Raw genomic sequence first — 72,089 nt, 5'->3', positions numbered from 1 at the left:
AGGAAGACATTTCTCAATAATATTTTAGTTTTATTTATTTATTTTTTATACGAAGAACAGTTTTCGAATAAACTTTTTACATAAACGTACAATAAATAATTGATTTGAAATTGAAAAATATTCTTACAAATCTGAAAAAAAGCGTAGGTTATTATTTATATTTAAAGCATTAATTTTGTGGTCGAACATTCTACTAAATGTGATTAAATATTTGTAAATAACCACTGACCGACTTTTCTTTGTCTACCGATTTCAAGACGTACCCATTATGCCAATATAGCCCATTATACGATGTTCCATTGTAATGGTCACCCGATACCTATTAAACTCACGCCCTTCCCTTCACCCCCTCCCTCTTTTTTCTACTATTTCTCCCACAACGTAAAATATGATCACAACATAATTAGTGCATGTAAGGGTTGCTTATTAAAATGCATTTCGTTTTGGTTTTATATGTTTGTGCAACAACTATGGTGAAGGTGTATAGTGGGTTTTGCATGTTGGTATAATTGGTGTCCTGACAAAGAAACGGGTACGTCTTGAAAACGGTAGACATAGAAAAGTCAGTAAGTGATTATATACAAATATTCAATAACATTTAGTTAGTGTAGTTGAGTTGTGGGCATAGTTCGTACAAACTGCTGGCACATGAAATAGAGAGCTCGACGTGTGAAGGGCCATTTAATGATAACTCCGACATAAGAGCCGGGCTATCAAGGCGTCCACTGAGTATGTCATGAAGGGTCCCCATGTCTAATAGTAGAAGGCGATCTTCTTAACTAAGTAAGTGGTGCTTTTTGCAGGAAGACATATAATTTAGATCGGTATATCTGCATCTCCAGTTAAAATGTCGAATAAATGTCCAGTGAATTTTCTCGAAACTTTCTTTATGTGTGACATATTGTAGAGACCAAACAGAAGAGGCATACTCGAGCAAACTGCGAACATATGCGAAGTAGACAATTTTTTTTAAATACCTGATATGTACGAAGAACAAAACCAAGATTACCATCTAAACGGGTCACTGTGTCATCGAAGTGATTCTCAAATGTAAGTCTTTTTTCTAAAATAACACCCAGATCACGTACGGTATCAACTCTCTGAACAGGTTGGTTTTCTAATATATATTGATATGAGATGGGGTGTCGCCCGCCCGAAAAAGAAACAAGCAAACACTTTGATACATTAACATTAATAAGATTTTTCAAATAGTATTCCGTCAAGCGGTTAAGATCATCTTGAAGTTTATGACAGCCAAGGGGATTCTTAACTTAGAGTCATATTTTTTATCATCTGCGTACATTAAAAACTTTGAGTTCCTAAATACAACATAAATATCATAGAGATACGCGTTGGCCTGTGATATTAGAAGTACGAGATTTAAGGCAAACTATCAAAATCAATATGTCTGGTGAACATACAATCGGTAGTCGTATTGTCCAGTGGTGTATTTCTGTGGGTACGTAGTTGAAGTTCATTAAAATTCATTTCATAGCATTGTATTGTATAATTTACGTTGTCTAGCAAACAAAAGGGGTTCAAACTTTCAATAGGATCACAGTGAGTCACATCTTGCTGGAGAATGTGATTCTATAAAATGCTGCAAACGCCCAGTTGCATTCCACCGACAACACTACAGACTAGTCCTACTCGTTAGCGTCCACGCCGCGAACCCCGGGCAACGGGGTCATAGAGAGGGTGAATGGCGAGTTTCTGGCGCCTCCAAACCAGAACCAACCAGCTAAGGGAAGGTAACCCTGACAGAAAAATCCACCAGAGAAGGTAACGGGAAACCACTCAGGTCATCTTTTCCCTAGAATTACTATGGCGAATACATCCAATAAGCAGTTGTTCTGGCTGCAGAGTAGCGCAGGACTGAGATGCTTTCGCTGCAGTGATCGCCAACGTCAGGGGGACCTGACAAGGCACTTCGAGAAAAAGATGAAGAAGAAGAAGAAGAAACAAGCAGAATCTCTGATTCGGGGGCTGATTTTGTCATCCTCGTTTTTGTTGAACGGACTCCAGTCAATCTCCATGTTGAAGTGCTTGTACAGCGGCTAGTTTACCAAGTAGCGTAATCAAACCTTGGTCACCAGATAATTATTGGATTTGCGGAAGAGGTTTTTTTTTATATCAGTGTTGAAGGCAAAGTTGTCGTCTATCTGCCTCGGTAGTTGTTGCACCCTGTTGTTGACTTCGACGCGACGGGTACGTTAGGAGAAAATCTGTCTGACTTTTCTTCATACAAACGTTTTGTCGTATTTTCTCCCTAGATTATGGCACTAGAGCAGTATTTTTTTTACTCACTTTAGATATTTACCACTGACATGTCTCTATGATTTTGCTATTTTAATAAATTGTTTCTTATGGAGATAGAACCATCTAATAACTCGAGAAAATAGTTTTATCTGCCGTCTTCGGAAGTACGGTATAGAAATATGATAAATAATTTTGCAATGCAGAAAAAATACCAACACAGAATTGTTGTTTTGATACTCTTTACTAAAAAAAATAAACAAATCCGTTCAGTTTTAGGCTGCGGAAAACTGGACAGCGTAACGTCAATTTTTTCGATTTTAGGAACGCAAAATCAGTCCTACGCGACGTGCAGTTGCGTTTTTCGTGCAGTATCGGGGAGTACATACTGTTATTTGTACATTGACGGGCTTATTGCCAAATGGCAATTTCTTCCAACCAACCTAAAAGTTTTATTTTTATAAATAAAAAAATAAAATAAAAGTTTTATTTTTATAATTCAAGTTACAGAACATATTCAATAGAAAAAAAAAGAATTAAAAGCTAAAGATATATAAAAATAGAAATAAACGTATGTGTTTATAAATTACCTTAAATCAAAACTAAAACTATTACTATTTAGGAAAAAGGTAAAAAGAAGAAAAAGGAAAGGAGGAGAGATTAAGGAAGATTACGGGACTTTTTCCCATTGAGTAATAGTTTTTATTTAAGGTAATTTATAAACAAATCTGTTTAATTCTATTTTTATATACCTTTAGCTTTTTAATATTTTTTTCTATTGAATATGTTCTGTAACTTGAATTATAAAAATTTAACTTTTATTTTATTGGTTGTTTGGAAGAAATTTCCATTTGACAATAAGCCCGCCAATGTACAAATAACAGTATGTACAAAAAGTTAAATAAATAAAAAAAATTAACACAAACATGTATTTTCAGTTTTATAAAATAAATATAGACGAATTATAGAAAAATAGATAGGAATAACCATGCAATGATAAATACACAGGTATATATTTAAAATTTATTACAATGCAAATTAATATCCATTTGGCAATTCTCGTACGTACGACCTGAGTACGGCCCATTGTTTTGCTGCGAACTGTTGCCAACTTAATACCCAATAATCATAAAATGGTTTTCCTACGTTTGGGCTCCTCTCTAGGTTACGCATTATTACTCTGAGGTTCAAATACATATTCGTAAAATTCCCAGATACCGCCAATCTTCTTGATCACCTGGCCGATTGAACCATAATTATTATCTTTGTAGCATGGACGATGAATTTGCATAAAGAGTAAGCGCGGTAAAATCAACCGAACACTGATCGGGTGACGCCGTGACGCCTTGACGCGACGACAGGCCGCGGCCGCAGCCGTTCCGTTCGAGTGCGAGAGCGTAGCGTCGGAAATTTATGGCATCTACCGATTCGCTTCAGGTACAGTGGTCGCCAAAAAATAATGCCTAAGCTCACATAGTGACCGCAGTGTAAAAGCTGTGTACGCATTCTTATCTGGCGACGACTCTGCATGAACAGAATCCCGCTACATTTTTGCGTGGGAATTAAGCATTTTTTTATTAGGAGTCAGTGCTATACAGGGTGTTCTTAAAACTCTGTCACATCCGAAACTACGATGGTCAGTATGAGCAAGAAGACGTATTGGCACATTAAAAAAAATTTAAAACGAATAAAATTAAAACAAATAAAATATTAAAAAAACAAATGGTTGCGGGCTACTGAGTGGAGGGTGAGAGTTCTTATTTTTTGTTTTTAAAAATTCTTCTGTCTAAAAAACTTTTCGATTTGTTTACAATCAACAAAATTTTTGAGTAATGGATCCCAAATCAATAAAAAATTTTGTATTTTCTTTACTAAAATCAACGGACGGAAGAGTTAACAAAACACAGATGTACAAATATAGGTAGGATGGTGAATGTTACACATTGTGTAAAACGATAACTTCAATTAGTCAATGTCGGGGTAAATACCTAGCCTTTTGTATTACCTTTTCTAAAATTCTATATCTTCATTGTGATATTGTTAGGCGGGTTGTAAACCCCATGGCTGAGTCGGGATCAGGAGGTCCGAGGTTCGAACCCCGCTCTACCATAATTTGCTTCTCATTTTCTAGCGCGGTTTTTTACCACTAAACAAAAATCGTCCAAAAGTTGAAATACAGGGTGGGGCTGAGCCTCCTCAATAGTTTTGAAGGGTTTATGATGAGGCTTGAGAGGTAGGCAAATATAAGTAATTTCATTGTATTTCGACAATCAAGCCTTTTTTCATAACTATGATTTGGATTGGAATGTATTGAGGTTTCGTCGTGCGTGCGTTTGAGGAAAATAACTGTTCGGTGATCGCCAAGCTGAGGGCTTTTTTTGACACCTTTGAATCTCGTGCGCCATTTCCGCCCCTTCCGCTATCACGATAAAACTTTGGATTCGACAATTGGAAAAAAAATGTATTACACTAAGAGACAGTGAACATTAAGCACCCAGAACAATTAAAACGCCAAACTAATGACTGATTACTAGGTTGCACAATAATGCTTGTTCAAGAGTTGAGTGTTGTTGACTAGTCAAACCGCTAAAATTGAATCAGGAAATTCTTCAGCAAATCCCTCCCAGAGCCACATTTTTCAGTAGCGACTATGCCCATTTTCATAACTCTGAAGCTGTTAATAAGTGTCAGTAATTAACAAAATTTTGGATATTCTGCTGAAAATAACCCACGGCATATTCACAAAAGACCACTTCATTGTAATCGCGATCATACCTCTAAAAATGTGCCGAAAATCATGCGAAAGTTTCAAAAATCGCCTTCATCAATATATTGCTGTTGATGACTTTTTGATATTTTTTTCAAACCACGATGTAAAAAAAATACGTAAGTATTGTATACAATGTAAAAAAATAAGTTATCTACAAATTTAACTAAAATAAACCGCTTGTCTTTCAATAACGAAGTTCTGTGGTTTTTTAAAGAAAATATTTTATTCAAAAGACTATTTTTTTTTGTTTTTATGTATCATTTATCATCGTCAAGATTTTCAAAGTTCTGTATTTTTTTTAAATTACTTCGCATTTGACGTAATTAGTTCTCTTCGGTGAGGTGTTCTGATTGGTGGGTTGGCTTTCCGCAAACCGGAAATCTATCACAAGGCTATAAAAAAAATGTTGGCAAAACATTTCAGAAAAAAAAAATTGCTTATATGTCACAAGGCTTTATATTCATTATTATTTTATGTTAACTGTCAACTATTTAATTAAAAAAATACGTATTGTGTGAAAAATACGTATGCTTATCTTTTAGATATTAAAAATGTTTACATTACTTTTTTAATTTATTTAACTTTTTTATTTATAAAAAAAAAATAAGAAACCCACTGACATGCCGATTTCGTGGTTTAGTGGGTTTCATTATTTTTCCTTTCATATTTTCTGTTCATGTTTACCTTCTCAAATAAAAATAAAAAACGCTCTATCTTTCGTTGATTTAGAAAAACTTATGACGTCATTTAAAGTAGTCCATTTTTATTAAAATAACTTTATTAATTTTTTCATGCATTTGAGAGAATCTTTGCCGTACAATTAAATGCTCTTATTTTTACCGTGCGAAAGAAATATTTTTTTATATCCAATATCCCGGCGCCAAATTAACACTGAACTTCCTCATTGAACTGTTTTTTTTTATATCTTCTTAAATCTATTCAGATAGCTCCACACTACCTTGTATTTGAATAAATCAGAAGGAAGTAAATCTTTTTTATGAATGTACAAGTGTATATATAGATAGAGAGCTAAAAGTGGATTTTCTTGGATTTTAATTTTCTATGATAACTTCTAAGATCCGAAAAGGTTTCGTAGCCATTTTAAATGGGATCTGAATTCGGACTTAAAGTTAATATATAATTCTATGGGCTGTATTTGCGAATTAAAAAAAATTATCCGATGCAAATATTTAGTAGCCTTTTTAAATTACCAAAATGTCGCTAACAAAAGCTATCAGTTTGTGTACCAGTTGAAATTGTACGAGGGAGGTTTAGAGTTGATAGAGGTAAAATCTCACTTCCGTAGGGAATAAATTGTTGATTGAGGTAGTGTCAAGGTGTTACTGCAACCTCAAAACAAGTATTGCATAATATAATGTATAATGTTCATCAGAGTTTGTAATTACCTGGTTGGGCAGACGCATTTGATCCCAGATGCAATTACAGATTTGGTAATGGGAAATATATACGTGTTTCTGGGTCATACCGCGAAACAGAAGAACATTCCCCATGGCAAACTTTTAAAAAATCCTAAAAAAAAACCTTTTTATTTTTATATATTTTTTTTTTCAATCTGAAAATGGAGTAAATCCTAAATTTTTCGTATAAGCATCCTTCCGCAATCCTTTTCCGACTCCATCTTGGTTGAGGCAAGTGCTGTTAGATATTTAGCATATGCAATAACTATATATTTTTTTAATAGGTCAAATTAATGATAACTTTATCAATATATTTTTAAGGAAATTTGTAACATCTGTGAAGGTAATTTATTTAAATGTAAGATATTATAATGATGAGGTTGTAGGTGACAATTTTTAAATGAATTCTTCTTTTTTGCAATCGGAAGATAACAAAAAAGTATGCCCACTACTACAAGGCAGTCCATCACTTTAAATTTAGGTCTGCATAAATTGGGGTCTCATCAGACAGACGCCGTGGAGCAGTTGCTTAGACGGCTAACTGTGAAACTGGCGTCGCGGGTTCGATTCCCGCCAGTTGCAAGAAAAAAATTCAAGAAATATTTTTTTCTCAATTTTTCTGGGTGTTGTGGTGCATTTTTCATAGCCTCCTTCTGTATCCTCTCTTTCCTACCTGCTGACAAGCCTCTTAGCGGGTTAGTCCTTTAAAAAAAAACTCTTGACTGGCGACGCTGGTGAATGCGTTAATTAAATTCAGCCATTTAATACTGGATTTACTTATTTATCATTTACAAACGAGGTCTTTATTTTTTTTATCTATCGATCTCAATAATGTCTCCTTTTCTCTGGCATTTATTGAATGGAAACCTAAGGGTATAATCCGCTTGAGGCCGATTTGTACGTTGACCAGGATTACATTTTTTTTCTTTTTTTTTTCTTTTTGATTCGACAACCCTTATATTGTCTGGCGTGAGTTCGTATTTTATCTTGACCTGTTTGGAAGTGAGCGAACTTTAAATGGTTGATTTTTTTTCAGTGGCCATCCGACGATGTTATTTATTAATTCATTATTTTAAAGACATTACAAAAAACACTGTTACTCTTGAAAGCTACCGAATTTATTTAAACTAAGTATTACGTCAGAGCGACGTAGTAACCACGAGATATTACATTTCTAATTCCTCCTCAAAAGACTGGGTAAGGATATAAACAATGCAACTTTTGGTCCTATGGAGGGGTAGGTTTGATTACAAAAATAGGTACATTTATTCTTTCCACGCGACATCCTGAGATTCAAGAAAACAAAATATATTTCTCACGCACTGAAGCATATGGTTTTCAGGTGCATACTATAAACACTGGTAGAACAACAATGTTAATATATTTGTGTACATTGTCCAGTAATTATGGAAACATTGATGGAACAACAATGTTAAAAGATTTGTGTACATTGTTCAGTAATTATGGAAATATTGATGGAACCACAATGTTAATAGATTTGTGTACATTGTCCAGTAGTTATAGAAAAATTGATAGAACAACAATGTTCATAGATTTGTGAACATTGTCCAGTAATAATGGAAACATTAATGGAACAACAATGTCAATAGATTTGTGTACATTGTCCAGTAATTATGGAAACATTGATGGAACAGCAATGTTAATAGATTTGTGTACATTGTCCAGTAATTATAGAAATATTGATGGAACAACAATGTTAATAGATTTGTGTACATTGTCCAGTAATTATGGAAACATTGATAGAACAACAATGTTAATAGATTTGTGTACATTGTCCAGTAATGATAGAAACATTAATGGAACAACAATGTCAATAGATTTGTGTACATTGCAAAGTAATTATGGAAACATTGATGGAACAACAATGTTAAAAGATTTGTGTACATTGTCCAGTAATTATGGAAACATTGATGGAACAGCAATGTTAAAAAACATGTTTATATTGTCCAGTGATTACGGAAACATAGCTTAGGTACGATTACAAACGCCATCTTCATCGGTACATACCGAGACGGCATAAAGTAAAATAGATATTTATGTACGAAAATGTATACGTTTGTACAAAAATTCAAAGTACCTTCATTGATAACGTGTAATTTGACACGTTTAGATAAAAAATATTGTAAACATTTTCTACTTTTCTATTTTGAGTTTTTCCTAATTTTTGTAGACAAGAACTGGATTCAACCCCCTTGGGAGTTATTCATTTTAATGTATTACAACTGAGATGAAGAACATATTATAGCAGGGAATATATAATAATTAGGTCAGAATGTAACCCGCATCAACAAAGGTTTCAACTCTTCAACTTCACAAAGCTCCTCCAGCGTTCTCTATAATTGTTGTGATATGTTAAACTTAAAAATTAAGGGGTTTAGTTTTGAACAAACTTAAAATATTGTTGATCAAACCAACTATTCAATATGTTCAAAAATTTATTATTATTTCCAGGCGTTGCCTAGAATGTACATGAACTTACGTAATATAACTCAGTTGCACGAATCTCACCCGCATAATTAAAGATTACAGATCTTTAAACTAATAAAAATCAGTTGGAAGAATCGAAGAAATATAGATGTTCAAACATGGCCAGAATGGTGAATATTACACAATGCGAAAATTGGCCATTTAAACTAGCAAATGACAGGCCGTGTAAACGCCTAGGCTTCTTCACTTCTATATTCCTCTCTAAAAAAATCTTATTCATCTCTGTTGTAATATTTTAATTTAAAGACTTTTTTGACTAAGTTTGGCTATATTTATTCGTTTTATAAAATTATTTTTTAGTTGGTGTTAAGTAAAGTGTATGAAAGTAATAAAAAAAAAAAAGGAAATATAAACATGTGTAAATAAATATGCTTAAAAATACAAGTCTATGAAACGCGTAAATTGCCAGTGACGACATACAGACTAAAAACAGATCGTGCAGCAAACTTAAAATGGCAGTGGGCAGGTTATTTAGCGAAGCAAAATAATGGCAGGTGGACACCCAGAATGATAAAGTGGAGACCATGGGCAAACAAAAGAAGTGTTATAGGGCCCACAGATGACATTGCCTTGATTGCCGGTAAAACATGGATGATGAAAGCGGGCGATAGGAAGGAATGGAGACGTTTGGAAGAGGTTTTTATCCAGCAGTGAAGAGAACAAGGCTGAAGAAGAAGCAGAAGAAGAAATTAATATTGATTTATCTTAAAAATAAATAGGTTTAACAATGTTATATAACACAATTATTCAATAGTTGGCAAGAGTTTAGTTACATTTCACTGTTTGGTTTTTTTAAAACTGTTTTTTTGTTAGTATTAAGTAAAATAGGTAAAATTAGTAAAATACATATTTTTTTTAAATCATCGAAAATAAATATGAAGCACAATATTATATCCGATTTCTTGGAAGGTCTATATGGAATATTGATTAAAAAGGTGGTTCTACACTGCAGTATTTCACGTTTCTGGACTGGCGCCTGAGGCGTAAGGTTGATTACCTTACCTTCATGTAACAGATTATAGATATACGCTGCAACAAATAAACTGACGCAGTATTTTTTTCACCGTCGGGTGCAGACAGGGGGGGGTATGATTATAATATAAATAAAATAACGTGTTGCAAGAAAAATGTGTGCCCTCAAATGTGTCTTTTTTCAATGTTATTTTCTCTACAAATCATCCTTAGATAATTTGATTCCGTTTAAGCAGTAGGAACATATGAGTTGAATGTATGTACAGATGAATATTGAACTGCGCATGCCTGAGTTCCCTAAGGATCCCCTACTTACAAACATCCCCACAGAAAGCTTATTCACGTTTGACAGCTACGCCAGCCAACACTGGGTGAATTTCAGTGCTTAAATGTCACAAATTCTCTTGTTTACGCTATACTATCAAATCATTCTTCTCTATTATTGAATCTAATTAATCTCACAAGCCTTACGTTTCAGTTAATCTGTGGGTTAAAATAGTAAGTGTTCATATTTACGGCAAAAAGTAGAGGTTTATTTTAATAGTAATCTTCTTCCAAACCATGACATTAGTCAAATGGAAAATCATTTTTTCTGTTTTCTTCTTCCTTTTATGGGTAAGTTATTTTTTTGAATAATTAATTATTTAAAAAAAGTATTTTTAAACACTTCGCGGGGCATTCTGCTTTGTTTATTTAAATGTAAATAAGGGCACAAAAAACTAAACTTGGTCACATGACATTTCGTCGGCCTAACTTATAAAATTCGTAAACTCAAGAATTGATTTTTTCAGCGGAGAGTTAAAACTGTTTTTTTTTCTAGAGTAGCAAATTAACAAATTTAAAAAAAATTAAAAGAAATCATAATAAAGCCTCAATTCATGGATTTGTTAATTTTTTATTTTTGTTAATGAATTTAGGAAGTAAAAAAGTGCACAAGTTATATTTTTAAGTAAGCATAATTTATTATTTTTAATATAATTTTTCTATGTAATAAGCAATACTATGTTTTACAATTATTGTGGTAAATTATCGTAATAATGATGTTAATCCTTCGACAAAACTGAATTTTACTTTTGCAAGTCTTGGTGCTTCCTAATATTGGTTGGTTAAATTCACATCATACTTTTTAAATGTCAACATCAAAATTTCTTTATTCGCGCCTAGTGGTGCATAAGACACCGTATTGGTACTTCAATCGCAGCGTATCAGCTATTTTTATAATATGTACGATTATGTTGAGGTGAAATCTTTTGAAATATTTGTGGTACAGCTTTTTTTACTATTGTCTGGGGCAATAAAGTCCATTCATCTGAATATCGTACATTATAGTTACTTCAATGTTCCAGTTGGTTCGTAAAGTAGCGGGCAAATATTACTTTAAAGCGGGTCGCCAGCTTTCTTACCAGGTTAAATAATCGATAAAAATAGGATACATTCGAATTTCTTGGATGGTTAAGGATTTTTTCGTGCAAAACGATATACGTAAATATGTCCTGCTGGAACGTTTATGTCCTTGCTTATCATGACACTTTCGATTGTTGAATACACTGAATCAACAGGCATCCGGTTGAGTCCATATTACATTTTTTATTGTTGTTTATTAATTGCAATATTTTTTAAAGAGTTCGCAATTGTTGCTTTTCGGTTTTGATAAACTCTACTGTGATATATATATTTTAAAAAAAACACAAATGTTTTTTTTTTTAATATCCATATTTTTTATAAAAACCTTTATTAACATAAATAAACAATTAAACAATACATTCAGTAAAAAAATGGAACACTTAAGGTTGAACTTGCCAAAAAAGAGGCTGGCTCTTGTGTTTGGCAAGTTAACAAAATAACATTAAAAAAGACACAAAAAATGCAAAACCAAATAATAAAATAAATAAAAAATTAAACAATTTTTAAAATTGAGAAAATATAACACTAAAAAATAATTAAATATAAACACAAAAGTTTTAAACACAGGCACATATTAAACATACATCTCCATTTTCAAAATATAGCTAATGTTAATTATGTCAAGAAGCTTTTCTTTAATTTATCCTTAAATTTTCCGTAATTTATTTCTTGACGAAGATTTTGTGGTAAATAATTGAAAAACTTCCGTCCTATATAAGTATAATGATGTTTGGCTGTGGTAGTTTTAATTCTCTGTAGAGGGAGGCATCCAGTTCTCAACCTTCCCGTAATACGGTCCGATGGGAGGCTATCCTTATGCACCTGGAGCATACAGCACTTTCCGTAGATATCCTCCACTCTTAAAACATTAAATTTTTTGAACAGTTCGGTAGTTGAGAACAAGGATGGTTTATAAAGTATTACACTTATTTGTTTATAAATTTGTATAAACCACTTATTTTTTTTAAAATTACACTTCGACCGGTTTCGAGGTTACTACCTCATCGTCAGTTAAATTCCTGAATCGTTATCTTGAAATAAAAACACCAATCATCACAACTGGACACAATATAATTGCTACATGACATTCCGCGGCAAAAAGAACTCCTTCGCAGCGGGGTTTACGATTTTACAAAAAAATATTTTTCTGTGGATAGGATTTACGAGTTTCTGTAATTGGATTTTAAAAAAAATAGTGCAATATTGTACTTGCAAGTTTGGGTTACCCAAACCTCGGACCTTTGATCTGTGAGTCCGCGGCACTAGCCGCGTGACCACAACCCGATTCAACGTGATGCATTTCGATAAAAAAATTTATCCACAATGAGGAATTCCAGCCCAACCCGGAATTCAATTTTAAAAATGTTTTCGTGTACACGTGAATATTAAAAAATTTCGGACTAGGATAAAATATCTCAAAAACGCACGCAAAAATAAATAAAAAATGTTAAAAATTGTATTCATTTTAAAATCGTAAAAAATGACGTCCCTCCTTATATCTACGTGTAGTATTTCCGGTTTCCGCTTTAAAGCCCTTGCACCTTGTAAGGTTTTGACCATAGAAAAAATGAGTATAATTTGTAAAATTTGACATTTCAAGCAGAGATTATGTCAACTTTCTAGGTTTTTCTAAATCGAAACGTTCGTAAAATAACCATAACATAGAAATTAGCAAATTACGATCAACAAAATAAAGTAATCAAAACAATATTCCATAGATTCTTGTCAGGTCAGTGAAAGTAAGAACGCCAACCGTTTCATGACGTCACTACTGAAAAGTGACACACTGATTACAGTCATTTGGCGCGGTATTTGATAAATGTAACTTTGAAAAATCATATCTTTGTAAAAAACGCACAAAAAAAAAAAATTTTTGCTTAGTTAAATAGTACGCTAATAAAAAAAAAATTAGAAAACAGTGGAATTCCTCATTATGTGAACAATAATATGCTTTTTGTTATTTTTATTTTTATGAATAACTTATGTAGCGCCATTTTTGTAATATAATTTAATTTGTAAAATTACAATGGGTTATTTATTTCTAAGCTTATCCCATTTTTTTTAACCATGCATCATTTTTCGTACATCTATGAACAAGCTGCGTGCGTATGTGCAGTTACAAATACTAACACGTTATTCGTATTAATAATAAAACAATAGAAACTGTACAAATGTGATGCGTCTAACGAAATCTTAGTCGATCAAAATCGAGAACGATATTATTTATTAATTGATGTATTATTTGATTACTATGGTGTTTTAAAATCGAAGTTTGTTATAAAAGAAAAAGCTGTAAATAAAAAAAACATTTTTTGGGCCTCATTAGACTTTTTAAAGATAATATTTAATGTAAATAAAGAAAGCCAATTCTTGAATGTTACAAATAAATAATATATACTCACAAATTTCTGAAATTTAAAAATTATAAATTACACACCGAAATTCGCCATTGATAAAAATGTTCAGCAGATTAGATAAACATAAATTAAAATATATTAGAATAAATCTTTTACGTATAAATACGGCAAAACATAACAGGGATCATTGTTGAAATATCTGCTAAATAAAATTTATTAGAAAAAAAACAAAATTTGATGATCATTTATAGACTCATAAACGATATTCTACTTGAAAGTCTCTTTAAAAAAAGCATGTTAAAACATACTAACTACTTAAAAGTAGTTTAAATTTAAGATACTCCACATTTTTCGCGCCATGTTTGATTTCACGAATAATTGCCACTTTTTCACGAATTGAGAGACATTTCCTCTTGTTAGTAGACGTGTTTATAATTCAGGGGTTAGGTATGATACTGATAAATATAATCCATTTTACAAAAGATAAATTTCACAAACGACGGATCGCGGGTTTATTTCAGCGCTTTACCACATTCGACCCAGGCTATTACAAGTCTATACCAAGTAAAACTTTATGCGAGGTTTAAGAATTTTTACTAAACCATCCTTATTCCACCACTATACCTAGTTATAATTTTATACTAGGTCTATAAGTAAGGCACTACATGACTTTTATCGATATTATTAAAGTGGGTAACGTATATACCGCCATTTTCGGAATGTAATCTCTCAGTGCTTTATAAAGTGATTTATATATATTTTTTTTTTTGTATTATGTATAAAGATGTAAAAATACGTAATTTTAAAAAAAGTCGCGGTAAAATCCGTAATTTACGGTATTTTACGGTAATTTTTGGTAAGAAACGAATTTGACATACTAATTTTTAATTTTCAAAAATATTACAAATACGAGTAGATTTACAAATACGAGTAGCTTCAAGGACACTTTGCGAAAACATGTTTTGCGAAAACCAGGTTTAGATCCATCGGGTGATCCATGCCATCCTTATCGAATAAAAGTGATAGAGAAGAAGGATCTTTGTGAACACTATATGCTCCAACTAGGTAGCGGACATGCAATGATGATGATGATGATGATGACTTTTCGTAGGTCAATTATCAAATAATTAGTAAAAAATTAGTGTAAATACCGCTTTTCCGCTATTTTGATAAAATGTTTTTGATGTTCAAACGTGTATCTTAGAAAATATATGTCAAAAGAAAAAATTTTTTTACGATTTTTAAGTAAATTTTATTTTCTCGGACTTTTGTAAGTTTTTTTTTCTATAAAACCTTCAGGGACGTAATTATACACAAAAAACTGATTTTAGGCATCATTTTTTCAAAATAACGGCATGAGCGGTGGTCGGTCAAGGTCACAAACTTTAGGTTTTACTAAGGACCCTATGTCCACCGATCCTGTTAAGTTTCAAAACATTTTAACCTTTTTTATAAAAAAAAGTGAAAAAAGTACATACCGAATGCCCTTGAACGTCCCATACTTATAATAAATCTCGACAACCACCCAATGGATCGAAACCTGGTTGTCGCAGGCATGTAAGGTGTCCTAAAACAAAGCCATTCGTATTTGTAATATCTTTGAAAAATAAAAATTAGTACATCAAATTCGTTTCTTAACAAAAAATATCGTATTATACCCGAATCTGGTAAAATTCCCGTAAAATACCGCAGTTTTTTTACCGCCTTGCATCTCTACTTATATATCACTTACTCAGCGCATCCGATATCCTAATTAGCGAAGGTCTTTGGAATAAATTCATTAAGACTCGCAGGGCTAATTATACTAGGCCCGATGGGCTGAATTTACAAGCGTGTGGTAGGTAGCGATAGCTGACTGTTATTATTTTAAATTACGGTTCTTCACTGTTCAATATTAATTGCTTACAAACCGATTTTTTGTGAAGATCTTAAATATTATTTATTTATTTATTTATTTTAAAGAAACTAACAGTTGACAATGACATAGACTTTAAAGACAGACCAGCGAAGTTTCTAAATGAAAATCATACATAAAGTTTATATTTGAAGCACTAACTTTGTGGTTATTCATTATAATAAAATAAATAAAACAACTTATTTTAAATTTAATTGTAAAATTAAAATTTTAGTTTTATTTCAAAATTAGTGGTTAAAAACAAAGTTGTTTTATTTATTTTATGAAAATCATACATATTATTAAATTGTGTTACAACAAAAGGATGTGTTTATGTGTATTTAAAGTATTATTAGTGTGGGAGTAAATGTTCAGGTGTGTGTAAGTGTGAGCATCATAAAATGGTAAGTGGGACCGTATCGCAGCCAGAAATAATAAGTCTTAATTTATTTAAAAATAAATTAAGCGGCATGTAAAATAAATCAATAAATGAAAAAAAAGCATTATAGTTAGAGCGAGAACGATAGAGGAAAGAGTGTTATGCATAGTTAGTGCTACAGACTGGCAGATGGAATAAATACTTATTTCTTGTCACGCGAAAGGGGACATATTATATTTTATCTGTTAATTTTGTGCGGGTTTTGGTAGCATTATTCTGGAGATGAGTTCTTTTTTACCACATTTAGATTGCTCTGAACAAAAAAAGTTGTGATCCTCAAAGGGAAGACATTTCAAAGTGCTCGAGTTCCTAACCAACTGAGGCCCAAGGCCCGGAGGGCCGACTAAATGAGGCCCGAAGGGCCGAGTTACCTTTTATGGAACAGCGGGCAATAGCCGCTAGTTTTCACCATTCCTCCCACAACATCAAACATTTTCATAAATTATAATCAGTGTACGTTAGTGTTAGTTACTAAAATAATGTGTCATATCAGCACGTTGGTTTTATATTTTTGTCTAGCAACCATGGCGAAGTTTTTGCATTGATTGGTTTGATTAGCGTCCTGACGAAGGAAACGGGAAACCGGTAGACCTAAAAAAGTCGGCATGTGATTATAAACAACTTGTTGCTTTCAATGGAATATTTTTATTTGTAATCAGTGATTTTTCTTTTCGTTCTCAGTTGTACGCCGTGCTACTCTGCTTGATGGACGTAAAGGGTTCTTGGAAAGGCGGATACGGAAGGGTGAGGTCCCTTTTGGGGGTGGAGTTCATCCCCCCCGCCACCCCTGCTATTCCCCTTCTACTGCTTCCGGCCCTGGCTTGCACGAAAACACAACAGCTTTTCTTGGTGGGTATCACAAAAATTTTTTTTTTTTGCACCACAACAGACCAGGAGGCCCAATTAGAGTGGTGAATAACAAAACGGAACATCTCTAGCCTTGACAAAAATCATATATTTTTTTGTGTTCTCATCGGGAATCGAACCTGGAACCTTCCGTGCGTGAGTCAAGCTTCTTGACCACTACACCACGGAGGCTACCCGGAGATTTGATCCCGAAAAGTAAATCTAGTTCTCATATTTATTTTACTTCGTATTTAATAGAACACAAACAATTCAATATCATGTGAAAAAGAAGAAAAAAAAAGTGTAATGTTACAAAAATACTATAACAGCAGTTTCATATAAAAAACATGCTCAGATACAAGTATATTATAAAAATCAAAATAAAATGAATAATAAAACAATGTGCGCAGATAAAATTTTTAAAAGAAAAGGATTTTTTTCATTTTTTGAGAGGTACACAATATATATATATATGTATTTTATTTTATTTTATTGATTTTTCACGCCCATAAGGCTTTTTACATACATGGAAGTTATATAAAACATGAGTGCATAAACAACATAAAATTTATAAAATACAATATAAAACAAAAAAGATAGAATAGTGTTTAGAAGTAAAGTTGGTATAAAAAAAGATGAGTATATTAACAACATAAATATAAAAAAATACAATATAAAAAATATGTATATATATCGCTGTGCTTGGAAGTTTAATTGGTTAAAAAAAAAAAAAAATTTTATTTTTCAAATATTTTTTTTTAATTAAAAAAATAAATAAAAAATACAAAGTAGATATCAAATACAAAATAAGTATATATTAAATAACACAGCAGTTTCATATAAAGAACATGCGTAGATATAAATAATAAAAATAACACAAAGAATTTAAACAATGAGTGCATACAAAGTTTTAAATTTTAAAAAGGAAAGGATTTTTTAAAAGGTACAAAATAAGTATGTTAATATAATCAAATACTTTTTCACGTTTTTTTATTTATATTTCTAGTACATAATATATGCACGCTGGCGGGCTTATTGCTATGAATAACATCTCCCGACATACCAAAAACAGACCATACTGGTGTAAAAGGATCATGAGTCATGTTTTAAGTCGTTTACTTCCAAACTCCGCTTTAACGGATTTTCAACAAAATCCACGAATCATAAATATATTTCAACGGTTTTTATATATGTCGAAGTTTTTTTGGTCAAAGCTGGATTTAAAGAGAGAATTTAATATTTAAGGATTTATTTTATCATTTTTTGTTTTATTTACTTCTTGAAATGGCCAGTTAAACCGGCCAACGACAGGACAGCCTTGTAAACGCCTGGACTTCCATGTTACCTTCTCAAAAATGTTACAATTCAAATGTATTTCAATTTATAAAGAATTTTGGCAAGCACCTGAAACTTTTTTTTCTGTAATTTATGATGGAGTTTGAACAGAAAAATTTAATTAACTTTTTTATCAGTAAAATTATGTTAAATATTTTTTTCTCTGTTTAAGATTTTAGAAGGGTTTAACATTGAGTTAATAAATATCAAACGCCAGTATGTCAACAATAACCCATCACAATGTCCATGTAGACCTACTAGCTTTCGAATTGAAACAAAGTTTTTTGACAGAGTTTTCATTGTAATAATAGAGACGTATTTTAGTTTGAATAGTACTGAAATGATCAAATTTTTTAAACTGAATTTTGTAAAAATGTAAAAAAATTGGGTGGACATACTGGCGTTTGATATTTATCAACTCAATTGCCTTGAAGCATTTGAAATGTGGATCCAACGTAGAATGTTAAGAATATCTTTAACCAATATGAAAACCAACAATGAAGTATTTTGTAGAGCCAATACGAAAAGGGAACTATTTACCACTGTTAAGCTCGGTAATATATACTTAATAATTTAATAAATACAGTTGATACTGCAATTGTTGCTATTGGAGACACACAAATAGACGCGCAGCAAAAACTGCTATAGGTTTTAAATCAAGTTTTAAGATGGTCACATGATTATAGCCTAACAATAAACTCGAAAAAAACGAGAGCGTTACATATTACGTCCCTATATAATAGACCAACAGAAGATTTATTAATGTATGTACACACTCACGAATGTTTGCATAAAAATCTACAAGACTGTAAATGCATAAAAATAGATCCTGTATCAAAATATAAGTATTTAGGTATTATTATAGATTTTACTTTTAATTGGGAAGAACCAGTTTAAATAGTTTGTAATAAGCTGAAAGTATGTCTGCTTAACATGTACCACTTAAAACCATATCTACCATACCCAGTGCTGAGACTAGTTTACTTGGGGCTAGTTGACCCAATAATTGAAAATGGATTAAGAATATGGGGCCTAAGTTTCAAATGTTATACTGACAGTCTTGAACCTACAAGTACAAATTTTAAAAACTATCGTACCTGTAAAAATATTGAGGCAAAAGACAATAATATAATATTATTTGATTATGTTAACGCTTTGCCTATTAACAAACAGTGTCAGTATAAGATAATGACAGATAATTTCCTCGATTGCACTTTTAAATTCAAAGTAACCCGCCAGATCGTGAACCGACAAGTATCAGCACAGTAGCTGACGGTGCCACGACGGAAGAACTACTATGAGATAGAACAATGGGAAGTGTAGTAACCAAAACTGTTTAATTTGATACCTGTTAAAAACCGTGTGGAAAAAAACCTAAATACATTTTTTTTTAAAGTCGTAAACTTATTAAAAACAGCAAGTGAAACTTAACTGTGCACATAAATATATTATATTCTTCATCTATTACTAAACTATGTAAAGGTCATAAGCCCTGTAAATGCCTGGACTTCCATATCCCCTTATTTAGGGTATTCTCCATCCCTGTTGTAATTTGTTACTCCTAATAACTCCCGAGGGGGTGAAATCCAGTCTTTTGTCTGCGAACATTTGGACAAACTCAAATATTGTAATAAAACCAACTGGTCCAAGAAGAAGTTTAAAAATTGAAAAATTGTTTTCAGGCGTTGCCTAGTATGTGAAATAATTCAGTCAGATGAATCTCTTTAGAACAATAAATGTTTCAGCTCTTTAACTTCACTAAAATCAACAAATGGAAGAATTGAAGAAATGTGAATGTTCAAATATAGGCAAAATGGTGAATGTTACACAGTGTGTAAAGTGGCCACTTAAACCAGCCAATGACAGGTATAAGCCCTGTAAATGCCTGGACTTCCATATCCCTCATTTAAGGTATTCTCCATCCCTGCTGTAATTTGTTAATATGTACTTACCTTTAATGAATTTGTAATGTAACCCACTATGTAACCCGCAGACAAGCCTCGGCTTTGCGGGAACAAAAATATAATTATATATGTTGTTTTATTTGTAAAAATAAAAAAACTTTTAAAAATATCATATTTTGGCCATGTGTTGGGAGGTGATAAATATGCCATACTTCGGCTTGACATGAAGGGGAAGATCGTGGGACGTAAATGGGTCGGAAGGAAACAGCTTTCCTGGCTTTGAAACATCCGAACATGGACCAGGATTAGAACTATAGAGGAGCGTTTTCGCACTGCTCAGGGTAGGGAATCTTTCTTTCGAGTAGTCGTCAACGTCGGAGGAACCCGACATGATACGTGAAGAAAAAGTTGATAATGTAGGGCTTGAATCTTAAACCTCTGAGCCGCGACATTATTACTGGATCACAACCTTAACACGAAATTCATTTATGTATTTCACAGTTTTAAAATGTACGGATTTTTTTTGTTTCAGGTCCCGACTAGCTAGGGAATTCCTGTGTTTAGGAAGGACCTTCTTTTTTACATGTGTTTTTTTTATTTTATTAAATGATGCTTAATAAATTAAAAAAATAATAATAACATCGAAAAAAATCAATATAAATATAAATAAGAAAACATGCAGGTAATATTCATTAAAATTGAACCATCATAAATATAAATTAGAAAATATAACATTAATAGTTAAGAAATGAGACATCATTATTATAAATTAGAAAATATACCTATTTTTTAAATTTTTTTTTTTGGAAAAAGAAAAATTTGCGTTCTTATAATTGACGCAAATATTTAATTTTGAGGGCCATTTTTAACCAGTTGTAAATAACTCACTATTAGAAAATGGGAACCAAGTTGGGGTAGAGTGGGATTCGAACCACGGACCTTCGATCCGTGAGTCCGAGACACTAGCCACGGACAACAACCCGATTTCATAATAATAATAAAAAATTGAAAAACAAATATAAATTAAAGAATATACCATTTATAATAAAAAAATAAACAAACGTATAAATATTAGTAATTATAAGAAAAATAAAACAGATATAAATAAATCAACATAAATAGTAAAAAAAATTATTTAAAAATATATATATATATATTTGTTGAAGGGGTGATTCTGCATTGCGATACTTCTTTGTCTCTGGACTTGCACCTAGTGAGTAACATATAAAAGAGATACATACACTGCATTTGATCTGTCAATGCAGTGTTCTATGCACCACCGGGTGCGGACAAGGGTATGGTAAAGATAAAGCTATTTTTACCACATTATATTTATTGTATACAAGTGGACCCGACAGACGTTGTCCTGCCCGAACGTTACCTTGCCTGCTATTAGCTGGTTGAACGAACATTTTTTTCGTAATTAATTACACACGTTATTTATTTAGGACTTCTTAAAGGTATTTACATATTCGTAATAAGAGTTCATTTTATTGTTTTATCTCCACGTGTGATTGGCTAAGAGGCCTCACCGTGCTTAAATCAAAACCGTGCAAAAATCACTACTCTAGTGCCACAATCTATGGAGAAAATATGTGAATGCGTGTTGATGATGAAAAGTTAGAAAGCGTTTTACCCTGAACTTACTAAAATTATGACACTCAACTCATGCCCAACGCGAACGTCTGATTGTGTCGTGAAAGCGTGCAACAACTTTCCGAATAAAAGAAAAAAAACTTTTCATTGATATGTAGGTACCTAAGTACTTGTTTATGATTGAATTCCAAAACCAAACATTTTTAATATTCAAATATTGGATTTAATTACATCGGTAGGTACCTTGGTAATTGTTTGTGGTTGAATTCCAAAACATGAAATTATAATTATTCAAATAAAGAATTCTTTTTGCAAATGTCAAACTCTACGCTACTTACTGACAGTGGTGTATTCTGTGTAAGAGACCGTTTTTCAAAAATGTCTCAAATGTCAGTTAAAATTATTAAAGCATTACTAAAAATCCATTAGAAATAAGTTGATATGTAGAATTTAAGAAAACGTAAGGAAATCAATTAATCCAGTATCGTAAATAATTGTTGTTTGTAAAGGTAAAAATTCAAACTTTTTTATCACACAATTAAACAACATTCTCCATATTTTTCAAAATATGCATTTCAGTCAAATGCAACTATGGAAAATCGATGAAAACACAAATATGCTTATACCTTTTTTCTACTCAACATATTGAAGATGTTATTGTTTGTAAACCTTGCAAACGTGAATTAGAAAATTTTGTAAAAAACCGCAAATCTGTCAAGCCATTTTCGAGTTTTTGCGAGACACAACAAGGCGATTCATTTTTATATATAAATAGATTTTAACTACGTCATTTTTTTTACGATATTAACAACACGTTTTTTATCACATTATTTAAACGTCTTCAATTAAATCACATTGTTGTTTTTTATCGTAATTTTTAAGTGCGTCATTAAAATCGTGTCATATTAACATCCTAATTGAAATCCCATAATTTTTCACCACGCCATTTTAATTGTTTAATTTAAACTCCGTCACATTATTCACGCAATTTTAAGCCCGTCATCGTCACTTTAATTATACAATCAAAACTATGTCACATTATTCACGTAATTATAATCACGGCTGGTATCCCAAACGCAATTATAGCGCGGTATAGCGTGCTGTAAATGCGTTCGGAATACCAGCCTTGGGTGATATTCCAAACCTTCTCTTGATAAAAGTGTTTTCTACGGCCGAGAGAGCGGTTTGTAATAGCACCACGTCACTTATATTAAAAAATTTAAACCACGTCACTTTATTCACACAATTTTAATCATGCGATTTTAACAACGTCATTTTAATTATGCTGCTAAAACTATATGACGTTATTTATGTAATTATGATCACGTCACTTTAATTTTGCCATTTAAACAACGTCACCTTTTCCACGTTTTAATCACATTATTTTCATCACGTCACATTAATTATGCAATATAAACTATTTACGTCACTTTATTCACGTTATTTTAACCACACCATTTTAATTACGTTATTTCAACCGCATAATTGAGTATTTGATTTTTACCACGTCAAGAGTCACTGTAATCGATATTATTTTCACATAATAGACATCACTTTATTTTGACTACGTCACTTTAGGTACGTAATTAAAACTACCTACGTCATTTCAATCATGTAATTCAAAACAATTTATTGTCACCACGCAAAATAAATAAAAATAACAAAAACGTAATTTTAATTAAGTACGTCATTTTAATAATGTCATTTATTCACAAAATATTAATAACATCATTTTAAATTTTTTTATTTTAATTGATTTTATTTTTACATACCATTTTATTAAAATTTTGATTTCTCAATGGTGTAATTTTAACTTCGCAATTTGTATTTTATTTTAACTTCGTAATTTTAATCAAGTTTACTTTAAAGTAGCGTTCACACGAGGACAGGACAATACATATAGTCAGGGTATACCTATATAGTCCTAGTGTAAACAGAAATTAGGAGAACAGGAAATGGATAAAGACATTGTCCTAGAGTAGCAGGCTATAGCCACTTGCTCCGCGTGTGTTGATTTTTTTTTTTGCTGGAAATATTTCGTAGACAGTATTCGGAAGAAATTACTATGTTAATTGGTTTGTGTACAGCAAACACGACTGCATATAACGCATTGATTTCCCAGACCTTAGACAATAACATTTACGAGAAAACGAGTCGGAGGCGATTATAGCCGCTAAATAAAAAATAATAAACAAGCAAAAAATTCCGGGTTTCACTCGTTCTTTTTACATAGTTTTTTTATTTTTTATTATTTAAAAAATATGAATTCTTGTTTATTTTTTAATATTATTTAGTTCGTCCTCCAAAGATTTTTGTCACATGTCGATTTTAAAGAAATATTATTTTTCGCGAACTCGCTCGTAACGCGCGTCGTCGTGCATTTACTTTCGCAGCATTCTGTGTGTGAACTAAGGTAGAATTGTCCCATTAATTTTGTCCCGCGCAGTAGAGGCTGTTCACGGAGCTGCAACAGGACAATATTGTCCTGTTTATTGGATTGTTCTCGTGTGAACTTCTTCTTTTCCACATTTGCTCTTAAGTGGAACATGTGAACATCACCGGACCCTCCAAGAGACCCTGTAAAGAGTCAGCATCCTCGCCTCTTCCTACGTCAATCGTGCATCTCTTAGTTCAACTGAATAAAGTCGAAAGATCGTCACCGACGGCTTTATTTTTATGAAAAATTTATTTTTTGCCCCACAACAGGCCAGGAGGCCCAATAGCAGTGGTGGATTACATCACAGAACACCCAGGCTTGAGAAAAATCACATTTTAATTTTTTTGTTCTCACCGGGAATCGAACCCAGGACCTTCCGTGCGTGAGTCAAGCGTCTTGACCACTACACCACGGAGGCCACTTTCTTACGGCGGGAGCACGCAGGCTTAAAGAAGAGGCAACTTGGGTTAAGGTTCTTCTGATGCATGAGCAGCACGTATCCATGCCATGTCCACCACCGCATTTTAAAGACGCTCGTTACAGGAGGCTGCTGCGTCCATTCTCGGACTTAAGTGTTAGTTAAAAATTGAAACACTTTATTCCTCATATTCTCCTTAAGCACTTACACTCGAAACTCTTAGTTTAGGTAAGGTGACAAGATTAGCACCCATATAAGTGTACTGTCATTATACAAGAGTTGAGTAATCGGCATATTGTTTTGTCCGAGTGTAGACTAGAGCTCCAGAGATCGCGCATAATTTTAGAAGTTGCTCCAGCAATTCCTAGGCGGATTGCGAGCTCTTTGTGCATGCCAACCTTCTCAGTAGTGTGAACTCTCTAGTTTTTCAAGCTGTCGTCTTTCTCGAATCTCTACCCATTGGAATCGTGTTGTGGTCCCGTGGCTAGTGTTGCGGCCTAACAGATCAGAGGTCCTAAGTTCGAACCCCACTCTACCCCAACTTAATTCCCATTTTCTAATAGTGAGTTATTTACAGCTCGTTGAAAATATCCTCAAAGTCAAAATATTTGGGTAAAAAATAAGTACGTAAATATTTCTTTTTGTAAAAAAATATAAATAAAAAATATACATTTAAATCTCGTAATTATTAAATACATATTTTTCGTAATTATTTTTATTATAGACAAGCGGACCCGACAGACGTTGTCCTGCCCGAACGTTAGCTTGCCTGCTATTAGCTGGTTGAACAAACATTTTTTCTGTAATTAATTGCACACGTTATTTATTTTTGACTTTTTAGTGATCGGGTTGTGGTCCTGTGGCTAGTGTCTCGGACTCACGGACCAAGGGTCCGTGGTTCGAATCCTACTCTACCCCAACTTGATTTCCATTTTCTAATAGTGAGTTATTTACAACTCGTTGAAAATGGCCCTTAAAATTAAATATTTGGGTAAATCATAAGAACGCAAATATTTCTTTTTATAAAAAAAAAAAAAAAAGCTATATATATTTGGAATAAAAGTTGGTTTTATTGTTTTATCTCCACGTGTGATTGGCTAAGAGATCTCATCGTGCTCAAATCAAAATCATGCAAAAATCACTACTCTAGTGTCACAATCTATCGAGAAAATACGTGAATGCGTGTTGATGAAGAAAAGTCAGACAGCGTTTTACCCTGAGCCTTTTAAAATTATGTCACTCAACATGAGTTCGGTCACGCATTCGGTCATTTCTAAACCACTAGCCGGGTTTTGACGAGACCTTGACATTTAATTCGAAACCAAAATAAATGAAATGAAAAATGCCTGATTGTGTCGTGAAAGTCAAAAAAAACTTTTATTTTATTTTATTAACATAATCGGCAGATAGGCTTTTAAAAAAAATTATAATTCTAACATATTTAGCTTAATACATATATTTAAAAAATATATATATATTATATATTATTTTATATTTTATTAAAAATTCGTAATTAGAGTTTGTTTTTCGTTTTATCACCTCATGCGATTGGCTAAGAGGCCTCGTCGCGCTCAAATCAAAATCATGCAAAAATCACTACTCTAGTAATATTAAATAATTACTACACTACCCATAATCCATGTAGAAAATACAGAAACATGTGTAAATTAAGATAATTCAGAGCGTGATTTACCCTGAGTCCTCTAATATATGGCACTCAACCCATACCCAACGTAAATTTAGTCATTCTTTAATCGTCAGCCGTGTTTCGACGTGACCTCGACATTTAATTCGAAATCAAAAGAAAAGAAAGAACTAAGATAAACCAGATCTTGTCTTGAGGTAGTAATTTATTTTTTTGTCCTAGCTTTAATTTTATTTCGTTGTATTTTGTTTCATTTGTACCTGTATTTAGTATAAGAAAATGTGTTTACCATTATTATTTATTTATTATTATTTATAAATTTATTGAAAAAAAATAATAAACACACTTAATAACAGGGAATCTATATGAAAACAATTAATGTAAAATGAAAACGGAGTATTCTCTGTTTATGATAGACTCCATCTAACATGGCACATTGTTGGAATATACTGTATAAGTCCGTCAATAAATAAATAATAATAAAAGAAAAATGACTGTATCGCGAAAGCGTGCAAAATCTTTTCGGATGAAAGGAAAAATACTTTTCATTCAAATATAGGTACCTAAGTACTTGTTTATTATTGAATTCCAAAATTAAACATTTATAATATTCAAATTTATATGATTTAATTACACCTTGGTACTTTTTTGTGGTTGAATTCCAAAACATGAAATAATATTTTTTCAAATAAAGAATTATTTTTGCAAATGTCAAACTCTACGCTACTTACCGGCAGTGGTGCATTCTGTGTAAGAATCCGTTTTTAAAAAATGTCTGGAATACCAGTAATTTTTTTTTAAACATGACTAAAAATACATTATAAATATGTTTACATGGAGAAATTAAGAAATTGTTAGGAAATTTATCAATTCAGTAACCATTAAAAATAATTGATGTTTGTAAACGTTAAAATACAAACTTTTGTAATTTACAAAAAAATAACTTTCTCCAATTTTTATGGAATATTCATTTCAGTCGAATGCAACCCTGGAAAATTGATGAAAACACATATGTGCTTCTGACTTTTTTTCAACTCAATATATTGAAGATGTTATTATTTGTAAACCTTTAGTACGTGAATTAGAAAATTTTGAAAAAAACTTCACGTAAATCTGTCAGGCCATTTTCGAGTTTTTGCGAGACACAACACGGCGATTCATTTTTATATATATAGAAAGAAGATTGATAGATAGACAGATAGATAGAAGGTTAACACGAATACAAAATATAAAAGGAAAAATAATGAGACTCATTAAACCGCGAAACCGGCTTGGCAGCAGGTTTCTTTTTTTTCCTTTACAAAGAAAAACGTTAGAGAAATTATATAAATTTAAAAAGTAATATAAACATTATTAAGAACTAATATCATACGTATTTTCTAGACGAAATTCTTTACAAAAAATGAAATAGATGACTATTAACATAAAATAATAATCAATATAAAGCCTTGTTTACATATTAGCCATTTAATTATTTTTTTCTTAAAATATTTGTCAACATTTTCTTTTAAGATGTAAATAATAAATATAATCTCTTACCGAATTTTGAAACATGCAAATCCCACTCTTCACTATAGTTATTACAGAAAAATATAAAACCCACGTGGTGATAGGACACATGCCTTTAGAAGCTATACCGGTATACACAGAAGAATCAGTAAGTGGATATACACAATTGTTTATTAATTTGATCTTCTCTCTGCCCTCTATACTGGTTTAGCTAGGGCCAGGCTTCCTTATTCGAAAGCGCCAGGATCTGTTATTTTGAGTCGTCGTAATGAGGACATCTTGTGCCGCCAATTTTTTCTCAAAATTACACAACCCCGTTGCATTTATCAAAACGTTTTACCCCAAAGTTAATGATTTTAATATTGAAAATATTTAATAACGTAATTTCAATCACTCTTTATCTAGGCAGATGAAGAACACGGTTGAGTGTGAAATAGAACCAGAATACTGGACGAGTGTTTTCGACTCAATCGCTGCTCTCAGGTAAAAAGGAGGACAGATTAATCCGCTTCGTATTGTAGTGATTAGTGTGTTCGCCTACCATTTTCGAGGTCATTGATTCGATTCCTGGCAGCATGGATGTGCAATATTGATTTTTAAGGTAGTTCAACTACAATATTTCATCGCGGACATGCACATGAAGCGCTGGGCTAATCTCCTTATTTTTACGTAAATATGACCGAATAGGCTGCATTTGGTTTACAAATGCAGAGTACTCTCCACCATCGGGCGCGGAAATTGGAATAATGATGATTGACGCACTATCTGAATTAAGCTATTTGTATAAATTATTAAATAATAAAGTAGACCCTTTTAACCTACTCTCCAGAATTCATCTTAATATTTTCTTTCGCGTGACAAGAAATAAGCATTTATTCCATCTGCCAGTCTGTAGCACTAACTATGCACAACACTCTTTCCTTTACCGTTCTTGCTCAAACTATAATGCTTTTTTTTCATCTATTAATATATTTAACATGCCCTTTAAAATATTTTAAACTCAATAAAGACGCATTCTTTCTGGCTGCTATACGCTCCCACTTGGTATTGAATGATGCTCACGCTTACACACACCTGAATACCTACTCTTACACAAATACACACAAGCACACAAACACACCTCTACACTTATTCTCATATAAATACCTACAAGCATACCTTTTTTTTGTACTACAATTTAATATGTATGATTTTTATTTAGAAACTTCGCTGGTCTGCCTTTAAACCGTATCTTTTTTATGTTATTATATAATTGTCAACTGTTTATTTCTAAAAAATAAATAAATAATGAACAATTCGATTCCCATTTTTCAAGCACAAGTTATTTATGACTTTTAGTAAATGGTTGAAAAATTCAAATTTTTGGGCAAATAATAAAAACGAAAGTACAGAAAAATATTAATTATCTGGATTAATGAGTGCCAGATGTTATCAAATTAAAACTTTTTTAAACATGTCCAGCAAAGTTAATTGCTTTGGCGAAGAAACGCGCCGGCCGCCGCACATTTTTTTTATTTGTTATTGCGAGTATAACAACTTTATTTCACATTTCCTGATAACGATCCGGATATTTGGCAATTAGGATAAATGGAGTTCAGATAAAAAGAGTTCTACTGTCTTCCTCTTAAAAAAAACAGATTCTTCACTTACTCAACTTTGTAATATGCATCATTTTTACATTTTCAATGAAACTTTATTTTAACTTAATTTTTATCACATAAACTTTAAAACGTAACTTGCATCACTTTATAAAATATTTCTAATTTTAATCGCAGGTCACTTGCAGTCTTGTCGTGCTGGCAATCAGCACAGTGTGTACTACCGTCACCATGGCCATCATACAGGAGAGTTCTCTTCAGGGTTTGGAGAGCAGACTGCTGGTGGAACTCCAGGACATGTATGGGCACGGAATCGCCAACAACCATACTAACGTTATCTTCACCCAAAGTATAGACTATGTGCAGTACACGGTAAGTCAACTTGACTAGTATTTTATTTTTTTAGAATTTGTCATGTTTTATTACATCTTTACATCTTTGTAGGTCATATTCGCCTGGTGGTGTAGACATGTTTACTGTGTGTCATATAATTTAAATTTATTTATGTCACGTATTCGCTCATGATAAAGGTCCCGTGAAGTGTAATTGTGTTTTTATTTAAACAATAACATTTAAAAATATTTTTTTAAATGATGAAACTAAATATCCACTTACAATATTTACTAGATGTATAATATCGTCGGGTGATAGGTAAAACTTAAAAGTAACTTTATGTCAGCAAATTCTACATTTTTTAACAATCTCTTACATGAAGTCCATTAAGCGACCCGAAATAATGTTTATGGTTGCAAAATTTACTCACTGCAGTTTTGCAAAAGACTGTGTTCATTAATTATTAGTTTCAACTCAACTCAGGACTTTAGTACCATGGAGTTTATTTATTTAATTCATTTTTAAAATTTTATTTATTAAAAGAATACAACAGCAATTATTGTAACAAAAAACAATATTTACAAATAAACCAATATTACAGACCAATAATAGTTTTCTTTATATAAGTAAATACAATGCAAAAAAAGCGTACCCGTGAAAAGCCAGCCGTATTATTTCACTTGTAAAAAATAGGAAAAAAAACATATAAAAAAATAATATTTTTAAGTGGGACTTATGTCTCAAAATAGTTAAGTAAGCCTTAAATATGTGAGTAAATAAATATATTTTTTATTAAAGAAAAGAAACATTAGCGTTCTCATAATTTACCCAAATATTTAAATTTTGGTGACCATTTTCAACTATTTGTAAAACTCTCACTTTTAGAAAATGAAAATCAAGTTGGGGTAGAGTGGGGTTCGAACCTCGAACCTCTGATCCGTGTGTCCGCTACACTAGCCACGGGACCACAACCCGATTACCGTTGAAAAATCTGTACTCAATGAGTTTAGTCAACTGACGATATTTGAGTTATGGATAAGTTTAAGTTAGTACATTTTCATATAAGGTACAAGATTGTACTCCCGAAAATGTATGACAAAAATGTTTTTACGAAAATGAACTCCTTTGAACTAAGTTACAAGTTCTTGGTAGTGAACGAATACCGTTGGATAAATTTTTGGCTTCCGAGAAGCCAATTCTCCAGCCAGGACAACTCGCCGATGACACGTAGTGATGTTACGGGCGGAGTAATTACAAAACTTTAAAAAATTATAGCCATGATAATAAGATACATAAAAGTAAATAAAAAAGCGTAGTCTTAGATTAATAGGCTTATAAAAAAATAAAAAATATAAAAACCACTGAACGTGACGTTTTGAACTAGGGTTTCTATGACGTTTCGAAAAAAACATTCAGTGGAAATTTTGATAACTACGTCACCTTATTTTATTTCTCCCAGGCGGTGACGCACTGACGTAGATTTCAAATTTTAATATCAAATACTGCAGATGTAATGTAGGGGTTTCTGTGACAGATGGGATAAGAGACTCAGTTCTGTGTGTGAAAAATTTATTTTCAACAGATGCTTTAGGAAAATTATATACTGTTCATCCAAATCAGGCAGAATGTTATTATTTGCGTTTGTTATTGGTAAAAGTTCGTCGACCAACACCATTCCTAATTTGAGAATAGTTGATGGCCGTTTGTGTGTAACATATAGAGAAGCATGTCAATAAGAGTTGGGCATTTCGGTTTTTTTTTAAATAGCAATAACATATACCGTTTTAAAAATTAAACTGTTTCGTGAAGACGTTTAAATTAAAAATCATTTTTTTTTTCCGTTGCCCAATTTTAAGTACTCGTAATTAAGAAACAAAAAATTACCAATTTTCTAAAACGTTTTTAATTTTTTTCTTTATTATTTAATGTTTTTTATAGGAACCTTATTTTATGTAATAAAATAAAAATGTTCAGCTTAAAACTTTTATTAAATGCAAATAGAGACCTTTAAATTCACATGATATAATTTTATTTATTTCTATAATTAAGTTTTCGTTTGGATTATATGCGTATTAAATGTGCTTAATTATTAATTTAAAATTTATTATAAATTACCCACATGAAATTGTACAAGAAATTGAAAGTAGTTATGCAGAAAACAAGGCTTTTTTATTGTGGACTGGCGTCCACAATAACCGCTTTCATACAAAAAATGGTTTTAATCACCTTCTGAAAATGGTATCAATCACAAAAACGGTATTTCTCAATTTGCAGAAAAAACCCACAGCACTAGAAAATCTTAACAAATTTAAAAATCATTCAAACTGGTCAAATACATAATTAAATTCTTGTTTGTAATGTAAAAAAAAAACTAATATATTCGTTGTTTATTATTTGTTTAAGTCAAAAATATTCTAACTGTTGTGGAGATTTGTTTATTTACTCTTTTCACAAAGGTGCTATTATCTCAGTTTCACTTTTTTATGGTTGACTGATTTCTGCACAGTAAAATGCACATGCAGATTGGGCGGGTTTTTTTACTTACATTATTTATGCGAGTTTACACTAAAATTCAGCCACTTAGTCAACTTGGCTTTCCTTTTGTACAAACGGCAGATTCGGCAATTTAGAAAAATATGACGTTGATTAAGTGCCTCATTATTGAATGTAAATTCCGATAATATTTTATTGTTAATGTTGAAAACAATGATGGCAGATTTAACAAGATTTTCCCGCGACACGTAATTTGTATCTTGAATTTTTTTTTGGCATTTAGTAAGGTTCCTGAATAAGCGTCACGTCGAAATTATTACTCAATTGTTAAAACTCAGAAGTAGCGGCCTTTGATATTTGTAGATTTATTTGTATTATACGCAAATTACTTCCAATGCTGCATTTATTTGAGTTATTTTCATCCTTAGCTTAACAAAAGTAATTCTGGGAGAAACTGCTTGGGTAGTTTATATTTTTACGGCTAAGCGAGTCAAAATACATTCTTGTTGGGCAGTCATGACTAAGCGCATTGTGCTTAGCCTGTTTTTCAAAGTTGGCATAGTTGCGGCAGGTCTGTTTTGCTCCTTTATTGGGACACTTCCAGGTATAATGGTCTTCCGCATAATAACCACGTCGAGATACACCTGTTCAGTACTTTTGGGTATGTCCATATCCTATACAGAAATAACATTGCACCAGGGGTGTCTAGCCTTAGGCAGTCACCCTCAGGAATCCGATCTTGGCCTTGTCTGAAGATGTTATAGTAAACCATTTGTCTGGTGAACACTCACAAATTATATTGGCAAGTAGAGGGTTCCTATGTCTCTTGTTGTATAATATTTTAAATTTATCTTTAATAACAAAGCTGGAATTTTGTTTTACGAGTGATTCGTTTAGATCTGTTTCAGATATTCCTTTGATAACTCCCTTAAATATTATTAAGGGGTTTTTCTTTTTGGGTACTTTGTTGCAAAATAAAAATGGCGAATATATTATTGACTACTTTGTCGTATTTTTTTGTATCCTCTTGTTTTCTTCATTTGGAAAAAAAACAAATACAACTTATCAAAAATATTTTGAGTTTGTCCAAATTTTTGTAGACAAAGACTGGATTCGACTGGATGGAAAAGAAACCTTTATTTATGGGGGTGAGATTCATCTAATTGAATTATTTCACCTACATACTAAGCAACGCCTGAAAATGTTAATTTTTCAATTTCTATACTTCTTCGTGGACCAGGAGGATTTATCAACAATATTTTGAGTTTGTCTAAATTTTTGTAGACAAAGACTCGATTCAACTCCCTGAGGAGCTGTTTATATTAACATATTACAACAGAGATGAAAATTTGGACAAACTCAAAATATTATTGATAAGTCCACCTGGTCCACGAAGAAGTATAGAAATTGAACAAATAAGATTTTCAGGCGTTATTATTATGGATAACTTATATAGCGCCATTTTCGTAATAAAATACCTAATTAGACAAATCTCACCCGCATAAATAATGGTTTCAGCTCTTTGACTTCACAAACATCAACAGATGAAAGAATTTAAGGAATATAGATGTTCGAATATGGGCAGAATGGTGAATGTTACATAGTGTGTAAAGTGGCCAATTAAACCAGCCAATGACAGGTCATAAGCCCTGTAGATGCCTAGAATTCTATATTACCTTTTCCTTAACGTTCTTCATCTCTGTTGTAATATGTGAATACAACTTATGTTAACACTTAGTACATAAATATAAATACTTACACGTTTTAATTTATCATTCAATTTTTATAGCCCGTATTCAGGGACAAAACTCAAGGTAAAGAAAGTACATTCCTCTTCATATGTTTTGCGCCTAAATCTGGGAATTATACATTAGCTCGTTTACCTAGTTCCTTCCCACATCTGTTGATTTCGTCATAAGTTTCTCATTGATATTTAAACCACCGCACCGCTCCGATAGAAATGATATGGCTTAATTTAAATGAAGTTAAATATACTGAATTCGACATTCATTACACATAATTTAATATTTATCAAGGTTTTATTTATTTATGTGATATTTATTTTAAACCCTTTCCGATTACATACGTACATTTAACAAAATAATATATTGAAAAAAATAAATCATATTCTACTGTTAATGATAATATTAAACTCTGGAGTATAGAAAAGTGATTGCAGATCATATATGCCTGTTTAAACTAGTAAACAACGTCGTAGACTGCCCCTTACTTACAAGTTCTTTAGAATGCCTTGTACCTAACAGAACAAGACTCCATACTACATTTAATTTGCCAGTACGTAGGACCAACTCAAGGAAAAACGACTTTTTCTTTAGATCGTGTCATTATTATAATACTGTTCTCTCCGGTCACGCAGACATTTTTCATCTTTCTTATATGAAATATAGAAAAATTCTTATAGACAGTACACTCGTTTAGTTTTACGATGTAAGTAATTTTGTATGTATTCGTATGTTTATTATTATATTTTTGTTCCTTTTACATTATTTTTATATAACTTTTTTCTTTTCTTATTTTTTAAATTTAAATTTATCTTTTTTCTATTAACTTTATTTTTATAACTGTATATGAGAATATAAAAAAAATATATATTTGCAACTTTTAAGTGCCTTACAATTGTTAATTGCTTTTATTTTGATATTGAGAATGTACTTAATCAATATCTTACACCACTGTGACTTTTTATTGACTGTTTTCACAATTTTCGTTCATATGTATTTTTATTTTTTATATACAATATATGTTAAAACTGTTGTTTTTTTTCCAATTAAAAATAAATTAATAAATAAATAAAGTTTAACATCTTTTGTAAAGGTTGTCTAAGTCTTTTGATTCGTTTTGTCTGAAATTTTATTGTATAATTTCATAATATTATGTTGAACATATTTTCTAAAGGTTGCCTGAGTCTTTTGTTTAGTTTTGTCTAGTAGTGTATTGTATAATTTCAGACTCTGGTTTATTAGTCTGATAAGTCTGATTTATTAGACTGTCCTTGTCTCATATTTAAATTTATTTCAACAGAGAGGGAAAATGTTTTTAAGAAGGGTATATGGAAGTCTAGGCATTCACAGGGCTTATGACCTGTCATTGGCTGGTTTTTACACACTGTGTAACATTCACCATTCTGCCCATGTTTGAACATCCACATTTCCTCAACTCTTCCACATGTTCAATGACAGGTCATAAACCCTGTAAATGCCTAGACTTCCATATTCCCTTCTCAAAAACATTTTCCCTCTCTGTTGAAATAAATTTAAATATGAACAACTTCCTAGGGAGGAAATCCAGCCAGTCTGCAAGCATTTGGACATAATCAAACATTGTCCTTGTCTCGTTTAAGAAATTTTTTTATGATATTGTTCTCATATTCTCGTATTGTGTTCATACTTACTTTAAAAATAATCAAGTTTTAGTTCTTCAACTACAATAACATCAGTGGCTAATTTATGAATAAATTTTAAGGATTCTAGTTAAAAGAGTTCAGTTACATTTAATTTTTAAGTTTGTATAAAGAGATCTTTAGTTGCTGTTAGATAAAGGAGGTCATTTACGAAATTTATTATTTTATTTTGCTATCTTTGTTGTCTGTTTATGTCATTTTGATTTAAGTTCCCGATAGTAGTTGCATATAACATATTTAGGTTTTTACATGGGCTTCGTACATTGAATTTTTTCCGTTATTGAAACAAAGTTTTTCATTTTTTTTAAAACTCAATGTCGCCACATTGCTAATTAAATTATTGGTATAAATTTTCCAAGTCAATTGTATATTTATTGTTGAGAAAAAAGTAACAAGTCAAGAGGGGGCGGAGTGCTCATAGAAAATTCAAAGTTTTCATCTATAAATGTCTCAAACATGTAACATGAAATAGTCGTATATTTAATAAACGCTGTTCTGCAGCACTGAAGGAAATAACGTTTATGAAAACAAAACAGTACAAGACAAATGGCATGGCGAGGTTATTTGAGAAATTCAGAGTTAAATGTTACGATATAATATTTAACATATCCGCTTCCTAGTTGGAGGATATGACGTCCAAAAACAGCCTCCGAGCCTTTTTATCGGCTGAAAACTGCAAGGCCACACCCATTCGTCTTTAAAATATTGGCGATATTGACAATTCATGCAACGCGAGTCTTAAACTGTAAAACCTTTTTCATGTAATTTTTTTTGTTCCTTATTTTTCTTTGAATTTTGCATGTTCTTAATTTTTATGACATTCATTCATTTATTAATGCTTTATTAAGTTTGTTCATAACATCTTAAGAACTAATATAAACATTTAATAATATTACAATTTTTTTTTATAAAAATTTTTCAGTAACATATTTTTTCAAATAATTTTGAAATATTTCGATTTTTTCTATCTTTTTTATGTCTTCAGATAACTCATTGTTCAGCTTCAATCCCTTGTGCGTTTGAGATTCTGTTTTTCTCCTCATTGGTAATTTTATCTTTTTTTACCCCTTGTTTCATATGCATGTTTTTATTTTATTCATCCCCGTAATTATTTTATGTATAAAAATTGCTACATTATATAACCACTGACGTACCTATAATAGACACGATATTTCTCTACTAGTAACATTCAATTAAATTCATTTATTTCAAAGTAACAAACAAAACAAACTAAAATTCAAGACGTCATATAATAAAAAGAAAAAAAATGAGAAATCCTTTTTTCTTTCATTCATTCTATTAAACAATTTTTTTAATTCCCGCCAAACTGCAAAAGCAGTTTTTTTGCAGGGATTTCTCTCTTTAAACAATTTAGTAACACAATATAATAATGTTTACATAAATTATAAAAAAATCTTAAATATATCAATAAAATAAAAGTTTAAAAAAATTAAATACAAGTAAATAAAGTCTTTTTGATAACGAACTATATAAAACATAATTAACAAACACTCTTTTTGACGCTGTTTAACATATCTATATATATTTTGTCAAAGTAGAAGGAGAATCCTGCTCCGTAAAACCCCTTCGGATACGCGTAACAGGTCAACATCCAGAGCGATGTTGATCAGCATACAGAAACATACAAACTACAGTATTTCCAAGCGTTTATTTAACTTTTGACACATGGGCGCCTATAAAGTTCCGTAATTATTGACAGGCAACTATAGACCGAAAAATGCAATACTTCATGTTTTTTTCATTACGATAGTGAAGCGACATGTTCTTTTGCTCCGGTATTTATCGATATCGATGTTTATTGAGACTACTTATGCAACGAGGATTATACAAGTTGACAAGATGAACAAGAAATTAAAAAAAAAAATTTTCTATCGAAAGCCACAGTATTTTTATTCACTTAATAATGAATACGACTAATTTACATGAAATATAAATGTCTAACTGATTCAATATTGTGAAAATATCAAATATTTATTAAAAACTACTTATTGATTGTCTATGGCCAAAACTAATTTGACAGTTCGTCAGAATATATTGAATTTTAATGGCGCCGTGGTCGCTGTCATTTATTATTGTCGCCGACAAACTGACAGTGTCGCGACACAAAATTTCTCAATTTACATTACGACATTAAAATAGTCCTATGCATATTTGGGTTTTCTGTAGCTCCTGCACCCAATGACAAACTCCAATTAAGGAGTTTATCGAGACTGTATTTAAAGTTTCTTTTGTTAAGAAATAATGTAATTTTTGCAATATTATTTATTGAATGAAGACTTTAAAAAAAAAAAAGTTTTACTACAGCGCTTTCGTAATATAAACTCTGCTTTAAACGTCTGGGTATGTTTATAAACTACAAAATGTTGAGATTTTTTTTTCATAAGTAAAGTCGATTTTTATGAGAAATCGATTCGGTAACGCATTAGGACATCCCTAATCGATACATAATCGAGCTGTCAAAAGTTAAATAAATGGTTGGATAGAGTATAATGCTCCCCATAATCTCAGGATTATCGACCATACCGCGTCTCTAAACTGTTGTAGCCCAGCATCCCCTGAAAAAACTCGGTCGGGTAGAGCCAAGGATAATAACCGCGCTCTCTCATGTAGAGATATCTCAGAAACTTCTTTTGGATTTCCTCTATCCCCCAAATCATCGAGCCACTCTCGTGTCTACTTCGCACCGAGGAGTTGTAAAGAGTTATCAGTACACGGGAATCTTCGAAAACCCTGGCAGTACGCAGAACGAATCCTAACATCTTTAATGATTTACTACATACAGATGTGATCATGAAATGTCAGGGTGCTCACAAATCTAACGCCCAGATGCTTAACATTTAATGTTCGTATCAGATTCTGGTCGTTTCGGTTTTAATTAACTATAATTTGTTACAAAATTGCTATTCACCCAAAATTATAAAATCTCCCCCGATGCCTTCCAACGCCCCGCAAAACACCTTTTGGCTTTTGATCGCCCCTCAAGCATTTTTAAAAGCCCCCTGGGGTGCGAAACATCCACGTTGGGAATAATTTATTTAAATGTTAAAAGCTATGTTTTATATTTGTGAAGAGAATTTATGTTTTATGTGTTTTTATTAAAGTATACTCTCAACTGGTTTTATTTTTGTTTAAACAAGTATAAATGTTTTGAAAGTTTCATTTTAAATACCCATGAACTACATATATATAATTGTTTACGAGTAATATAATATATGGTATATATTATGCTTTACGAGATATAATTGATCATAAATATGAAAAAACAGGATTCCATTTATTTTTTACTAAAGTAAGTGCTTATTGTTAGCCTCATAACGTTTTCTCTATTGTTTTATTTCCCATTGTGTTGATAAAATATTTTTACAGATTTCGAAGGATAGTTCAATAATTCAATGCAAAAAAATATATGCGTTACGTTTTATACGTAACGATTCTACGCATGAATATTCCAAGGTACACACAACAATTCCATGCAAAACGATTCAATGTATAAATCCTAATATTCAAAAATCCCGTAAGTCAATAAAAGCATTTTTAAGGGCTCTCGTGGTTATGAGCGTTATTATTTTAGGTCAAAGGATTTTTTTTTGTATTTTTGAAAGATTATGAAAATGCCTTGACTTGTGACATTTACAATGACTTAAGCGGTTACTGAAAATTACAATTGGGAAATATCACATTGAATACCGATAAAAATATATATATACAATGGATTTAGAACCATTAATTTCATTTTCGAAATCAATATGGATATTGTAGAGAAATGTTTTTATACATAACTTTTTTTTTAAAAATTGAAAAAAAAGTGTCACTAGGAAAACGCGTCATGTTTGTCATTGATAATAATTTTGATATGAATATTCGTGACGATGTTCTTCTGAAATTAAAACAGGGATTATGACGTATTAGAGACGTGCCCTTGCCAGGCCAGGCATGGCAATGACCGTTTTAGCGGGAATTCAAAATTACAAATTTAAAAATGTTTTTTATGCTACTAGTTAGTAGCATTTTTTTTTTTCACTAGACAGTATTTCATAGATCCTTAGTATTGTAAAACTAAAAAAAAAAACGTTTCGAAAAATCGATTGTGAGGCCCAAATGGGTGATATTTCAAGATGATCAAGATGCTAACCAACTGAGGCCCGAGGCCGATCAACTGAGACCCGTAGGGCCGTAAAATGAGGCCCGGAGTGCCGATTACATGAGGTCCAAAGGGCCGAATTCCTAGGCATGGAACAGTCGGTGATAGCCAGCTGTTGCCTGCTAGTTTTTTTTTTGTTTCAACAATTACCTTTACTACTTTTACCATGTACGAGCTAAGATCAATAACTCTACTGGTGAATACGTCAACGTCGCCCCTGAATAGTACCTACTAACGTCACTCAACAAAAACATCTTCGTTTTTACTGCAGTCTCGTTTGATATTACCTCACGTGATAAGTCTTTATAACATAAATGTTAATTATTATATTCTAGGTCTTCATCTAGACTTCTACATCAAATAATATCAAACAACTGAGATAAGGAAATTTAAAAAAAGTGAAACCACAAACGAATACAGACGTACCTTTGGCCAGTTGCGCCACAAAAAGTTAAGATAAAAAAGTTTGTTTGGCAAACAAGCTCGTCCATTTTGACAAAAAAGGAATTATAATTTTACTCTAAACTTTATTTACCTTTTTGTGGTGCAACTGGCCCTTAAAGTAAGGTTTTTGTCCTTATGTTCAACTTTACCTCTCAAAATAATTATGGACAACAATAATTGTTGGGATGTGATCGTGATCCGTTGTTAGATTTTCCCGATTTAATCCAGTTTCAGAATCGATTATTTATAAGCTTTCTGAGCTCTTAAACATTTCTATTGTTTTCCGCCAATGAATTTCGTTGTTAAAAAGTATATTAAATTTATATATTTTGTTTTTTAAAATTTTTATTATTCTTGTTCTGGTTATTTATTGTTTTGCTTATGCATACAAAGCTTTTTTTCCTAGTATGTAGGTATATTATGTACAATAGTTATTTTTCTAGGGTCTGGGTCCGTTCCTTCATTAATTAAAAAAAAAAAAAACTAAGATCTTCAGAAAGTCAAATGTTTCTTTCCTCAGTGGCTTAATTTTTTATTACTTTCTCTGGGTTTTCAAAAATTTGGCCGCATTGCGCACACATTTGTTTGCAGATTAACTTCTCGGTTGAGATGAGTCCATCGCAAGGGCAGCAATCATTATCTCTTTTTTTTAAATCTGCGAAGTTATTTTAGGAAAGCACCACGACTTGAAAGCATTTGAGTTAGATCGAAGGTCCGCCTAAAAGTATCCAATATATCGGCACTCTTTAAATTTTTATGAATTTATAACCTAACTTAAAAAAATACAATTGTTGATGTAACAATGGAGAACAGGAAATCAAAATAACATGAACAAACTGCAACGACAGCAAAATAAAATATTTTAAAGTTATTATATGTATGACCTCCCTTATCTAACACCAACTAAAATATTTAAAAAAAAGACTAAACAATTAAATGTAACTAGACTCTTTCAATTAGAATCTTTAAAATTTATACATAAACTAGCCATTGATTTCATCAATTCAGGTCAGTCCAGTGCCGGAAATCGGCGTTTTTATAGCAAATAAAATAATATGTTCTATTTGCAAAACAGTGAAATAGTACAACTAAGTAAAATTGGGTATAATACAATTATGTAAATTTAAATTACATGCAAACATAAAATAAACTATCTCTCCTCACTAGGTTTAGTAAATACCTGTTCCGAGGTTGGCAGCATTTATTTATTTTTATAAAATACAGCATATTTAGTCTAAGCAACATCGTTTATTTTAAATTTTTTCATGCATTCATCTTTTTCTGTATTTTTTTTGTTATTTCTTTTATTGCCAACCATATTTTCTTAAAAGTTGGATTGCACTTGAGTGATTTTGTTTGTTATAAAATTTATTTTCTTACACAGCTTATTAATTTTTTGCCAAGGTTTTTATACAGTTTGTTATTTGGATTGTTGTTTAGTCTTCTGTGCATTTTGTTCTTCTTGTGAATGCAGTTTACTTAACCTGGAGTAATCCATGATTTAATAAGTAAATTTTGTGTGAATTATTTTTACTACTTTGGTTTAAAAGTGTAGCTCGAGGTATTTTTTGATTATTTTTATGAATATCTTCATCGCTTCATTTGTGTCTTTTTCTGCAAGTATTTTTATTTAAGAATCTGTATGAAGGCTGTTGTAACGTTCATCAAAGTAAAATAATATGGTTTATCACATTTTTTTTGGGTAGTTATCTGTTGTTTTAATACCATTTGTAGTGGTGTAATGATCAGTAATAGAGGTGCGAAGTAAAACCGATACTGTGGAGTTTACTGTTTTTGCAAATATGTGGCCGATACAAGTTTCTGCTTTATGTTTAACTCTTGTTGGTGCATTAATTAACGATATGAATTCACCGTGCATGCAAGTTTTGAGTGCTCATTTTTTTCTAGAATCTGTGGAATTTAGAGTTCATAACCGATGACACACACGTGCTGAAACATTTCATCTGAAATAATGCAATGACCGAAGAAAACAATTTCCTATTTTTTTATAGATTCCAATACATGTAATGCAACTCTAACAGTATTCCACGTTAAAACGGGAGCATCGTTCTGCAGTACATTCACATCTTCTTTACCATGAATGAAACTCAAAGGGACGTGGCCTATAAAGAGACCACAGGGCGTGGCAACGACAGTCAGTACAGTCAGTCAGTCAGTCCAGTTCACTCAGTTTCAGCATGTTGTTCAAGTGCAGTTTCTCCAACTCCTAATCGCCGTAACACTCGCCCGACATAATTAATTATATATTAATCATGTAATAAATAAACATCGAACAGCAACCTCGTGTCTACCTGTCAATCTCTAACTGGGGTAGAAGCTTCAACCCTTAACAACCTTTTTCTTCCAGATCTGCTCGAGAGATTGTAAAAAAGGTGCTTTGTTTGGTTGTTATATAGTATAAAATATATAATTTAGTTGGTTCGGAATTTAGGGATATTTTTAAACAATTGGCTTCAACATTTCTGTAGCGGGACAATAAGTGATTTTTTGATTTACAAAATAATTGCGTCATTTTGATTAAAATATTTAGGGGCGGGAAAGAGTCGTACCAGTGTTTTTTTTTGTTTCGTATGACAAGTCTAGCCAACATTCTGTTATAATAATAATGTTAATGTTTGTATTAGGACTTCGTGGAAATATATCATATTAATTAAAGTTCTTGTTTGCACTTGTAATGTTTTGGGATAGTAGTCTAATATAGTAAGTATTTGTTTAAAAGTTTAAGGAATTCACTGAATATATCCATCATTAATTCAGTACAATTTGTTATTTCAGAAAAATCTGTTTCTTGTGGCTCCATAGTAAACGGTACAATAATAAATCAAACTTGAAGGATATGCTGAATATTACAGAAAAAAAAAATATCAATGTCATTGGCATGTTTAATGTTTATAATTTGAGAGTGATTTGTTTTTATCGCTAGAATTTTTCTAGCGAGAAAAACAGATCTAAACAGAAACCAAACAAGTTTTGTTTTGCTTATCTTTTAACGCTATTTTTGGATTCCAGAAAAGTTCTTTGTAATAATATAACTTCATTAATGAAAATTTAAGTTTCATCTAAAAATATCCCTTTTAAGATTTGTAGATTGGTTTTAGAGTTCCTAATCGTTTTTTGCTTTTCTTCTGTGTTAAACTTAATCAATATCTGGCGAGGTTTATTGACTATCGGTTTGAGGACAATTGTCCTGTCTTTAAAACATAATTGTGTTCTAAAAGAGTTCATAATTCTTTTAGAGGTTTCAAGAGTAGTTTTATTGTTTGAGATTTCAATCCCACTTATTTCAACTGAATTTGTAAGCTTATATTGTTTAGCCTTTGCGAGTTGAATTTCTAGCTCAGTTGTTCTTCCTTTGTTTTTTTTCGCTTCCGAGATCATTTTTTTATACTTCTTGGGCAGATCCATAATTGTTTTTAAGTTTGTGTTTATTTGCTCGTATTATTTCATTAAAAATGCATTGATTTTTTTAACACAATAATTCCTTCTTCATTTTGTTAAACATGTCGTTTTTTATTTTTTTAATTTTTTAATGTTGTCTTTAAATAGTACAAACATAATAAATGAATGTCTTAATATAAACTTATATCTAATTATTATTAAAACATATACTAATTATTAATATTTTTCAAACGATATACGTACATTAAACTTCTTAGATTTTCACGGCCGTTAAGATGCACAATAAGTTTTTCTGGGTTATTATGCCGTGTGTCGTTCGTACTCTCTACCGACGTTTCGGATCGCGTTACAGCGTCCATCATCAGCACGGGCCGAATTGCACGGGCCGAAGCGGCTCTCCTTAGAGAGAGAATAAACAACACCCGCTTTGAATTAGACAAAATGTCGAAAAGCCTGTATGAATTACATCTGCGACTTGGAGCTACACTTTCATACGAACATTTTAAGAAGATTGATGAAATAACATACTGCCAGTCAGCAAGAAGCAAGTTGTCAACCGAAAACGCACAAAAAAAGAAATTCCAAGAAATGGAAAATTAAAAATGTAACTAAACTAGACTCCGATAAAGTAGTGTTGAATTTATCTTGTCTAATTCTTAACAAAGACGCAATATCGGTACTCAGCAAAGGACTTAATTTCGCCATAACGCCAAAAACCGTCCCAGTAGACGATATTATATGTGGAGTGGAAACGGCACTTAAAAAGACCCCTACAGCAATAGCGGAAGAAATCCGACAAGACACGTGCCAGATATTAAGAAAAGCGAAATTACCGCCATCGAATATTACAAAATCAGAACGAGCAGCTCTAAGAGAATTACGAGAGAATAAGGATATTCTCATACTACCGGCGGACAAAGGAAACGCGACGGTAATATTGGACCAACAAGCATACTCGAATAAAATACACGATTTATTGAAAAGTGACACCTACGAAAAATTAAAGAAGAATCCAACAGATAAAATTGACAGAAAAATGAGAGAATTGGTAAAACAATCAAGCATTCCTAAGGAGGACCATTGGAAATTGTTTATGCAAGCCTCCAAAACTCCGGCGCTCTACGTATTACCTAAAGTGCATAAAGAAGGCACTCCGCTGAGGCCAATAGTAAGCGCGATAGGCGCGCCGACATATAAGCTTTCACAATATCTAGCGGGCCTTTTACAAGTGCACACAGGAAAGACGTCGTCCTTTATAAAGGACTCACCGCACTTTGTAAGCATAATAAAAGAATTAAATGTCTCAGAAGGAGACATCCTTGTCAGTTTCGATGTAGTATCATTGTTTACTAATGTCCCAATAACTGATTCAATGGCCCTTTTAAGAGAGATTTTTGATAAGGACTTGTGTGCCTTATTTGAATACTGTTTGACAAATGGATATTCCTCTTTTGAAAAGGAAATTTATAAACAGATAGAAGGAGTAGCTATGGGTAATCCACTTTCACCCGTAATAGCGAATTTTTTCATGGAGAGCTTTGAAATTACCGCTTTGGATACTGCTCCCTTCGTCCCCAAAGTCTGGCGGCGTTACGTTGATGATGTTTTTGTGATATGGGATCATGGATCAGATAAACTCAAAGTGTTCCTAGAACACCTGAATAGCCTGCATCCTTCTATACAGTTTACAATGGAAAAAGAACAAAAACGGGTCCTTCCATTCCTTGATGTCGAAATTATGAGAAAACAAGACGGGAGCCTGGGCCATAAAGTGTATAGAAAGCCGACTCATACTAATCGGTATCTTCATGCTACCTCTCACCATCATCCGTCCCAAAAACTGGGTCTCATAAATACACTTGCCAGAAGGGCGACTCGTATTTGTGAAGAAACAAGTTTAGAAACTGAATTGAACATATTAACAAACGCGCTGGAAGGAAACGGATACAAAAAGAAAGAGATTTTGGCTAGAATAGCTTCTATATCAAACACAAACAAGACGTATGACAGCAATAACGATGACTATAAAGGGATAGCTTGTTTGCCATATGTAAAGAATATTACGGATAGAATTTCCAAAATCCTTAAAAAACACCAGATTAAAACTGTGTTCGGCACGTCGGCAAAAATAAGAGATTTTCTTAAATCAGCAAAGGACCGGGATCCTCTCGAAACCGACGGCATTTACAAACTGGATTGTAAAAACTGCCCTAAGGTTTACATCGGGCAGACTGCCAGAAATATAACAAAGAGAGTAAAGGAGCACATGAGTGCATGCAGGCTCGGCTACCCCGAAAAATCGGCTTTGGCCGAGCACCACATAGAAACGGAGCATAAGTTTTCCTTTGAGCCGATAATCTTAGGGAGGCCAAAGAACCACCAAACACGACTAGTAAAAGAAGCAATTGAGATTTACAAACATCCCGACAACATAAACAGAGATGATGGGATGCGATTAAAAACATCCTGGTACCCAGTCATAAAGAAATCGCATAAAGATTGCAATGTAACTCAGATTTGTGATACGGTATAGATCCTAAGTACATAATGATACACATTAATCTAAACGACTACGACACGGTACAAGTCCCAAATACATAACATCACACAAAAACGACTACGACACGGTAAAAATTCTAAGTACCTAACGTAACACATATTCATACACAAATAACATCAACCCTGATGATGGACGCTGTAACGCGATCCGAAACGTCGGTAGAGAGTACGAACGACACACGGCATAATAACCCAGAAAAACTTATTGTGCGATATACGTACACTTAAAAAGAAAACTTCTAAAAAGCTAACATGAAAATTTATCTGCTAAACACATGTTTTTTAAATTGACATTTAAATGGAATAATATTTTTTTGTTCTCTTATTTCCAATGGTATTTCCTTATAATATACCTGTACAGCTCGGTGCATCAATGAGTTCTGTGTACTTGTTTTCCTACGAAATGGTAGTCTTACTTTATGTTTATTTCTTGTTTTATATCCGTGTTCACATTGATTAGAAAAAACCTTTTGAGTCAACTCTTTTGAGGTATAACCATTAATCATTTAATGAACAAAAAACATTACATTAAAATATATTAGTTGACGTACTGTCATAATTTTCGCTTGTTTCAGCATCAACTTTATTCTGGTATATTTTTTTTTGTTCAAAATTACTCTCATATTCTGCAGAACAGTAAGTTTATTTTTAATTTCATTGAACTTTTTATCCATGTATTGAAATAGTTTTTGTTCTGAAGAAGAGGAAGATCCAGTCAACATTTTATACTTGTTTTAAGTTAGTGGTATATGGTATATATTTTGTATTTTTTTATATTTTTTTTTATTAATAAATTTCATAAAAGGTACATGTTTTTTAAAAATTCTATACATATCTACTTTTACGAATCTAGTAAATGTTATCACTGTAACTCTCCAAAAAAAGAGACTTACTCTTATGCTTGGAGAGTGACTTACACTGTTGTAGTTGTTTGTTTCATCATCATCATCATTCTCTTTCCGCACCTTATGGTGCATATGGCACTGCATTGGTACACCAATCGCAGCGTTTCTTAATCATTTTTGCTACATGAAGGTAAGGTGATCAATCTTGCGCTTCAGTTACCAATCCCAGGACTATGAAATATTCTAGTGTGAAAACACCCTTTCTAAATAAATATTTCATATCAACCATGTCGGGAATCGAACCCGTGACCTCTTGCATGGCAGGCTAATGCGCTGACCATTACACCACGAGGCCGTTGTTTATTTATAAGAGTTTATATAATTTTAAAAACGAGTACATGAAAAAAAAAACAAAGGTCATATAAAGAAAAATCATAAAACAATAATACATTCATACTAATTAAAATTAAATGTAGTTTTTACACGTGTTCAAAAAATTTCATTAGATTTATTTTAAATTTATTTATTGATATATTATTTTTAATAGTTTTCAGTTCATCGGGGAGATTATTGTAATTTTTTACACCTTTGTAGACAAAGCTATTTTGACCATGACTTGTTTGGAATTTAGGAATTTGAATATTATGTTGGTATCTTAGTGACTTATTCATCGCAAGTTCTTATATTTTTTCTTCTTTATAAATTTGTATAATATAATTTATTTTATAAAAATGTCTACTGTTTGAACCTTTAATATTTTATTTAGACTTTCCGTATTGAATGTTGAATATATTATTTAAGTCTATGGTTTCTCGTATGTTAATCAAATTATCAATTAATATATGTAATCGCATTGTAGACAAAGAACTAAAACTTGCAAATAAATTGTAATAAACACGGACACAAAACGAGAATATCAGAACAATATTACATACAACATTTTAAAACGAGACAAAGACAATCAAGACCAATAAACCAGGGACTAAAATTATACAATAAACTACCAGACAAAAGTAATCAGATGACTCAGAAAACCTTTTCAAAAGATGTTTAAAATATTGTGATCAACAGAGTATAAATGAAAAATGAAAATCCGTAAGGGTTAATATGTTTTATTAATTTGGCTTTTTACTCTGAATTCGACATTAGGTTACGCCAAGTGAATTTCTCTCTTTATTGATCAGAAATAATTTAAAGAAAATAATAAATCTACTAAAATATTACAACAGAGATGAAGAACATTTGAGAGAAGGTAATATGGAAGTCTAGGCATCTACAGGGCTTATGACCTGTCAATGGCTGGATTAAGTGGCCACTTTACACACTGTGTAACATTCACCATTCTGCCTATATTTGAACATCCATATTCCTTCAATTATTTCATCTGTTGATGTTTGTGAAGTTTAAGAGCTGAAGCCTTTATGCGGGTGAGATTCATCTAATTGAATTATTTCACCTACATACTAGGTGAAACACCTACACCTACAATATTTTCAGGCGTTGCCTAGTAAGTAGGTGAAATAATTCAATTAGATGAATCTCACCCGCATAAATAAAGGTTTCAGCTCTTTAACTTCACAAACATCAACAGATGAAAGAATTGAAGGACTATGGATGTTCAAATATAGGCAGAATGGTGAATGTTACACAGTGTTTAAAGTGGCCACTTAAACCAGTCATTGACAGGTCATAAGCCCTGTAGATGCTTAGACTTCCATATTACCTTCTCTCAAATGTTCTTCATCTCTGTTGTAATATTTTAATATAAACAGCTCCCCAGGGAGTTGAATCCTGTTCTTGTCTACAAAAATTTGGACAAACTCAAAATATTGTTAATAAATCTACGTCTTTAAAAGTACGGATCACCACTGTTGGGATACGATCCGTTGTTAGATTATCCTAATTTAATATAATTTAATTACAGTTATTTAGAATTATCAAATTCATTATTATTACATACACGATAAAGAAGACTTCCGTGAGATTTATTTTTTGCTGAATTTACAATAGTAAGAATGATTTACAATCAAGAGCTTCAGAGATTAAACGCCACTTATTAGTCCGGAGGTTGTCGGTGTAGAAAAGAGAGCGATCTCTATTGTGTTCTTCTTTTACAAAATTTAAAAAACGCTTTCTGTTGGCCGGTCTTGCTTTTTGTGAAATATCCAGGCACATAATAAATAAACAAATTATTTTGAAATATATTTTGAGTAGGTACGTTCAAATTATTGTAAGCAAGTACTAGATTCAACTATTTTTTGACTGAAGGGTTCTTAAGAAGCTCTTCAGCCTGTACTATTATCGTCACGTGTAATCGTTCAAATACGGTTCTTAATAACAATAGGAACGGTATATATTATTATCTTCTCAGAAGTGTCCTTGGGGTATTAACCAGAATCGACATCTAGGAAGATTTACGATTTTACATTTCACCACCTTTTAGAGATTTTGCAAATTGAAAATTTCGAACACAAAGCACGAAAGAAATTATATTCTACAAAATATTTTTTTTTTACAATATTTTGGAATATGTATCTTTATATGAATAAATAAAATAAAACAAATAAATAAATATTTTTTTTTTTCTTTATAAAAACAAAACCCACTATAGAATTTATACAATGGTTTTAATATGCCGGTAGAAATCTGTGATAATGCGCCAAGCTATAGAGGAGCCCAAAGGCAAGCAAGTAGGAAAACCATTCTATGACTATTAGGTATTAAGTTAGCTAACATCCTGTAGAATTTATTTAAAATAAAACACTTTGTAAATTTACCACACAAGAGTTTATTACATTAAATACACGACTAGTTTCGGGTAATCAGTATTACCCATCCTCAGGTGTAAATATAAACTAAACTAAAATACATACACAGATTAATATTAGGTACTGATAGTGTTGTCGGAAGGGGAAAGGTAATGTGAGGTGGAGGGGATGGGGTTTTCCTAATTATCGGAAATATTGAAAGCAGGGGTGACGAATTTTGGAATATAATATTATTAATTAAAGTTTTTTCTGAATTTAAATTTTTTTGATTTTTTTTTGTTTTTTTTTTTATATACCAAAATTCGTCACCCCTGCTTTCAATATTTCCGATAATTAGGAAAACCCCATCCCCTCCACCTAACATTACCTTTCCCCTTCCACCCAACACTATCAGTACCTAATATTAATCTGTGTATGTATTTTAGTTTAATTTATATTTACACCTGAGGATGGGTAATACTGATTACCCGAAACTAGTCGTGTATTTAATGTAATAAACTCTTGTGTGGTAAATTTACAAAGTGTTTTATTTTAAATAAATTCAAAATGTCTTTCCACAAAGTAAATGCTGAAACAATAAATAATATAACATCCCGTAGATTTTAAATGCGTTAGTGTGAGTTTTCTGAACGCGCTAGGTTAAGTTAAACTGGCAGTTTATATGTAAGTACTCATTATTCACGGGGATGCGTCACAATAGATCTTCACAGGTCGTTGTGACGTCAGGATACGAATATTTCTCAGATACACACATACATATAATGATTACATGTATGTTTGTATAATATGTAAATATGTATTTAAGTCATTATTTTAGAAAATCAGTAATGAAGTTCATATAAAAATAAAATAAAAAAGTTAATGATAAAAAAATGTGTATATAATAATAACATAGGTCTGTAATAAATTAATTGATTTTGGAGTAAATTAAAAAAAATGTATTATAAACGAGATACTCACGAAAAACGAAACTTAATCGTCCATTTTCATTGTTGTTTTCAAAAAATGTAAATACTCGTAAATAATTACGGCTTTATAAGAGAGTTGTAGGCTATTTTAAGTTTTCTCAAAATTAGGTTATTTAAAGTATTCTCAAACTTCTCCGGCCAAATTTAGCATTGGAATTAAGATATTTGAAAAAACAAGATTTAGACGCAATTTCGGCTGGATTTTAAAGATCGAGGTGCTCGCAACTGGAATTTATTTTATTTTAATTTACATCAGTGCTCTTATTTATAAAATATAAAAAAATTGAGTTACCGGAATAATTATTTTGATCGCAATCCATATTTTGGTGCTAAGTGAGGAAGTTCAGTGATTCGGGAAATTGGGTATAAAGATTCTTTTCTTACGCGCGGTAAAAAAATGAGAATTTAATGGCGCGGTTTCTTGAGAATGTAAAAATAATAAAATATGAACTACTTTAAACAACATCAATAGCGCTCCCGAATCAACTAATAATAAAGTATTGTGATAGATTACTAGTTTACGGAAGCCAACTCACCAATCAGCAGAACTTGATGTATGCTCGTACTTCACTAACGAGAAACCAGTTAAAGTACAACTCTAAAATATGAACTCCTTACTACAATAGGGAAAAATCAGTTTTTTTTTAGAATAAAAATAGTACTCGTATAAGAAATACTGTCCAGTAAAAAAAAATTTTTTTGCTCTCATTAGTAGCACAAAAAAATATTTTTAAATTTCTAATTTTGAATTCCCGCAAAAACGGGCATTGCATTGGCCACTCCCCTAAATGTCACGATTAATGTTAATTTTCAACTTTGTTCCAAACCAATCGTTTTTTACATATTTTTCATATTTTCTTTTGTAAAGTTACACATGAAAACAATTTCTCCACAACATCTGTATTGATGATGAAAATACAAATAATTATTCTAAATCCATTTCACATATTATTATCGATATTTGTAGGAAGTGATATTTCTCTATCTGGAAAGGGTCAAAAAAAAATTCTTAGGGTACATTAATTTTAATTTTGTTTTGTCTTCGTTACATATTTACATGTTCTTTAAACGAAAAAAAAACTACTTAACTTCCTTATGGATGTGTAAAACTGAAATCCTCCATTTTTTATTAAAAATAATGTGTTGTTGAAATATTTGGATAACAAGTGTATTGGCGATTAAATGCTCAAGGTACGATGTCTTGTCAAATAAATTAATAGTCGACGAAGAAGTGCTCCGGCAAATAACTCGCTCGGTGGTGAATAGTCTCTGCGAAGGAAAATCAGGGAACAAATAATATCTCGCAAACAACTGAGGACAACTTTCCGGTAACCGTTAATTGCTCTGTTTTATTTTGGTTTCTGAAAATGAAATCACATAAATAAAAAAGTGAATATTAATGATAAAGACTTTAATTGCAATTAAGTTGATTCAAACATTTTCATACAAAATTATGTAGGAATATTCTAAAATATATCATATTACATGGTAAAGTAAAACCCTTAAAAACCGATATACGAGTAATACTATTATGGGAGGGAAAGGTCACAATTTATTTAGGAAAATAGCGAAGCATAATTTTATTTGTAAGAAACTTTATCTCTATTTCAGTAAAACATCAATATATTTTTAAAAAATCATCCTAGAGCCTTGTGCTGGATAATTTGCCTTTAAAATTATATGTGACATGTTCTTAAATTACCTGTGCGACATAAATCGATTGAAAACCAGTAGACTTTGACTCGAGTGTCCCAGACATTGACAATCGAATGCGACATTGTGCCTTCAACTGTCTAACTAAATTAGTGTAAAAGACTCGCATTTGGCATTTTAATTATAAATAAGCAAAAATAAGTTAAAATGTACAATAATATGATATGGATGTTTCGAGAAGTGTGCAACAAATACGACTGAACTTATTACCTTTTGCTTTTAAGATTTCGTTTTACAGAACATCATCATTCCACGTCCACTCCTTGGTTGTAGCATTCGGTGTCCAAAAAGAGCCTTCAGGCATCTCCATCGGCTGCCAGTTCCTGTACGTCCTCCCTAGTCAGATTTGTGTTTCGTAGTTCTGAAATGAACCACCGACAAATAGTCAGCAGCGGATTTCTAGAATGTCGAGAACCTGATGCTTTGTAATGTAAGCAAACGTGGTTAAGCCTTGCAGAAGGCATCCGCAGTATGTGGCCGAGCCAATCGTATCGCCTCCGTTTGATGATAGTAGTCACCGTAGTTTGCTTTTTATATATATATATATATATTTTTATATGGGAGTTGCTTTATTATTTACCTTGCTTATAATATACAAGGTTTATATTTGTTTGTTTATAAGGATTTTTCTGCTGTTAAAAAAAAATCCACTTTTTGAAAAAAAAAAAAAAGTTTTAGTAGTTTGCTGTGTCCGTTATCTTTTTTTTTATTTTTAAAGAAAAAACCGGTTAAGCTTCTACTGGAGAGTATTTTTAGCTGGTGGGAAATAGGATAGGGAGTTATGAAAAATATACCACAATACCCAGACCAATTGAGAAAAACACTTTCTTTGATTTTTTCATGGAACTTTCTTTCTTTCTCTTTTTTTCCTTTTTATTGGGAATAAAACCTGCAACTTCAGTTTCAAAGTTAGCTGTCTAACCAATTTCATCACGCCATCTGTCCTTATTCCTTACAGAACACAGTTTTTTAATTATTTTGTCTATCACCGATGTGAAATTCGTATTAAAGATTAAAATAGAAACATATTATTTTAAACAACATTAAATAAATATAAAATATTTTGCATAATACGTAGATGCGTGTTACACTAAAGCCAGATGACAAAATATTCATATTACAGTATCCTAATAAAACATAATATTTTTTCACACAAGTAGGTATTACATACACAAAAAAAAATTATGTTCAAAACTCGTTTATTTATCGTAGATGCTCCAAATTTAATTTACTTTGTCCCCATTTAGATATTTTTAATACAAAACTTTGTGACTTAAAAAAAAAACTTTTTGAAACACTGTAAAATAAAGCATTTGTCCGTGAGTAATAAGTTTATGTTCCTTTAATTATGTTTATTTTATTATAATATAAATATTTTGAATTGGTTAAGTATATTATGAAAATCCCTCTCCTCCACTCCTCCACTCTATTTCCTCATCCCTTAACCTTCTTAAGAGCTTTTTTTTCTCATGTCTTATTTAATATATATTTTTTCTCTTTACTGTGTAACATGTTCTCTCATTATATTTGTGAAAAACTTTAACTAAATGTATGTACTATTTTTTATATTTTGTATTCTTATAGAACAACTACGTTTACAATACGTTTATTTCTATTGTTATATATCTTTAGCTTTTTAATGTTTTTTATCTATTGAATATGTTCTGGAACTTTAATTATAAAAAAAAAACTTTTATTTTATTGGTTGGTTGGAACAAATTATCATTTGGTAATAAGCCCGCCAATGTACAAATAACATTATGTACAAAAAGTTTAATAAATAAAAACTAAATAAAACAACTGTTGTTTTTCCTTAATAAAAAAATAAAAAATAAAAAAATAAAATAAAAATACACAAAATACCCAAAGTAGCAAATATGACTTCGAACAATAGATCGCGTTATGGAATTTAAGTTTAAATGTGTGAATTTAAGTTATTGATAAATACGCATATATATGCGTTGTTACGAAGCCAACTGTGAAACTGTGAAACGTCGTGGGTTCGATTCTCGCCAGTTGCAAGAAAAAAATCCAAGAAAGATTTTTTTCTCAGTTGGTCTAACTGTTGTGGTAAATTTTTAATTACCTCCTTCCAAATCCCCTCTACCCCACCTGCTGACAAGCCTCAAAATAGAGGCTTAGCGGGTTATTCCTTTTAAAAAAAAACAATTATTCTTCTTTCTCATTCCTTCATTCTTCTTGATTTAAAAATAATAATTATGATTTATGTACCTTGCATGCTGTGGACAGTCATGAAAAATTACCAACCCAGTTAAACTTTGTTTTTTATGTGTCTATGTGAGTGTTGTTATTAGTTTGGTATTGTCCAAAAATAAATAAATAAACTCAATTTTAAGTTGACTAAATTTGACAGAATATTAGGAATGTTAAAATCAGATATTTTGTGACGTGGGTACATTATATAATATTGCTCCGTAACAGCGTTTGTATTACATTAGTAATAATAAATGACTTATTATTATTTATTTATTTTTTATTTATTTAACTTTTTGTACATAATAGTATTTGTTCATTAGCAGGCTTATTGCCAAATGGCAATTTTTTCCAACCAACAAATAAAATAAAAGTTTTATTTTTATAATTCACGTAACAGAACATATTCAATAGAAAAAAAAAGTTTAAGATATATAAAACTAGAAATAAACGTATTTGAAACATTTAAGTTTGTAAGTGAAAATTCTTGATGGAAGTTCATTGTAATTTATTATATAAATAAAACACGAGTGATACTTTAATCCACAAATTTGGAATATCCAGTGACCGGTTTCATCGCTTTCGCGACATCTTCGAGACTGGTATATTTATTAAAAAGTTAAATGTATTTATACAGAACAGAGGTAAGGATACATAATTCAAAGTTATATGTAAGTAAATTAAATAAAGTTATTTTTATCTTAAGGATCATTATCGACAAATTTTCTATGGGTTAACAAATGAATGGATATAATGTTATTTTAATGAGTTTAAGTATTTTATTTTATTGTTGGTGTCCCATCCTTCGTAAGTGTGGTTTTGTAATGATTTCTGAAAAACAAGGGGTAAAAAGTCATATAAAATAAGTAATTGCTAGTGCAATCACGGATACTATACCACTTTTTGGTTTCTGCCATAAGCCACGTTTTCCGGGCTACGGCAATGGCTCTGTTGGCAGCCGGGGTGTTGGTTTTCGTCTGTACGCTGACATAATTCGGGACGATGTTCCGCTTCTTACACTCTCGGTTGAACCACAGGTGCTGGGATGCCATTCTCAGCTTAAGGTTTAATTTTTATACAGTCGTTTCATGGTTGCTGTGTTTGATAAATACATTTAACTTTTTAATAAATATACCAGTCTCGAAGATGTCGCGAAAGCGATGAAACCGGTCACTGGATATTCCAAATTTGTGGATTAAAGTATCACTCGTGTTTTATTTATATAATAAAATAAACGTATTTGTTTATAAATTATCTTAAATTGAAACTATTACTCAATGAGAAAAAGAAAAAAAGAGGAACGAGGAAAAAGGAAAGGAGGAGAGATTGAGGAAGAGAAAGGAGATATTTCTTCAGACGTGATTTAAACAGAGATAATGTAGTAACATCTTTGATGGTGGATAGGAGATGATTTCACAGTCGAGCCGCATGGACACTTTATGAGTTAGAGAAGAAAGAGGAATTATGGATGGGTATTAAGAGAGTGCCTTGAAAATTAGAACGAAGAGGTAAACCATGAACTGATAAGCGTTGAAATTTTTCACGCAGGTATATAGGAGCGTTAGAACTATGAAGTACATTGAAAAGTTTTAAACAACCAAGTAATGATTTTATAATTTGTATAATTCGTTTTTTTTTATTTTTTTTATTGAAACATACGGTCTACAATGTTTAAATTACGTAATAAAGATAAGTTTGAAAGACAGACCAGCAAAGTTACTAAAAAATAATCAATGAGGGTATGAGAAGTAAACTTAAATTGAAGTTGTTACCGAGATATTTGCGGAAAACTTTGAAAAAAGAATGGTGAGATTTCTAGGTATGCTTCACCATCTCAATGGAGAATGGTAAGTTTGTAGTGTCAAGTAGTATAATTGAAATCTGTTTTTGCAAGATTTAGAGACGGTTTTGAATTACGCTATTATTTAAATAGATAGGTTTTTATGTATATTTTATTTTGGCGCCAATAACTAATTTTCCGCTCTTGGTAGAGATTTCTAAGTTTGCGTCTAATACCCTTGCATATAAAAAAATGGTATATTCTTTAATGTGTGTTTGCGTATATATATATTAAATGTAAGATGGTGGTTTTGTGTGTATTTGTGAGGAGTAAAAAGCAAGTGGGAGTGTATCGCAGTCAGAAAGATTGATTCGTATTTTTTTGAAAATACATAATAATTCAAGGTTATGATAAATAAAATTATAGATGCAAAAATTTTTCATCATATGTATAAATTGCATAATTCACATAGTGGGTCTTTTTTTAAGGGTAACAAATCCATTTTGTTTAGTAGATTGGCTGTAGGTGAAAGGCTTTTTATTGTTTTTGTAATGTAGGTATTTAAAAAAATTCCGTTGAACATTTAGAATTCTTTCAATGTATGTTATGTATTGTGGACTCCACATAACTAATACAAACTCCAAATAACTGCGTGCAAATGTTTATTATGGAGTCTTTAATGTCCTAAGTTTTAAAGGGGTTTGGAAATTCTTAAAATGAAACCCAGCATTTGGTTACCTTTTTTAATAATATAATTTATATGAGACCCAAACAGCAATCTGCTATCAAGAATAACTCCCAAATCTCTAATCTCGCTGCACCGTGGTAAATAATTATCTTTGATTGTTTGATTTGTTTTAAATTGTCCGTAAAGAAGTTTTTACTTTTAGTAAATGTAATTGAATAACATTTTGAGGTATTATTTTTTTTTTTTTTAATTATTAATGAAATCATACAGTCTTTATATAAAACAAGGTACAAAAGAACAATTTTTAAAAAGTAAGACCAATTACAGATTTCACACCAATGAATGCAGGAGGAGAGGGGAAAAATAATTTAATTCTAAAAAAGTAAAAATAAAAATATTACATAAAAAGTTCATAAAAAGGAGAAAACATTGTAAAGCTACTCTACTTTCCTCCCTTTCTCTCTGCTATCATGAACATTTCAATTTAATTGTAAAAAAAATCACAACTAACAATAAATTATTCGATGCAGGTAGTAGATGTAGGTAAGTATAAATTAAGAGTTGAAATCAAATGATTAAAATTAAAAGTAAAAGTTAAAATTAAAATGAAAAGTTTAAATTAAAATTTAGTTAAAAGTTTAAATTAAAAGTTAAAATTAAGAATTAAAATTAAAAAGTTAAAATTGAAAGACAAAATTAAGAATCAAATTAAAAGTGCAAAGTCAAGCAGGAGATAAATTTAAAATGTCTTTAACTGATCTGATAAAAATATGGTATTTACAATGTAGTATGTCGATGTCACTAAAACTGTCATTATAGGTAATCTGTATTCTTCGTAGAGTGCTATTTTACTACTGATTATAATAACCGTGATCAATTAGACGATCTTGATCCTCTTAGATTACACAGTGCGATATATCACAGAAATTGGTAAACATCTTTGCATCATCAGCAAAGGGTGGAAATTGAAAAAAATTAAAGCACTGACTTTTATATTTTATATAGAGAAACGAAAATTGGATCTTAATGGTAACCTTGCGGAACGCCTGAGCTGTAGTATTTAAAACTAGATAATACACTGTAGTGAAATCTTTTGTTGGAATGAAATGGTTGGTTTGACTTACCGCAGTTTCGTTTTAAGATTGCGTGAAATTAAATGAAAGATTTACTCACATTGTTCTGAGGTTTACTAGAAAAATAATGAATACAAGATTTAAAAAAAAGTTATTAGATTAAGTACAACACTAAATGAATTAATCGTGACACGAATTTATATTACGTGGGTAATTTGAAAGTCTTAGAGAGAGCAAAACGCTAACGAACTGAAGTCAACGAGGGATATGGGAATTCTGGCGTGCCTCGATCGTGCCGGCGTCGAACAGTTCCGGTGTAGTTTGCGCGGTGTTGCTAGTGGTTAAAATGATGGCAGCATGAGTGCGTTCCCATAACATAATTCAAATCTGCTGCCTGGAATCGATTTGTTACTTAAACATTCAACCATATTAAAAGATCGCCATGAAATCCATAACAGTTAAATTTATGAAGCAAGATATTATAATATTTGATTTTATTGAATGCCTTTTAAAAATCGGTGTATATGACTTCAGATTTTTTGCAAAAAGAATCAGTAATGAAACTTGTAATTTCAAGAAGGTTAAATTCGAATGACCAACCCTTTTAAAAATCATGTTGCTGTGTTATAATAATTGAAGCGATATCAGGTGTGAGTTGATCAACTCCATAATTTTACCGAAAACTGATATTTTTAAGTTATTCTATAACTTTTCACATGACACTTGCTTTTATCTTTGTGAATATGTGTAATTTTTTTTCATATATTAGGGAAAATGCTTTCTGTGAATTGTAAGTTTTTTTCATATTTTTTTAATATATATATTTGGACCCCTGTATTAAGTAGCCTTACGTGGCATGTATAGGGCTTAGGTACTCGGAAAAAATCGGTTTTTACATGTCTTGGAAATGGGATGTTCGATCACTGATTTTGGTTTATTACCTTTATGAGTCCAATCACCATTGTTGCAAAGTCCAAAAACAAAGGCGCGTGATAGCTACTTTTAATGAGAATGTGGATATTTGTTAAGGATATTCCATCTTTCCTACGTTCTGTTTTAAGATTATGGCGTTGCAAACTGGAAAATGGTCACTGAAATAATAGATGTTTGATACTCTGTGAAAAAATATCATCGCATGGACAATAGTCAGAATTTCTTTATTTAAACCTATGTATATAGGTAACATCTCATAGCTCCGTGTCCGGTAAAAGTTTGGGTCGTTTTGAAAGTACTTTGGAAAGTATGACGATGGAAGTTTGTTGCATCAGCCAGCGTCGGGAAAAACATTTTAGTGATTTTACCAGTAGATAAAATTATAAATTATAGAGATATTGGACCGGAGAGTTTATTTGCACAGTTATAATAAAGAAAGAAAGAATATCATCCAGACCATAATTGAAAGAAAAAAAATAAAAATATAGTTCTGTCAGTGTAATAGAACTGGAATCCTGGACGAGTGTTTTCGACTCTCTTGCTCTCTCAGGTGAAAATCCTGAAAAAAATCGATTGAACCGCTGCACAACCGCTGTTGGTGCGTTTGCCTACAATTTTTAAAGTTATCAAAACTGTCGCGTCGGGAAAGAGTGAGAACGACACATGACAAATTAACCCATAAAAACTCATTCTGCGTTTAAACAGCCTGAAAAGTAGGCTACTGAAAGTAGGCTGAAAGGTAATGCACACATGCTTGTAGAATACGAACAAAAACATACGGCAAAATCGGGGAAAAAGTCAATTAAAATACAATTTTTAATCTTCAAAATATTGTATATTTTTCAACATAGTCATTTAAGCCTGTATTTCTTCCACACTGTAACAAGTTTTTTCATTCTGTCACTGAAAAATTCTTTTGACATTTCTCGTACCCAGGATTTGATACCTGCCTTCACTTCGTCGTCTGAAGTATAATAATAACCTTTGAAGTCTCTCTTGAGTAGAAGAAAAAAAAAGATCGGGGGAGTAAAGAGGGTGTGGAATCGGCTTTAACTCTAGGTTTCGCAGAGCCTCTCTAGTTGCGCGCGAGGTGAGTGGACGGACGAGGACTGTTATTTTGAAAGATTTAACGGTATTTTAAGTATTAAAAAATAAAACCAACAATTGTTTTGGATATTCTCATTTAGTTTGCTATACGCTTTTGGGTAAATTTGCCGGTCATTTCGAATCAAATCATCGACGAGTTTGCGATGATTATCATCCGTGGCAGTGATCGAACATCCGCTGCATGTTTCCTCAACAATTATGGCTTTTTTAGACTCGCAACTACACACTTATACTACTTATTGATTTACAGTAGACCTGTCAACGGCATTGTCACTATAAATATCCTTTTAATGACAATTGGTATATGTAGGAGTCACTTTTTCGGCAGTTAAGATTCGATAACCGCACGCTGTTTAACTCGCGTAGACACAGCACTAGAACACATCTCCATAATTCAGCTACTTAAAATTCATTAGATGAACGCAACGCCTCCAAACCCGCGCATGCGTAAAGAGATAGAATGTTACTTCCACGTGCCACCTAGTGCGCTTCTAAAGGTTATTTCTTTCGCGTTCTACAAGAATGTGTGCATTAGATTTAAGCCGTTCCTCGTACACGCGCATGTTACTCTGGTTACTATAATCTCTCTGTTACTCTCATTTAGATAACCAATAGTTCTTCGTATTAATAGTTGGCATTAAGAAATATTTCATGGAGTCAGAACCGATAATCGGTTAACATAAATTAAAAAAAGAAATTGAAGAAATATATGGCATATTATACGCAATATACATATAATGATTCCATAAAAAAAGGAATGAAACGGGAAAAAAAATCTAGTCACATATTTCAACTAAATGGGGCCGGATAAGGATGGGTATGCATTAGAGTGGGCCAATGATGTATGAAGTTTTTTTTAAACTTTTTAAAAAGTTGCATTTTTGATCACATCAATTAATTATTTTTAAAAAAATCCATTCTACTTTTAGCCCTCAATCGAGGTTTGAAGTTTATCACTGTCTGAACATTTTATTAATTATCTATATTGATAAAAAAAATAAGTAAAGATTTAACTTAATCACATTGCGAATAAAGACACGTTTTAAAACAGCCGAAATGCAAAAAAATTACACCACGCAGAACTGATTCCGTTGAGCGCCTGTCTAATATTGACGAAAAAAATGGCTGATTAAAACAATGATACCCATTTATTACAAAACAAAGTGCCACTCTACGCCCTTGGATGCTTATTATGAAAGGTTTATTGCATATTTTCAAATTTAAATGAACTGATTTTCTTACTTAAATAGGAAATGACAGTCGGTTTAGCGCAAAAAATCGACCTTCTCGAAAACTTCAAGCTCTAGTTGAAGGCCAAAAGTAGTATCAAATATTTAAAAAAAATATTTTTTGCGTTCCAAGCAATCCAAAAGACAACTTTTTACACCCCTTTTATTTCGAAATTCGGAAAAAAATAACAGCCCACCCTAATATGCATGTAGAGAGTGGAGAGGATAAGTGAGGGAAGGAAGAGTTCGAGAATATACATATTATAAATTATTGTGGTATCTGTCGAGCTGTATGGGTAGAAAAGTGGTATGCTCTTCGGGGAATCTAAATGCGCATTGTTTTTATGTTTTTATTTTTTTAATTTTATTTTGGCTCTAGCGGGATTTTTTTATATTTTGTTATTAATTTTATTTAGTTCTATGATTAACATAGTCTAATATATATTTACAACACAATATTTACATCTATACTTATTCTAACATTATTTATCACTATTATACACTTAATATCCTAATTTATAATATTCACTGTTTCATATGTACATTTTCATTAATTATATTCACTATTTACTTTATATATTACCTAATATTTTTCACAAATATACTTTTTACATTTAATTTGAAATAAATTTACATTTGTTTCATTTTTTAAGCTTTCTGGCTTTTATTTGTTTTGTTTATTTGTTTATTTGTTTAAATTTAATGTTGTGCACACAGTGCTATGTTAATATAAATCTAGACAATATAACGAACAAAAAATAAACCTAACACAGCACCAATTACGTACACAACACAATATATGAAACAACTATCTAACAGTACAACAAGATGTAAGAAGAATTTGTGCTTTGTGTGAATTTACTAGTGATTGTGTTTTTATTGTTGTGAGTATGAAATGTAGTGCGTGGAGTGAGGTGTATGGAGTGATGTGTATAAGATGTGGTGTTTATGTAGTGTGTATTCTGGTAGTACCTAGTTTAGTATTAATTGTTTCTGTTTATTTTCAAAGAGGCTAAATGATACTAATATTACAGTAACTTTAAACTTTGAAGTAGGGCACACATAAGCAAATTCCCTCAAATTAATTATTAATTAATAATTAATTATTAATTAATTAAAATTAATTTTCCTCAAATAATTGTATTCCCCTGTACATAAGGCAGTTCTGGGACATTGCTTTTGATTTCTTTTCTTGTCTTATATTTTTAGATCCTCTTGTTACATATTTATGAAAGAACTCATTATTTTTTATTTTATTTAAAAAATATCTCGGAACTATTTTGTTTATTTCATTAGCAACATTGAATTTGATTCTTTGATTAATTGTCATGATATCTAGAAGTTGAATCATTTTCTTAACTTTTGTTCGTCTCCCACATCTTAATATTATCCTCGTCGCTTTGTTTTGTATTATTTGGAGTCTCTTTAGATCTCCTTCATTACTTAAATATAAAATACTGGAGCAATAATCAATGTGGCGAACGATAGCACCTTTAAATATCAGCAGAGAGGTTTTTTAAATAGAATGATCTTCATGGCGACAATGCAGGATGGGTTGTCTATTTCCGTAAAAGGGAAGAGGGTTTATCTACTAATACTCTAACCACTAGAGCTGAGGGGCGTGTATTGGTCGGGGGTAAGGCTGTGCTGCTCTTTCGCCGCCGTGATGGGTTATTGGGGACGCTGTCCTGGATAGGATTGGGTTTTCATATTGCGTGTGGTTAATTAGGTTGGTTGATAGGTCGGTTGATAGATTAGTTGATAGGATGCTAAATTTTAAATAGGTTGATGCTAGGTTTTCCTTTTGATTTGAGTGGTGTTAGGAATAGAGTGAATTTATGAATAATGATTTTCTTTTTCTGGGCTTAATCGGTATGAATTATTTGGCTGGTGTGGAGGGGTGGTAACAGTTCTGGTTCTCCCGATCGGACTTGTTTCTTCCGGTTTACTGACAAGCTAATGAACTAACATACCCCATCGCCGTCAGAATTAGGAAAATTTGATTGAGGGTGACAGACAAATTGACTGTATATACTTGACTGGTCATTCTGATGGTGATCGGGGAATTGAAAGCAGTAAATGTAAATTTAAAAAAATAAAAATACGCGAATCTTTTGAAAACAATTTTTTTCTTGAAATAGTAAATAAATTTATCGTTCATTACAGCTAAAAAAACCTGTTTTTGCAATGTGCACATCTAAAAAAAAGGCCACCAGACCTTTCAAACAGATTCGGGTAAGTGAATATGTATGTCGTTTCAATGTATGCCGAGCTGCATGATAAATTTAACTTTAATGTGGACAGTATAATATTTGTAAAGTTTATAATATAAAATTTACAGAATATGAAACGCATATCACAGTACAACCAAATAAGACCTACTGCGTACCTCAGTTCATCGGACGATTTAACTCGAACTTTACTCTACTTACATTTAATATTGGAGTATTTATTATCAAGACTTATTTTTTTGATCAAGTTCAAAGCATGTTATCGCGGTAAGTACCAAGATAGAAATATAAATGTTATATTTAAATATCATTTAGTAAAATAACAATTGTTATTCAAATCATTCGAAAATAATAAATGGAAACGAAATTGATTTCCTTTTCTCTAAGATTCATTATTTAAATCTTAGAAATTTAAATTTATAAAGATGAGGTAACTTTAATTCTCGGTCTGATAATTATTATCATTTGATCCAAACGTTACGGTGATTCAAATCTCAATGTCGTTCACATCTTGTGAAGCAGTATTTTTATTGTATTTACATATTTTTATCAGAGTCCTGACGGTTGAAGAAAACAGTTCTGCCTGTGAAATGAAACCAGAATAATAACATCTAAAAATATAAATTAATCATCCCTGAAATAGGTTTGTACCTTCTTTAAAAATTATACTAAAAATGTCAGTATTAAGCCCGTGTTCCATAATTGTATATAAAGTATTACAGATTTCTGGAATAGAAAAACAATAGAATAATATAATTACTATCAACGCTTTTGTATTTTTAAACACTTTGTTTTCGTTTTTTGTATTATAGAAATAAGAATAAAATTGAAAATGCGTTGGCATTAAATAACATTATATGTGTTTTTAAACGAAATTGATTTAAGTGTGTACAGCAGTTCTAAGAAAGCCTTTTAAAAAATTATTTTAACAAATTGTTTAAAGGGTTTTTTAACGAATTTTGTCGCAAATTGTGGTCACTATTTATGACTTTATCGTTAAAAAACTTTAAATCTCTGTTTTTGCAGATTTGTGTTTTAGTTTGTTAAATAAAAAAGAACTGAAGCGACGATATGTTGAAATTGAAATAATTTCAAAAAGTTTAATATGATGCTTCTCTATGCATTCGATTACAGTATTTGCAATATCTTTGATAATACAAAATGAAATAATCCTAGAAGTTCTTATATAGAATCCGTAGACAAAACAAATTGAACAAAAAGTGTAACTTGCGCTGAGCCGCACTCGAGTGCCTAAAGAGCCGCGGTTTGCAAACCATTGGGATAGACTAACGCGGATTTCGCAAAATTTCTTTTCTCATAAGTTCTACGTTTTCAGGAGTGGTGACAGACGTTGAAGGTCCAGGCCGAGGCTCAATTCCGAATGATCCAGTTTTTCTAAACTTTTGTAGTCATGCCCATATTTGTAGTCATGGGCCATCCTTTGACCGTCGGATATCAAAGTGAGAACAAAACCGACGCTTCGCTCACTGATCGAATTATTGTTCGCGAATTACACTTCAACCGCAAAAGCGCGGTGCGCTCCTGTCCACTGACTCATAGCTACTAACAAACCCGCAACACTCCCGCGTCGAGTGATACCCCGTTTCCCCCGCTGCCGCCTTGCTATTCGCCGCTTCGTAAGCTCAATTCAGTGTAAAATCTGCTGGCGGACACCCTGAATTACCTAAGTCATTTTAATGAACTTCGTGGGTTGCCTTACATTGAGGGCTCGCAGTGTTTGAAACAACTCTTCACTTGGGGAGTTGGACACATTTGCTTTATTTATCGAAACTAAAAAAGCGATTCATAATAAGAAAAAAATAATAAATAACCAACCAAACAGTATTTCCACTAAACCACTCCTGTCTAGTTTTAAATATTGTTTACATCTCACAAGAGCAATATAAAAAAAGGCTGCGCTTATTAGCTTCATTTGTCTCGATGTATTTTTATTCGATAATATATTGTTATCAATGTTAAAATGAAAAAGGATATGATTAGTTGAAAATGTACCTCGAAAAAAGGTTGCGTCGCTTTGAAACCGGTCTGAAGAATAAATAAAAATAAGTGGTTAAAATAAAGTTGATTTATACGAATTTTACAATAACTTTAGTTTATGATATCTGGAATAGTCACAAAATAATAACATTATTGAATAACCCTAAACTTGTTGCGTCAATTTATTTAATGGGTTCGGGAAAACTTTTTATTTCGGGATAGGTTTAATTTATTTAAAGAGGATTTACGTTTCATGAAAAGTTTTTTTGTAGATACATGATAAAACTCCATAGGTACTCATGGAACTGGAGATGAGCGTTTCGGTTAATGGGCAATTATCAAGGTGTTTTTTTTACTAGCTAATCAATTAATTTTAATTTTACAAGACACTAGATACTATTCTTATTAAAATTTGTGAAGAAATAAGGGAGATATGAAGGATCATAGTCTAGTCATTTGGAAAAAAAATAAAAACGAGCAATTCGTGACGTCACCAAGTATGACGTCATCGCATGCGGAGATAGTTTTTACGTAAAATATGATTCCAGTAGAGTAAATGGAATAGGTGGCTTTGATCAGTTTCGAATTTCAAACCTTTATAAAAGGAAAATGAAAATTCTTATTTTTTTTTATAAAAAAATATTATGTTTTGTGAGCGAGAAAATAATAAAAACTTGGTGATCAAAGTCAACGTTTCAACGTGGGATCGCTTTGATACATCATGATTTAATATGTTTGTTTATTTTTAAAATTTTCCTTTTAATGATCATTCATTGTACATGAGATGTACCCAGTAGTGTTTCTTTTGTTCAATTTTCCTTCTGCGTAATTCAAGAGCGAAATCACTGCGACCTATTTGAAATCTATCGCTAAATGAACATTTTGTCACCAGTAGTGAGCAGTGAGCGCACCCACAGTGACACAACACAACAAGTGTCAGTGACAAAAAGTCGCAGTCAGCGGGTGGTCTTAGAATTCATTACATTTATTCTAGTGAAGCAATTCTTGTATCTGTTAATCTGTTTCTTACAAAGACGTGAAACACACTCGGGAAATTAATATTGGCCATATTTATCAGTATTTGACAAGATTTCACAAGAAGTGCAACTAAAGTGCATAAGGTTCTTCTTCGTCGCAATTATCTGATTTACTAGATGAATCACTTCACAGTTACTATTCGAGGACGAAGCATCGCATTTATTTCGCTCATTTTTAGAAGGAAATATTTTAGGAGAAAATAATTTTGAAATTTTATTTTGTGTAATATTTTTTATTTATATTCTGAAATCCATGTGTTAAAGGAAATCCCCAGTCCCCACATTTTACTATCGCTTGGTAAAAAAAAAAATCATCTGTTCTGAAAATTCTGGCTAAAACGCTTTTAAGGATGTTTAAACTCATATTATCCATTGTATAGTGTAGGTACCAAAAATATTTTGTAATGGTTGAAAGCAGCCCGAATCTTCATAAGAGTTGTATTTAGTATTCTCAAATTAGCACTAGAATTAATTATTAATTTCAGCTGATTTTAGAAAACTTCTTATTATTCGTAAATTAAAATAAAATATGCAAACAATCATTATAATTTACACTCAGTGATATAAATTCCAGTGATTTCAAGACAATGCAAATTACAAAAAAATACTTATCACTAAATAAATATCTAAAAAATATCACTTGAGTCTAAAAATTCCAATACAAATTTCTTGGAATCTTATTTTAAATGAGGTAATATAACATTTGCATTTATAGCGTATTCCGTATTATTACCATAAAGAAAAAGCAGTTATTGAGAAACATTTGAACAATATATCCTCTGATCAAAGTCGCCTTACAATTCAAATGTCGCCTTTTTTTACTATATCTACTAGTTTTCAGGTTGGTGAGAGAGGAAAAAGAGCATATAAAAAACTACGGGTCGTTTTAATTTCTATAAATGGCATTACCAACATTTAAATAAAAACATGGTTCGTGGTGTACTGTAAGGTGATATAATTCATTACCAACCAAACAAAATGGCTTTTCTGAGACACTGAATATTGCAAATGAAATTATTGATTATCAGGCTATTTAAAAACACTGAAAGAGTCTTTGAAAAATACTTTACATTGTGTACAGTACGTTAAATCCGATATTACTCCCGAGTTATAATACCCTATTTAAAATAGTAGCAATAACAGTGACTGTTTTACAAATTGAACCTTAAATTAAGTTAAGTTTCGTAAAACCGTTTAAAAAATAACAGTTTATAGCAACGTTCACAAAATAGCGAAATCCAGCTGCTGGAACAGTTTCACAAAAAACGGTTTCTGTTACTAAAAAGTAGTCAGGCTTACGTCACCGGTCCTTAGGGCTGTCAACCTTGCAGGTCTCATGTCCTTGGTCGGTACCTACTCTGAGACACCACAGAGGCTTTACGACCCCCCTTTTCAACCAACAGGTTGAAAAACACTGCCTTAGTGTATTTAAATTTTCCGCTATCATAAGCATTCAAATTATTATTTTTTTTCTGTATAAATAAGAAAGTACTGTATACAAATTGAAAATTACATTGGTACTATATTTAAAGGAATCTTGATACCGTGCAGGTATAATTCAAAGTTACAATATTAATGTCTTTTTATAAAAAAAAATTATACGCCTCCACTCGTTTGCGAGTGATTTTCCATTACTACAGTTCTTAAAGACGTTTTTGATTCTTTTTTAAAACATGTTTTAAAATTTATTATTGCTCTTCAAAATAGTTAACATTCAGTCAATGATTGATTTTCTCCCAATTCTTTTTGTAAAAGGTAAATTAATATATGATGAAAAGTGAAAATTGAACATTTTGAACTTTTGAAGTTGTTAAAAAACGATATCGTTTAATTAACAATATTTTTACAAGTCCAAATATTTATAGACATTTAATGGATTTCACCCCCTATATGTGTTTCATAATTGATCAATACGTTGTATTGTGGAAAAAATCATTTATTTATTTCTAATTACGTTATATTTTACATAATATATTCATAAACTTATTATTAATTTTTTTATTGACTGAATTTTTATAAATCCTCATTACTTTTTACTCTGTTTTTACTATGTTTTTTTTTTACTACCTATTTCAATATTTTTTACTATGGTATTTGCTATTCATACATATATTTACTGTTTTTGCTATGTTTTTTATTATGTATTTTGTTTTTGTTACGTATTTTACTGGTTTCAAAAAATATACTTCCTATTTCTTAACCACATTTTTTACTATGTATTTCCCTGTGTTTTTCAATTTATTTCTATTATGTCTACTACTTTTTTTTTTTTTTACGTATTGATTACTGTTTTAATATATTTTTTAATGTCTTAGAACGAAGTAAATAACCCTAGTAAGACAGTTAAAGCAACTTTGTATAAATGGATAGTTTTATGTTTATGATATGATATTGAAATAAAAAATATTTATGGCTTTTTGGACTGTGCCCGTGTTAATTCATTAAAATTAAAGCAAATATGCTGGAAGTTTTTAAAAGAGAGTATTAAAGTTTAGGCATTTACAAGTTTCAGTGGCCGCTTTACACACTGTGTAATATTCACTATTTTGCCTATGTTTTAATTGTTTACGACCATAATCTAAGATTGATAAAACAGATGTGATTAAATCTGAGTACCAAATACTGATGGAATTTAGGCATTTCCCCTTTTACTTAACAGCATTGATACTAGAATTTCTCCATATCTTGACCGTTTACGTTAAGGCAAGATGATTACAAATACGCTTCCGATTCAGTACAGAGACTTAGAGAAATTTAAGACTGTGGACTATGGATGTTATTATAAAAGAGAGACGCTTACCATAACTTCTTGAGTACCTATCTACTGGCCTATTTCACACCATGAGAAAATTCCACACGGCGCCAAAAAATAAAAAAGAGTGTTTTGGTATTTATTTTATTATTCAATTTGTTTTACTATATTTATTTTTTAATGCCAGGCAAACGCAATGACCTGTTTACCATGAGGCCAACTAATCTCCACTCGATTTCCATTTGCAGGATTTTAACCTGAAATTAACCGCTAAATAAATTAAATAAAAATACAAAATTATATATAAAAAACTAAAATTGATCATAATTATACTACCGTGCCGTGTGGATTTGGAAGATACGTTGGAAATGGGAAATTGAGTTGAAAACACTTGCCAAGGATTTTGGTTGTTTTCCAAACACAGATCTTTATTATTCCGGTCTCGGGAATGTTTATATAACATTATTGGTTTGACAGTAAGTTCCAAGCAACAACCGTAAAATACTTGGAACTTGGTTCCCACATCCCAAGATAACGCTGGATTGTGCAACTTCCTGTTTTGAATATAACGTTGAGGCCCTTGGAAATTGAGTTCTCAGAAATGGTAAGGCAAAGCTCTTCGGGCGTAGTGAACTGTAAAAGGAAACCATCTTAGTTTGTGTTACTTGACTTTTTTTGCTGTAATTGTTTTACAATTTATTTTACTTATCTAGTTATTCAAAGCTAATTGCGACTATTAAAATTTCGAGCAATCTCTTCTATGTTACATTCACAGTTTTTCTATAACTACACATGTGCATCAACCATCTTCCAGGAATTATAAAGCAGGCAATAAGCCACATGGCAGTGGTAATTACCTACTATCTACAAAAGCTACTCTTTAGAAATCTATTTTTATTTTGTTAACCATAATGTTAAAACAGTGCTTTATTTATTTAGTTTTTATTGCTAACTTCTTGAAAGAAACAATTGACAAATTTACTACTATGCTCTATGTTTACGTTTATTTTTGTAAATTTATTTATATAATTTTAACTTGCTAGAATCCTGCTCGTTTATGCGCTTTGTAGCTGCACGACGATAGGTAATCTAGCTTTCATATGTAAATTGGTAGTCAGATGGCAGAAGGGACCATTTGTATTTTTGTCCATGTTTTAGTTTTCAAAAGTTTGAATGAATATTTCAGTAAATACACGCAGAAAAAAAAAATCTGCGTCATTACGAACGGTAATTTACTATAGAAAAGCAACAATAAAATATTTTAGTTTGTGGATTAAAGTCTTGAAATTGAGACGTATTTCAGCTCTCCTGAACATTTTTGAAAATTACAGATGGTCCCTTCTGCCATCTGACTACCGAAATGTTATCAATTATGAAATGCCTAAATTTTGTAAATAGGGTCCAGAATTCCAATTGTCCATGCGCTTAGTAGCTGCAAGACAAGTTGTAATCTTTCTTGTTTTTTAATTAATATAAATATATATTAAAAAAAAAATATTAATACACTAAATTTCTTTGTAAAAAACGAGGGGTAAATGGGGGCTAGATTTCTTACCGTCCATGCGCTCTGTAGCTGCAAGACGTGATGCGATATTTATTTACTGTACAGCGCCTTTTAGGTGATTTTCACAAAAAATTCGTTATCTCAATTATCCGACCATATATATATATATATATATATATTTGGGGTTTTGCAATTTGCAACTAAACGAAAAAGGGAGGTGCTTGTTATTAATAATAGAGCAATCAGAAATGAGTTTTACCCACCGTATGACACATACCCACATCTCTGTAACTGATAGTCAAATTCGAGACTTAGGTGTTATTATTGATACGAAACTAATGTTTAATATTCATATTGAATCAGTCCTGAAAAAATCATATGTCGGACTTTGCGGGTATTGAATGAAACCTTTTAAACATGCAGATACACGTGAAGAACTTTACAAAACATTTGTTCGTCCTCAGCTAGAATACTGTACTCCTATTTGGTCACCTTACAATAATGTAAGTATTAATAGACTAGAAAGGGTCCAACAATGTTTTTATAAGCAGGCCGACTATTGGTTAAACATGAAATTCTCTGACCATCCTGAAAGTATGCAGTATCATGTAATAAACTCTTTTAAAAATCGGAGAATAATGTTAGACCAGTTATTTTTAAACAAATTAATAAATAATAAAATTGATTCTCCTAACTCACTTGAAAAACTTCCATTCCGTGTGCCATTTAGACCGACAAGACCAAATCTTATGTTTTACACAGAAAACGTGTCAATAAACCATTTGAAACAATCTACAATACCCAGAATATGCGACCTATATAACAATAGATTTACCGAGGCTGTTATTTTTTGTGACAATGTTTGTAAATTTATGTCATAAATCATAGTAATTTTAAGAGAAGCTTTATTTTATTTAACTTTATTATTACATACATATTTTTTTTTTACATTTCTTATATTTAACATAGTTTAAAATTATTGTATTAAGTGTAAAAAAAAATTTTGGTGTGTGCATGAGTGTCTTAAACTAACATACAAATAAATTGTCAATATTTGTCATTATCAGAGAAGAATTTGATTACGCACTGAAAACACTCAAAGAAGGAAAAT

At 31.5% G+C, this 72,089-nt stretch overlaps 1 protein-coding gene across 1 annotated transcript; it reads left to right on the top strand.

Annotated features, from left to right (window-relative positions):
• The first annotated feature begins 27,751 nt into the window (after positions 1-27,751).
• Positions 27,752-49,700, top strand: LOC148275246 (uncharacterized). The gene is made up of 5 exons (XM_088235946.1): positions 27,752-27,856; positions 29,484-29,678; positions 42,236-42,395; positions 44,245-45,971; positions 49,626-49,700. Exons 1-5 carry the CDS (start codon positions 27,752-27,754, stop codon positions 49,698-49,700), a joined length of 2,262 nt encoding a protein of 753 aa, XP_088092072.1.
• Positions 49,701-72,089: the final 22,389 nt, after the last annotated feature.

Source organism: Micrasema longulum, unplaced genomic scaffold, assembly GCF_059751315.1.
Source record: "Micrasema longulum isolate JH-2025_06_02 unplaced genomic scaffold, ASM5975131v1 h1tg001478l, whole genome shotgun sequence".
Classification (NCBI taxonomy): Eukaryota; Metazoa; Arthropoda; class Insecta; order Trichoptera; family Brachycentridae; genus Micrasema; species Micrasema longulum.
The sequence above is the reverse complement of the archived record's forward strand: the minus strand, read 5'-3'. Positions and strand labels throughout refer to the sequence as shown.

Coding starts and splice junctions, on each gene's coding strand:
- LOC148275246 (XM_088235946.1), top strand. CDS start 27,752: ATGCAAATCCCACTCTTCACTATAGTTATTACAGAAAAATATAAAACC. Junction 42,396..44,244: donor TTCTCCAACTCCTAATCGCC/GTAACACTCGCC, acceptor TTCTTAACAAAG/ACGCAATATCGGTACTCAGC. Junction 45,972..49,625: donor AGAACCACCAAACACGACTA/GTAAAAGAAGCA, acceptor ATATGCCGGTAG/AAATCTGTGATAATGCGCCA.